Source organism: Sceloporus occidentalis, unplaced genomic scaffold (genome assembly GCF_023333645.1).
Source record: "Sceloporus occidentalis isolate IW3139 unplaced genomic scaffold, rSceOcc1.0.p SCAF_385, whole genome shotgun sequence".
In the NCBI taxonomy this organism is placed as follows: Eukaryota; Metazoa; Chordata; class Lepidosauria; order Squamata; family Phrynosomatidae; genus Sceloporus; species Sceloporus occidentalis.
The window spans coordinates 372,050-439,883 of NW_028317365.1; the positions used below are offsets into that span (position 1 = coordinate 372,050).

Sequence of the window (67,834 nt, forward strand, 5' to 3'; positions counted from 1 at the left end):
AAATTCGCTGTCAGTATGCATTTATTACACCCGTTCTCCGCAATTTGTTTTCCCTTTAAAGTGGCCTTTTAAATGTTACCGCATACTACAAATCCCAGAATGCAACGTGTTACTTATTTGATAGGTATCCTTCCGCATCGCCCTTTCCAACTCTCTTTACCCTGGCATTTCCCTTCTTTTAAAATATTTCCCTTTATGTTTTCCTTTTAAACCCCATTCTAGTGGATATTATCGGCTAGTGTTCCAAAATTCTAACGCCTGCGAGGAGTACTTTGTATAGCGGAAGGATATCTTTTAAGAACTAGGAAGTGACACGTTCAGTTTTTCGCGCCTTTTTGAGAACGCGAAGAGTTGTGGGAAGGAGGCGAGTAACGTAGGACGGGGAGACCGTGGGAACCGGGAGGAATAACGCTGACAATTCCAAAGTACGTGAGGCGGGGATAGCGAGCACTTGGAATGCAGAGGTATGAAGTGGATATCGAGTCCTCCAGCTCGTCAGACGGAGGTCCCGGGGAGGAAGTTCGGGAACAGCTGGAAAGTCTGTGCGGGGAGCTGAACCTGGAGCAAGAAACTGCAGAGAACACCCTGAGAAACTTCACCAAGACATGGAGCACTTACAGCCTGGAGGTGAGTGCTGGGGAACCGGGTGAGGGTTGGACAGGCGACGGGTAATAGCCTGCAGGTATAGAGTACATGAGGAGGGGCGGGGATTCGGTTTATGAGGGGTGTCAAGGAGGAGGCGCGCTAGGCAGAGGTTGGCACCCCTGGTGCGGCGAGGGAGGCGCCCTAGGCAGAGGTTGGCACCCATGGCGATGGAGGCGCCCTAGGCAGAGGTTGGCACCCACGGCGAGGGAGGTGCGCTAGGCAGAGGTTGGCGCCCTAGGCAGAGGTTTGGCGCGGCGAGGGAGACGTGCTAGGCAGAGGTTGGCGCCCCTGGCGCGGCGTGCAGAGGTTGGCGCCCCTGGCGCAGCGTGCAGAGGCACGGCAAGCAGAGGTTGGCGCGGCGAGGGAGGCGCGCTAGACAGAGGTTGGCGCCCCTGGCGCGGCGAGGGAGGCGCGCTAGACAGAGGTTGGTGCCCCTGGCGCGGCGAGGGAGGCGCGCTAGTCAGAGGTTGGCGCCCCTGGCACGGCGAGCAGAGGTTGGCGCCCCTGGCACGGCGAGCAGAGGTTGGCGCCCCTGGCACGGTGAGCAGAGGTTGGCGCCCCTGGCACGGCGAGCAGAGGTTGGCGCCCCTGGCACGGCGAGCAGAGGTTGGCGCCCCTGGCACGGCGAGCAGAGGTTGGCGCCCCTGGCACGGCGAGCAGAGGTTGGCGCCCCTGGCACGGCGAGCAGAGGTTGGCGCCCCTGGCACGGCGAGCAGAGGTTGGCGCCCCTGGCACGGCGAGCAGAGGTTGGCGCCCCTGGCACGGCGAGCAGAGGTTGGCGCCCCTGGCACGGCGAGCAGAGGTTGGCGCCCCTGGCACGGCGAGCAGAGGTTGGCGCCCCTGGCACGGCGAGCAGAGGTTGGCGCCCCTGGCAAGCGAGGCGCGCTAGGAAGAGGTTGGTGCCCCTGGCGCGGCGAGGGAGGCGCGCTAGGCAGAGGTTGGCGGCCGCGGCGAGGGAGGCGCGCTAGGCAGAGGTTGGCGCCCGGCAGCGAGGGAGGCGTGCTTGGCAGAGGTTGGCGCCTGGCGGCGAGGGAGGCGCGCTTGGCAGAGGTTGGCGCCCGGCGGCGAGGGAGGCGCGCTTGGCAGAGGTTGGCGCCCGGCGGCGAGGGAGGTGCAGCGAGCAGAGGTTGGTGCCACGGCTGTCGTTTTATTTAACCGCACTTTTAGGAGCTATAAATGTATCGTCTGCTGGGGGGAGGGGCATTAATATAATATATATAATAATTAGGTCTGCAAACGCATACATGAGGTTTACTGGCTAGTAGAACAGCGTTAGCGTGTTGCTGCTCTGTGAAGGATTATTTTAACAGGGCTGGTGTTTTGGTCCTTGTGAAACTGGCCGGATTTTATGGCTGTCTTTTCCCGAGAGCGGATACAGAAAACGTCTGCCCGTAGCAGGAAACGCTTGACTGTCCCGAAATGCCACGTTCCTGTTCCTGGCAGCGTCGGTAACCACGGGTTGGCTGTTCTGTATATCCTGGAATTTTTTCTTCTGCCGTTGTTTGGATTGCAGTCGCCCTCGTCTGAGATGCTCCAAGTGCGCTGTACGTGCGCGGACCCTGCATGCAAAAAAAGACACCCTGATGTCATTTGTTTATTTTATAGCTAACCTAATATCTGGAACTGCACGTTTTTATCTTGTACGGCTTTGTTATTCCCTATGGAATGTAAGAACTGTATATCGACTTACAATGCATATGGTGTGATATAATTTACACATTCTCCCACTTTAATGACGAACATTCTTTTTCTGTATGAATTAGGGAGAAATAAAACATTGGTTGGCGTGTGCCTTGTACGCTGAGTGCAGAAGATGTGTGATCCCGACCGTTGGAAGAGGCACCATGGAGGGGAATGGTGTGTCGCTAACCCGCATCCTGCGCTCCGCCAAGCTAAGGTCGGTTATTATTATGGAGCCGCCGCGTTGTGACCGCTGTTACCCGCTGCGTAAAACATTACAAGAAGCTGGATCTGTAACGCTGCTGCATATACCCCCAACACTCGCTTCTTCTGAAACATACAATTTGATTGTGGGTGAGAACCATGTGTCCCTTTCACATGTCTCTTCTCACATGTCCTTCACACGGATATTTTAGGACATCAGTCCATGCAGAGGGGAGCGCGCGCCCATCACCCTTGTCTGGAGAAAATAAATAAATGTGAATTAAAACACAAATGATCAGAATAATTTCGCTTCTCTGTTTTTGTTGGACTGAATCTACTGTGGAGTTTCTCATCTTGCGTCTTTTTTATCAAGTATATTAACTAACCGGTTCTGTATATAATATGGAAATAGGAAAAGTGTTGTCATCCTTTATAAGCCCTATTTACCTGCGCAGGTAAAACGGCCACGTTTTTGCCTCTTTAATAGCAATTAAAAAAATGTTTTATGGCATTTTTTGCTAATTAAAATATTTGCCTGCTATATCTATTAAAATTATCAGTGCGATAAGAATTGGACATTGTATTTACCGCAGTGCAGCAAGATAAACATTGTGCTTTTTTACCTGATATTTAAGTATCTTAAACGATGATCTTTGTTTTTCAGTCTGATTCAGTTTTTTAATAAAATGAAGAAGTGGATGGACATGTCAAACCTTCCTCAAGAGTTTCGAGATCGAGTGGAGAGGTTGGAGAGGAATTTTGAGGTTTCTACTGTAATTTTCAAGAAATTTGAGCCAATATTTACAGACATATTCCAGAATCCACGTGAAGATCCTCCACGGCTGCCTAGAAGCAGAAAGCAAAGGTAAAGTGTCTGCAGCGGCTCAGTCCACACGTCTGTCTCAAAGAATACGACAGACAGCTTCTTAACACCGAACAGCCGCCGGGGCAGCCCTCCTGTGCCGTCCCTCGTACAGCTAAGCTGTCGGATCGGTGCCAAGACGTGTTCAGGGCATAAGCCGTGTTGCACTCTCGATGTAGACACTCGGTCCTTGGTCGTGTCTTAGATTCAGGATAGCTTTATGCTTATCTTGCGCATGGTTAGATTATCTCACTCTATAGCCTCTACCATTTCTGATGGGAGGCTGTTCTGTGTTAACATCGCACATTTGTATATTATCTCAAAGCTACTTAACCAGCTATGCGGCTATAGACCCATCTTATAAAAGCAATCAATGGACACTTAACACCTATACCTTGCTTTGCAGAAGACTACAGTGTAGCGTTAAAGATCTCTTCAACTTTTGCTGGACCTTGTTTGTATATGCCAAGGGTAAGTAGTCTTTTTAATGTGTAAATATTCAGTATAGACGGTGGAAACACATTGGCAGACATTTGTGGCATAGAAACAATCAGTTACGCATTTATGTATACACAACAGCGAGTCTGCAGAAACCAACATATTTTGCCGTTTATTTTTCTATTTGTACATCTTACGTAGCATACACCAAAACATAAGCGACATCATAAAGTACGCGGCATCTTAGTGAATCAATCGAGTGTATCTAGACCGGGGCTGCCAACTTCCAGGGTGTTTAATGGCTTTTTAATTGAGATGCCTGTGCACGGTTGGGATACCTTTTTGAAAATATGACGTATATGTTTTGGAAAACCTGTCTTGTTCTCAGGTAATTTCAGCAGGATTGGAGATGATTTGGTTAATTCTTACCACCTGCTTTTGTGCTGTCTGGATCTTGTTTATAACCACGCTCTGCAGTGCCCCAATAAGGAAGATCTTCTGAATCCATTGTTTGCGGGTACGTCTTAGTAATATGTTGTCTTGTTGAAACCAAAAATTCATCGCATTAGTCTCTGCTTCATATTTTAAACAGTTGAAAATTAGCTCTTGTTTAAACCTCCATTCCCAATATCTCCTGAACAGAAAATATGCTGTCTGCGCATGCTGATGACTCTGCTGATCCTCCTTGCATAATTGACGTACTATGTGACCTGCACGATGGACTTAAAGTGGAAGCCAAGGGGATCAAGGAACATTACTTCAAGCCTTATATTGCAAAACTTTATGATCGAAGGGTATGTATTTAATCATTAATGGGTCTACATGGTCTTGTACCTGGTTTTAAACACCTTGGGGGCATAGCATGATCTTGAAACCAAATGTGTGACAAGTCAGCTGCGGTCAATTTGGAAAAATAGTCCCTTAGATGAGACCAAGTGGCCAAAACAGTGCAATATTTTGCTTAGAAACGTGTACTATTATCATACACAAAGCATTACTTTTGTTAGATGACCTAGACTATGTAAAGCTTGTATTGTTTTTAATATTCTGCATGGTTATGTACCAATTTTGTACTATTTCCCCCGTGGAATATGTGGGAAAAACTTCACAGCTAACTTTCTCAAGCCGACCTCCGCCTCGGTTTGCAGTACCAAATAATTGTTCTTGCCAGGGTGCTTTCCGACTACATGACAAAGTGTATGGAGACCCCTTCAGTTTGTGGGTTTGGCTATTTATGGAAACCCTTTTGCTTACAGAATATTTACTCAAGCATGCAGCCTCCATAAACAAAAGCTTAATGACTTTTAACATGACATCGTCATTGGATGCCGTCCCACCAAGTCGCTTTTGTCAAGTTTCTCATGATCTGCGAGTGCTGCTGTTGTAAAGTGGAAATGCAGAGACGCAACTAGTGGGCCATACCGAAGGTCACGTAACGGGTCCTCCTTGTGCTGATGTGTGTACCTTTTTAAAAAGTGCAAACCTGGTTCCAGGGTTACTGTGGAATCCAACATCAGTCCAAGATTGCGGTTTATCGGCTGCTCCATACAGTTGGGCTTCTTCACAACTGTAGTGGTGTAAAGCTTGCATCGCATCGATTTGTGAGAAAAGAGCTTTACTGAACTGCAGACAAGCTCATCACACCTTTTATAGCCGGATGGACACAAATCTCTGCAGTTTCAATATCCAGTGCCAGACTGGTTGGGGGCCAAACATGCCGCAATATACCCCAGTTTGCAACCAGGCATCTCGACAATGAAACACCTTGTTGTAAGGCAAAGATACACAGAATTTCTGGCCCTTTTGTAGCCCTCGGGGAGTAGCGCTACGTGCCCCCGGCTAGTATACAGGCTTCCTTATGGCAGCAGTGGATGCCAGTTCCATGTTATAGTTCATGCTCCGTGTGGGTGAGACAAGCTGGTGTCCATATACTTTTGGCCATGTAGAGTCAACGAAGTATACATTTATCCCTTACAAAAAATTACTGCAGTTTTTCTGAAGTAATACTGCAGTTTTTTGGACATGAAAAAACTGCAATACTGCACTTTTACTGCAGTATTACTGCACATTTACTGCACTTTTACTTCATTTGTACTTCACTGTACTGCAGTTTTACTGCACATTTACTGCACTTTTTTTTTTATATTGCAAACCTACAGTTGTACTTCAATATACCACAGCTTTATTGCATTTGTACTTCCTTACAAAAATAACTGCAGTACAGTGAAGTACAAATGCAGTAAAAGTGCAGTATTGCAGTTTTTTCATGTCCAAAAAACTGCAGTATTACTTCAGAAAAACTGCAGTAATTTTTTCGTAAGGGATATATCAGACAGCAACAATTCTTCAAAAAAAGAGTAATCAAAATGATTAACTGTAAGAGTCGCATAAGGGTTTTATGACTTCATTGCAGATTGTAATTGTTGATCTTTTATCAATAATTTAAGTAAATCTTCCTAGAAAGTTTGAAACTCATAATTGTACAGCACGGCGGAATATGATGGCGATTATATAAAACAATAATTAATAATGTGTGCAGATTCTAGTAAGTTCATTGCAGATACCAAACTCTAAAATGTAGAAAACTATAAGAGGATGTCCAGAAGTCTATATGTTCTGTAGTTGGTTCCTCATGTAAGGTAAAGTTCCTGTTTTATTTTAACATTTGACTTTAAGGAGACATTCTTTTTCTTATCCTAGATTCTAAAAGGAGACTGCCTGTTGGATACGTCCACTTTCACAGACAACAAGTGAGTATAGAGTTGTGGACCTTGGTGTTTTTCTGGGACCAAAATAAAATCAAATTTTATTTATTTTTAATTTTTTTAATTCCTGTTCCTTTTGTTCAGCAAAGCCTTGAATAAAGAATATGAGGAATATGTTCTGACGGTGGGAGATTTCGATGAGCGTGTTTTTCTGGGAGTTGATGCAGACGAGGAGATTGGAACCCCCAGGAAATTTATCTCTGAGGTTACCGTGGCAAACGGGACTCCGCGGAAACAGGTGGAGTCCAACCTGCAGCAATATTTTGAAAAGGTGACTGTTGTAAATGGTCTTCGCGTCAAACGCTATGAATGTCTGTAATGCCCTCGCCGCGTAGTTTGGTCGCTGCGATGCCTCATATAACATGCAGGGCGGTTGGTTAATTGAAAAATGTTAATTTGATTGTAAAGTAACACTGTGTATGCTGTTTAAATGCGTTGCTTGTCTGTTATGCAGTTTTATGGAACCTAGAATGTTTTGCTAACATCTTACAGAAGAGGTCATTTGCGCCGTCCACTCCCTTGACTGGTAGAAGATACCTGAAGGAGAAGGAAGCTGTGATCACTCCGGTTTCATCAGCAACACAATGTGTGAGCAGACTGCAAAGCATGGTGGCTGGGCTGAGAAATGGTCCAGGTGAACAGCTAATCAGTGTGTTCAGGTAAATCACCTTATATAATTACATTATATGATCGCTATGTCTGTTCTCTTTAGGTAAACAGGTTACTGGAGCGGGTTTTAACTAAGTCCTCTGGGAACCGTTAGGCAGAGCTGTACAGCGTATATAATTTTAAAAACAAAATAGCCTCTGTTTCAATTGACAGGCCAGTGGAAATGGCATCGCGATTGTCAGAAGCTATGGTATTGGCAGGCAAGTTAATGCTTTGGCTTATCATGTCGGTGATGTTATTTATTGCAGGTCATGTGCTCGCAATCCCACTGAAAATATACTAAATATTGTCCGAGAGATCGGACATTGCTTCTGCTATCACTACACGCAATCAACAGAAGAGCAGTCAGGGTCCCATATTGGTGAGTGCGACTGTGTGCATACACTTATAGCTCTGATGTGCCGCCTTAAATGTTACTAAGTTATATTTACATTTATGTAGTTGGGTAACCTGAGTGTGTGTGTATATATTCATTCCTATACTTATATTCCTATATATATACCATCTCCTCAATGTGTGCAATAGTCTGCAAAGTAATGCTGGGATGTTTTGCAGATTTTGCCATCAATAGATGGAAGCTGGCTGAGATTCTTTACTATAAAGTATTAGAGACCATAGTGGTCCAGGAATCACGAAGACTTCAAGGGAAGGATATGACGGTGAGCTTATTTATTCTGTACATCTTCATTGCTGAAGTAACATAGAATTTGGCAGATAAGAACCATTTGGCCCATCTAGTCTGCCTATTTTCCTGCTTTATACCTTAATCGCCCCTTGGTCATGTCTTAGATTCAGAATATCCCAATGCCTATTCCATGTTTAAATTTCCTCAACCGCTTCTGCTGGCAGGCTATTCAATTTATCGTTCTCACATTCTATCTAAGCCTTCATTTGCTACTCGTAATGAGCTGTTTGCAGGCTATCTTCTGCAGAAAATCATCACCTTTTTCACGATAACGGGCCATGTGTCAGAAACAAACATCTTAGCGCTTGCTGCTCAGGCACCCACCTGGAATCCACTTTACTGAACTTAAGGCTGCCATGAATCAGGGCAGATCCAACACTCACACTCAGCTTTCCTCTGCAACCTTTTTCAACTGAGCACACGTACGAAGATTAGTTTCTGCTCCCGGCGCACCTTCTGCCCACAAAAAGCGTATGACAGAACGCCGCTCTTCTTTGGTGCAATTTATAAGTTTCGCAGCTGTCTTTACCCCAGGGTAAAAACTAAACTGCAAGGGCAGGCTGCTTGCCAGAAAGAACTAGTCACATGACACGCCAAGACACGACCAATTACTTCTCCTCCCGCCTTCACCGTTTCCAACGAAAATATAAAAGTGTGGAAACTTTTTGCACGTCCCTCGTATAAATACTTGTGTGTTACATGTCTATATACATTTGTATATTTTTTAGGCTTTATTGGAGCAAGACATATTTCACCGATCCCTGATAACCTGCTGCCTGGAAATAGTACTTTTTGCATACAGCTCTCCTCGTATCTTCCCATGGACCATTGAGGTTCTAAAGCTGAGCCCTTTCTACTTCTATAAGGTACATAATGTCCATGGTTTCATAAAAAATCTACATTACTCTGTTTACAGGGGTTATTATTGAGAGCTTGTAGTTCGTGAGTACAGTAGCCTTCTATACCTGTTGCTAGAAAATTAGCCATTTCTTGTGGTATTTTTGATGGTGATCCTTGAGGCTTCCAGTGGTCCAAACAGGCATTCAGTTAACATTTGGGCAGGTTGCCTGTGTGTTTATCGGAACCCTTGAAAATCAGGACAAAGGCAATTTTACAATTTTTCTGCTACATCCTTGTTTTACCTTAACTTTTCTCTTCCTCGTTGCACCCACAAAAATCATATATTGTGGGGTTTTTCAAGACAAATAGAGCTTGCTTGCTTGGTCGTTTTTGACATATTTAACACATTTTCATTAAAAAAAATCTGTTGCCTAGGGTATGTCCCCTCATAGAAACAACTAGTTTGTGTCCTGAATATGGAGATGCCCCATGTGCATAGGTTTTGCCAAACTATCAATTGAAGGCTTGATCTCCTGTGCATCAGCTTAAAGTGTTAGTACGTAATAGTACACCCTCTGGCACCAACTGCAGGCACTTGGAGACATACTATGTCCTTCGTCAGGAAGGGGTTAAATTATATTTAAATATGTCTGCCTTTAGGGCATACCAGGTATTTAGTGTTTAATTTATTATGCTGCTCATTCTTTAGGGCCAATAACAAAGTATTAATTGGCTTAGAATGTATGTAATAATTGTGCCTAATACTACATCAATCTAGGTTGTTTTGATTTTATTTGGTACATGCTTGCTAGCGTGTCAGGGTGGATTCTTTTAACAAGGCTTTCATATTCTAAGCATTGCCAATCTCTGTAGGTGATAGAAGTATTTATTCGCTCTGAAGATGGCTTGTCTCGTGATATGGTCAAACACCTAAACAGCATTGAAGAGCAGATCTTGGAGAGTCGTGCCTGGACCAGTGACTCGGTTCTCTGGGAGTTGGTTGAAGCTGCAGAGAATGTGCCGACGTGTGAAGAAGTACGTATACCCTGTCATTTGTTTACAAAACGTGAAACCGTTCATGTACACAACTTACTCGCTGGGTATACAGGGAGGCCCGCTATTTAAAAACTTATCTGGTGTGTTTGCATGTGAGATGAGTCTATCGATTGTCTTGGTCAGCACCGGGCTGTAGTGAGTTATGTTGTTACGTGAGCTGCAGCCCCCCACCCCCCAAAAAAATTAACATATTCTATTCCCTAGCACCTTATTTTGTCTTGTCCTGCTGGGGGTATGATCTTCATTTCCACACTTTGCTTGTTTTATTTTGGTTAGTTTTAGACCTTTCTTTCCAGAAGAAAGACTTGTATTCCTCTCATCATCTCGCCCTTCTAGTATGGGAGTTCCTGACAGGTCAATTTGTTTTTTTTATTTTAAGGTTATAATTCCCAGTAACTTTGAATCTGGTAATGAACCCGGTTTAGGCCACTTGCCGATGATGCCAGCTTCACCAATCATTCACCCCCGTTTGAAAGAAGTGCGGACAGACCTGGGAGGCGCCAACAAGCGAGGTGAGGCAGCCTTACATTTAAACAGCATGGGCATGTGCCAGAGGTTAAGCTTGACCAAAACGCACGCACGCACACACACACACACACTTTAAATAATGTATATATGATGGTGATATGGAGAAGATGAGGCTGCACGTGGCAAGGGGCTGATTATTGGATTTCTGTACCAATAACACTGTTCAGATGGTTGTTAAATTCTTTACGTAAGGGCTATGCAGCTGCCATATCTCCTTTTAATGATATTACTGACGGCTTGGCTGGAAAGATTATAGTTCCCTTTTATTTATCTCAGATTTGCAGCCATTGTCTCCACTGTCTGTTCACGACCGATACAGTTCTCCCGCTGCTGGAAGTGCAAAGAGGAGGCTCTTTGGTGATGACTGTCTGAGAGAATCGCCAGTGACCACACCAGACATCACCAGGATACGAATCGCTCTGAACCCCACCTCGGCTGATCGGCTGTGCCTGTCTCCAGATAAACCCATTGTGCCCATAGGGCAGAGACTGGCTCTAAATGGTAAGGATTTCCCTGCATGATGAGCGAGTTGTGTGCAGATAGACGGTGCTGAGAGTTCATAGAACATGAGATTCCAAAGATTCCACTAATCTGTGTATTTATTTTTTAATGATTTTATGCCTGTTTTATACAAATTTGTAACACCGTCTCAAACAAGTTATTTAACGGGTTGTCCTTAAACCCATTGACAATGCATTGTGAGCCCATCAATGTGTGAGCTTTGTTGTCATGAAAACATTTTAATCACATTGATAAGCACCTGAAATGGGCAGTACACGGACCAAGCAAATCTTGCACTCGACACCACTGAAGATGACAAAAGACAAGACTGGTTGATAAAATTGGCAAAGCACAGAAGCAAAAGTCTGACACTTGTTAAGGGGGTCATCGCTTAGCAGTAGTTTGGCAACATCTGCTAAATATTTTCTTATTATTTAAAGATAATGCTACGTGCTGACCTAGTTCTGTGTTTAAAGTAGGCTCACAAATAACCCTGTCTACCCCGTGGGGCTTTTCCCCCCGATATACTGCTCCGCATGGCTAATGATGCTGCACATAACCATCTTTCCATGAGGAATGTTTTTTGTTTTGAATTCCTCGTATGGGCATTAGTGGGCCCTAAGCATGCATTTGTCTTTGACATGTTCCATACACACTTGCTCATAAGAAAGCGGCATAATTGATACGGTTTTGGTAGATGTACAGTCCCCGGGCGATGTGTAGCCGCAGGAACATCACCTGCTGCACGCTGCTATATGAACACAAACCAGCACAGCCCAGGTGAGGGCAGAAGAGAGACGTTAAGAGACACCGTCTGAGGTTTTTCACCTGATCTGAAGAAACAAATGTATATTTCTGACTGTTTTTAACACAGCTATTTTTCTGTGCAAGTTATGTTTTGTTTTTTCTTGACGGGAAATGTATTCTACTAAGCTGTGATCCTATCCTTGTGGAATATTGAGTCATTAGATCTTTTGGCCGTTTCTTCGCACGCTGCACAGGCTCGATTAAGGTTTTGATGGCCATATATACATTTTCCTTGGTATACTTTTTCTGGCGTACATGTGTTCATTTGAAGAAAATTTGCTTAAAAGAAGTTTTCTTGGTTCATTTAGAAGAGAGAATAGTAGCCTCAATACATAGAGAACTTTTGAATATTAGTGCTAGTAGATGAGTAAATACGTTGCATACGTCTATGTATTTTCTCCCCTGTGTGTGTTTACCTCTACTGCATTTTGTTTGTAAATAAACTTTTCATTTGTCATCAGTTAGGACCTCTCCACCGTTACAAAGTGAGAATGGTGTTCAGGTCCCCCTCACTGCGCAGGCTCTGATCAGCCCATCCTACAAGCATCAGCTGGGTCGAGCGCTGGAAGCGTGTCCCGCGTCAGCTGGAAAGCCCAAGAAAACCGGCTCTCTGGCGCTGTTCTTCAGGAAGGTAAGAGGTGCTACCTATGATTTCAGTTGTCTGATGAAGCCATCATCGGGTAGCAACTGGCAATATACAAATCTGTCTTTACACCCATTTTCAACAATAAGTTTCTGAAAACTACCCATTATAATTGAATATAGTTATTTGTACTCCTCTTAGTGTGTTCTTATCCAATAAAAACAGCCAAAGCCCAGTTTGTAGAGTTTCATCAATGGTATGGAGGCTGGGGTATGGTTATAGTACACCAGACATCATAGCTCTCTGGATTGTGGGATGATGAATAGACCCCCACACCCCGAAGACCCTGTAATACTGCCCACTTGTGGTTGTGACCCCCAAAGCCCCTGGGAGTGTTGTTCATACCCTTGAATTAGCAAGCAAAACAAAGCCCTTTAACCCCTTAAGGACCGGGCTCATTTTTCGTTTTGTACCCTGTGGGACCGAGGCTGTTTTGACACTTTTGTGGTGCTTGTGTTCAGCTGTAATTTTCTCCTCACCCATTTAGTGTACCCACATAAGTTATATATTGTTTTTTTCAGGACAAGATGGGCTTTCTTCAGATACCATTATTTTGATCGTATCATCATCTTATTTACTATAAAAAAAATTAAAAAAACATGGTGAAAAATTGAAAAAAAAACACATTTTATGACTTTTATTTGAAAAATCTTTTACTCACCTAAAAAAGCAAGTAAAAAAACTAGCTAAATAGATTCTACTACTTGTCCTGAGTTTAGAAATACCCAATGTTTTTATGTTTTTTTGCTGTTTTTTGTAAGTTATAGGGCAATAAGTACAAGCAGCGTTTTATGATTTCCAAATCTTTTTTAACAAATCTGGTCAGTCTGCCTCCATCTCCTCTTTGGAACATCTTTGAAGCCGGTTAACTCAATTTAACCCATTCAAACCATATATTTTTGAAAACTAGACACCCCAGGGTATTCCAAATGCTGTTATTTTAACCCTTTCCATGCACCAATTATAGAACTACACTTTGTCAAACTTTGTAATAGTAATTTTTTTTTTTTTTTTTTCCACACAAATTGTACTTTAGTTATAGATATACAGGTCCTGGTATATGCCACTGTCAAACAACACCCCAATATGTGTTCAGCAACATCTCCTGAGTACAGCGATACCCCACATGCATGGGTTTGTCGGGGTGTTTCAGATTTAAAATGCCACATTTGGGAAGTGCGCTTTTTTTCTCCATTTTGGTCAGTCTGTACCTATGCCCTATCTTTGAGCTAGGCCACTCCAATTTACCCCATCAGCCATTTTTTTATATATTAGACACCCCTTGGGTATTTGAAGTGCTTTTATTTTAACTCTTTGTTGAGATTTTTGAGAAATTTTAGCACTTGCTCAAAATAATAAACTTTATTTTTTAATTTAATTTTTTTAATACTTTTTTTATATTTTTTTTTACACATTTTGCTGGTACTGGATGGTTCATCTAGTGACATCACTGCATAATTATTTTTAAATGTTAGCACATTTTTTTTCCATTTTTTATTTATTTTAATTTTTTTTTAATATTTTACTAATCACATAGTGATTAGAAAGCTGGGCTCCATTGACTTGCATGGTTGAATGCAGTACCTGTATTCAACCAGCAAGTGGAGCCAGTTCTCTAGAGGGTCTGGAGACCCTCTAGCGAACTTTTTCGTCTTTATTGTTTTATTTCCTGGGCCGCCGCCATCTTGCTTGATGGCGAAGATCACCGGCAGCGGCGGCTGTGACCGCTCTCCGGAGCGGTCACAGCCCACCCAGAGGTAAGTGTTTGGTGTCGCTGGATGCCTCCTGATCGAGGCATTCCAGCGACACCATTTAAGTTTAGGAGGCGATCAACGATAAACGCTTTTAAAACGGGCGTCCGCCGCCATACAATGTATGGCGGCTGTTGACGCCCCGGGGAGGGACCAGACATGGCCCCCGATGCCGATCTCGGCCTTGCTGAATGCCTCGACATCGAGGCATTGCAGCAAGGCCGTTTAAGCGAAGAAAGTGATCCTTGATCACTTTCTAAGCTTATTTAATTTTTTGACGGTTCAGGACCGTCAAAGGTCATTTAGTGACCTTGTTATGACGGTCCTGAACCGGCAAAGGTCGCGAAGGGGTTAAAGGCAGTTGGCCTTTTGTCACCAGGTTTGAGGATCAGAGGATGGCAATGAATTGGTGTTGGAAATGTTGAGTCTCGTTCATGTAGCCATGTTAATTTGTACTCATCAGGTGTACCACTTAGCGAGCGTTCGTCTCCGAGACTTATGTCTGAAGCTGGATGTTTCTAATGATTTAAGACGGAAGACCTGGACACTCTTTGAATACTCGCTGGTCCATTGCACAGACTTGATGAAAGACCGACACATAGACCAGCTTCTTCTCTGTGCTGTGTATATCATGGGAAAGGTGAGTGTAACGGCAACACTGGACAAAACGTGGCACTGATGCCAAAACAATTACTTTCCTTTTCCTGCTTAATTTTCTAGCTTTGGTGTGATTTGGTGTCACGTCTGTCGTACTAGAATGGATTTTTTCTTTTGCTGGTGGGCAAAGTTGGTTCTGGAGTAGCTTATACAGCGTTACGGCAGTTGGTGTAGGTTGGTCTGACAAACACGTACCGCGTCCTCTCAATTCAGTAAAAAGAAGCGGCTGGTTGTTGCAAAGGATCAACTCCGGTTCCACCTTTGCTCTGTTAAAGCAGAATGTAAAGGGGTTAGTCAGACCTTTATACAATAGAGGCAGGAAAGATTGTTAAAATTGCTGTGTATTAGAATACTAATTAATGCAAGAGTAGGCAATACTGGGCAGGCATAATTATTAATTAGCGTGTGCAACTTTATAGCAGAAATCTAATGCCTTATAGCAGTGCTCCTTAACCCTCTCCCCGGGGCACACCTAGCAGTCCCGGGTTTGGGTATTGCTCAGTGGTGTCTAAGGTGTTGCAAAAAAACCAAAAGCCCTTTAAACACCTGAGTAAAATCTAAACCCTGGCCTGCTAGGCTTTGAGAGGGTTGAGGCTATAGAACCCCCACCGCCGACAGAAATATTAAAGTACAATCATATGCACTAAGGATCAGGGTGTTTTTGGTTAACTGACGTTCTTATTTTACGGAAGCGGTGATTTTATATTGGCTTTACTAGTTTGGCCATATTTACCCACTTCTGTTGTAGCCTCGTTGTTGTTTCTGTATATAGCTTCATTGTGAGGATGGTAGAACTGCAATAGGAGCCAGCCAAATAAACCCTAAAGACCCCATTAACCATAACGGCCCCTAAATTAATTGCATGTACTCCAGATACATTACCTAATAAATTGGTATAGTTAATGGGGTGTTTAGGGTTAATTTAAAAGCATTTATTGTTAATGGGGTATTTAGGGTTCATTTAATGCGGAGGACTGAGGGTTAATTTAATAAAGTTAACTTAAGGTGCAGTTAGAGGTAAAGGTGGGCAAACTAAGGGGCAGTGAAGATTATTAATGTATTGTGTCAGTAATATTCTCTGAATGATTCGAATTTCTAAGATTCTCTGCCTTCAGTGACATCACTAGAGTAGGCAGGATTGGTTCAGTGACTAATGAATGGGGCGGGGCCAATCAGTGTGACTGCAGCGAGGGACTGGGAAATAGTAACTCCTGTGAGTGACAATGAATTATCTGAAGATTCGGATCATTTCAATGAATGACTCGAATTAATCTGATTCACTTTATTGATCCGAACTTCCCATCACTGACTGACACTATAGTAGATCAACACTCATACAGTACTCCCCCTCTCACCTGCCTGCCTTCTGCCCTCGCGAATCCCGCACACTATGCTTTCCTACGGCTGTGCGCTGAAGCGAGTGACGTGAGCGTGGATACATAGCGTGCATTATGTGACCCTGCTGGGCGCCTCGTGTCTCCCTCTACACCGAATTCATGATGGCAGTCCTGCAAAACCCTGGGTGTTTAGTACTGCCCTGTACTAAACGTGTAAAAGTGTTTCCAGGTTACAACACACACTATATGCATATTAAAAACCACCATACACCATAGGGGTACTTTTCTGCATATTTATTCTTCTCCATCTCTCCTTGCGTTAAGTGGCTGGATTTTGAATAGTTAAGGCAAAATTTGTAAGGCAGTAAAAGGGGAACAAATCTGGTCACATGCTGCCGAATGACACTTTGCTTGACATTTCTATGCTGTACTTGCTTCCTAACTCCTCGTGGCATTCCTACTACATACATGGCTATGGCTTATACCCAACAAAATCACTCCTTCGTGTACTTCTTTCCAGAGTGATGGCAGTGTGACTGAGGAGGATGCCCTCAGAAGCTTTAAGTGCCAAGTTCAGCTCAGAAATTACATAGAAGACAATGAAATAGAATTGGTATGTACATCTGGCGCTAGGGCTTTAGAACAGGGCCGCCCAACCACCTAGAATACTTTAATTTCTTGCTGGTATGTTTGGGTTTCCTGGCTTCTGAAACCTTTATTAGCAGATGGAATGCCAGTACCTTCTAGACATCCCTTGACAATGGTTACAGGCAAATGACCTTTTCATAAAGGTATGGAGTTCTGCGGTAGCTGTAGAAAGAGAGCGGGAATCTGGCAACGATTACACTTTTATTGACCAACTAAATGATTATGGATTCTAAGTGTCACAGACTCTCTGTCTCTTCCTAGAGAGAGGATTGAAATCTTACAATCTATTGAATTCAAATTAGCCAATAAAGGCATCATCTTTACCAAATTTGCTCTTTAAATTATTCAACTTTGTCACAGCTGACACCACAGGAGGGGGCTCCTAAAATCCTAGAAATCCTTTCCTCGGGTGTCCCTGCACTGATCACACACCAGCGGGAAAGCAGGTCCCGGGTTATGTGAGTTCTAAGAAGGACAAGCATGAGTGGATTCTCTGCTCTTGCAGATGATTGAGGTGGTGGTGGGGGGGTTCAATTTTGAACCCATTTTACAAGAAAATTTAATTTGTAACCATCAAGTCACAGAAAGGACCCAAACGTGCTTTTTGTGCAGTATTGTCTGGGACTACCCAGCAGTCTGTTTGCAGCACCCTTGGCCATGTTTTATTCCTTCCGCAGGTTATTTTTATGTATTTACCTCTGCCTGAATAGAAGGTGTGTGTAGACTCCACACGCTATGATTTAATGGTAGTATTTTCTTTACTTTTGCTTTGGCCATCATCTGACTGACTCATAACCAACTCACCTGTGTTGTGTAGATTTTTGGAACTGGTATAAATAATGCAGTTACTGCCCAATGCATCAAGTGAATACGTAAAGCTCCCATAACAATAATAAGAAAAGTCTTTGTCTCACGCCTAGAGCTTCAAAAGTGTTTGTCTTCAATCACAATGCCATTGTAATGTCTTTAGTCACATGCCTATGTAAAGGTTATACGACTGCTCTGCGCCTCTTGCCATTTGTGGCCGGTTACTCACTCGCCTCCCAAAAACCTTCACTATTTCTAGACATTTGCAAATGAGGGACTTTCAGTTTGTTTTTGTCCCATTCCTTTTTCGGACCAAACTCTGTGGGCTTTTTAAATTAGGAAACAAAACTTGTCCACCCGCATTCGCTCGCACTCTCTCTCATTCACTCTCTCGTGCTCTTAATGTCTCCCTACCCTCTCTGCCGACTGTCTCACAGCTCCGTTACTTCTCAAGCATCCTCTTCATCTTGTTCTTCTTTCTTTGTCTGCATCTCTGCAGACATGACCTCCCGTGAACTTTGGCAAAAATGTTGACGCTTCTGGTGGCATCCTCCAATCAGGGAGAGAATGTCGCCAGATGCTCTGCCTTTTTTGCAGAAGTTCACTGGAAGTTATCTTTGGGGAGACCCTCTCCCTCAATCACCAATCTGCGAGACATGGAAGTGGTCAGTGGAGAAGATGGACCTTGTGCGAGAATGTGAATGAGGCAACAAAATTTGAATGAAAATTTTTGGTTAATTTTCATTTTTGTCTGGGTCGTTTACAGACAAATCCAAGTGTGCAAGTCTTGTTTCCCAGTTAAAGGGATGTTGAAATGTTTCTTATCTGAAGGAAGAGTTAATCTCCAAACGCTGCTTAACCGAGCAATCAGCATACAGTTTGTAATTGTCCAGGAACTGCTCATAAAAAAGCTAGCTCTGGCACCGTGGGCATGCTCGGTTCCCTGTATGTTTTAACATAACCTTATTTCAGGGTACGGGGTACTGTGCTTGAAGTGCCAATCATTAAGGGTCCTGGGCGGGTGACTTCACCCAATTTGGTAATCCACCAAAAACTCAACTTGGGCCCCAATAAAAACACTTGTGTTTTAGTGTAAAGTGTAGTAACTTTATGAAAATTTGACTTGATAAAAAGAACGCAAAATACCTAAATATCCTAGCAAAATGTTTTTTGTTGTTTTTGCTTTAAAGCCCTAATACTGAAAGGGTTAAAGGTGTGAAGGTGTGGCTACTTAGTACTTTGAGGAAAGTAGGAACCGGTTAATGGCTTTTACAGTCAGACACGTGACTGTTTATGACAGGCGCACCTGCGTAACCTTGGTGTATTTTTGTATAATTATTTCTCAGGTCACAAAAGAGGAGAGGCTGTTCCATGACATAATGAAATGTTACAGAAACCAGCCGCAGGCAAACAGTCACGTAAGTAAACAAACTTTCTCTGCTGCATCTACAAATAACACAAAAATTAGTTCATTCTAGGTTTCCCAATGTTTTTTTTCCTCTCCGCTCTGTATTCAGTATTGTCTTTTGTTTTGTGGATCTGCTATGTGTGAAGGCTGTTTGGCTCTGTAATCCCCTACGGGACGGCAAAATACCTGCTTGCTTTCAAAATCCTACTGTAGCAGCAATCGGTTGGTAAAAATTTAGAGGTGATCTCACAGCACCCTGCCCGATATTCGTTTAACAATTTTGTATGCGTGTAAAACATTCATAATGCTTTTAATCTTTAACCCCTCATGGACCGAGGTGTTTTTATTTGTACCCTTCATATCTGAGGCTGTTAACATTTTTGCGGTGCTCGTGTTTAGCCGTAGAGTTTTCTTCTCTCTTTTACTGAACCCACAAAAATTATATTTTTCAGGACAAGAATAGATAGCATTATTTTGATGATATCCTCTTTACTATAAAAAATGGAAAAAGCACTGACTTTTTCAAAAAAATATTTAATACCCAGTGTCTGTTTTTTGCAAGTTATACGGCAATGAGTACAAGTAGCAGATTGCTATGTCTTATTTGGGACATCTTTGAAGCCAGTCAGTTCAATTTTCCCTCGTCAAACCATATATATTTGAAAACTGGACACCCCAGGGTATTTTTAACTCCTTCTACCGTCGGCCTTTGTCAATTTGTGGTAGACATTTTATTTTGTTTCCCATACACATTGACAGTGACATACACCAGGAATTATAAATTCAAGTACAAATACGCCTCACTGAGTACAGCAAAACCCCCCATGGATAGCTTTATCGGGTTGTTTGGGGGACTTTTTATATAGATACAGTGCTAACTTTTTTCCCCTCTAACCTTTTATTGCAACTGGATGGCTCCCCTGACTGATGTCACTGGAGAATTATCGTCAGATGTTACCACATTATTTATTTTTACGGCTGGGCACAATTGACTTGCATAGTTGAATGCAGGACCTGTATTCAACCTGCAGGGGGGACCTCAGCGTTCTCTGGGGAAGACCCTCTTAGGAACTTGTTTTTCTTTTTTTGGAGCGCTGCCACCTTGCAAGAGGCAAAATCTTTTGCTATGACTCACAATACGGGCACAGTGAGTCTTTGGGCGAGTTTTCGGTGTCACTGAATGCTTCGCTAATCGAGGCATTTCAGCAACACCATTTGAGCTTAGGACGCAATTCTTGATGACCGCCTAAGCGCTATTAAATCAGGCTTCTGCCGCCATATTGTATATTGTGGCCGTTAATACCCTGGGGAGGGATCACACGAGGTCCCTGAAACAGATTTCGGTGTTGATGAATGCCTCGATATTAAGACATTACAGCAATAGTTTGGGCAAAGAAAGCAATCCTTAGTCTGGCACGTCGTTGGTCGTTAAGGGGATAAATCTGTTAACATGAGTACTCACCCAAGATCCTCTGGTGCCCGACAACCTCTGCTTGTGACCTTGGAAGCCTTCTGGAGCTTGGAACAGTGCAGAGATTAAGTCACAAGCAGAGTAGCATGCCACCTAATAGCATAACCATGCATACACACAAGACATGGCCTTATTTTTGGAAGTAGTTTGCTTCATGTGGGGTATCTGAGATCATCCAAGGAGAGTACCGCCCTGGGACACTGAAGAGAGACTAAACAGCATGCTGTGCACACCAAGGGAACTGAAAAGGTTTTCTGTCTCCATGCCTTAACACTTAGCTTCTAAACCAGTGGTGTCCAACCTACACAAATATACCGCCAAATGAAAATACAAAAAATGGAAGTGCCCCTAAAAGAAAAGATGCATTGTTTTATGGTTAATTGGTTGTACAATGATTGTGTGTGTGTTACCTGCCGCGTAGATCTGACTTATTTATGTTACAGGTTTACCGGAGTGTATTATTAAAGACAATACCACAATCTGCTGTGGTTGAAACCGATACAAACGAGGATGTGGAGATGGCAGACTGTGGTAAGAATAGGATTCCATCTTGTTTATGAATTTGTAGGGTTCATGCCTCATATGCCCCTTCCACATGCCTGCTTACAGCCCTCCGGGTGGTCATGATGTAAAGCACAATGTATAGGTGCAATGTATCTGGTTATGCGTATGCTGACACTTTAAAGAGGTCACCTCACAAAACTGATGTTACAACTGGGTGCTTCTAGTAATGTGTAAAGAATCCAAAAAAATGTTTTGACTTTAAACCAGTACCGGGGAGAAGCTTTCGGGTACACAAATATTTCAGCTTTGTTGGTGTTCTGTGACAGGTCATATAGTTCTGTGGTGTATTTAAAGGACGACCCCCATCACTCATCAGTATTGCAGTTGAGAGAACAAATGCTTACCTGTCTTTTTGTGTGTACTTTAAAATTATAAATATTTTTTATTGGGGATGGAGCTAATCTCGCAGTAGACCTGGCATTTTAACCCCCCCCCCCTGCAGTGTTACCATGGTAGCAAGCAGCCATATTGTACCGTCTGCCCCATGGGCCAGTTGCTGCAATTGGACTTAATCAGCCCCCCCTGCAGATAGCTGCAACCCCAGCTCTTTTCAGCTAGCTTGGTACCACATGTAGCTGGCCCTTTAAGAGTTAAGAAAAAACAAAAACAAAAAAGCTACAACTCCAATGTGTTTGTATATATCATGGATGTTTCGTCATGACCACGTAAAACATTTTGAAAGTAACATAGTATTGCTGTGAAGCTGTATAAACCTCTTCTGAACGCTCTTATGTTTTGTCTTAATTTCCAGAATCCAGAGACTCCCACCCCACCCCCACCAACTCCTTAGGGACAGACGACCACGTGGAAAGGGGAGACCTCATTACATTCTATAACAATGTCTTTGTAGAACGAGTGAAGTTATTTGCATTAAAATATGCAGTCAGTGCACAGGAGAATCTGGTATGTGGCATTTTACTTTTTTGTTGTGATCATATTTATGCTTTGTTTATACAAAGCAAATTTAGAGTATTATCGTGGCATAAAAATTACAGAAAGGAAAGCACATCTAAAAAGCACACAAATTCAGATTCCGGGGTGCCGCTGACATGACCAACATGTACACACAACAAAGCAAGAGATTTGCACATGCCCAGCAAATAACAGCCCCTGTCTGAGGCATAAATATTAGAGATCCCCTCACATACTCTATATACCCCAAATTTGGAGAGCCCTATCTAATTATTCATTACTAAGATGCTGAATCAGTGGGAACCCATTCAGACTCGCATGCAAATGAACCCCGCCAGTCCCCTAAGAATATACCTGTACGGCCTTAAATTGCGTAGCAAGAAGCCCCTTAGGACATACAGGTATAGCCCGACTTTGTTCTGGCCTTATCAACAGCCTGGTCATTGAAGGAACGCCGGTCACACGATTGCGCATTGATTGCCTTCCCATAGTTGTCGCGGCTGTCTGTGGGGTAGCTAGATGTCGTGTTTGATCTCATTTGTTGTATAGCAACACATTACTGCTCCTCAAAAATACAAATAACATATGTAGTAAATAAAAAATCAAATAGCGTACGTATACTCCGTACTGTTTAAAAAACAGCTGATTCCGTATACATACACTAATCTCATGGTTGCGGCTCCATGGTTGCCTGAATACGCAGTAAACGGGGCCTCTCTGGTTTGCGTTCTTTACACGAGTGCTTTTTCTTGTGTCCACACATGGATGAGACCAGCAGTTGTGTTACTGTGTGCCATATTTAGGGTGTATGTTAGTGTGAGAAAACCGTATTTGCTCGATTATAAGACGACCCCCCAAAATCTGAATATTAATTTAGGAAAAAAGAGTGACTATAAGACGACCCTATAGGAAAAAAGTTTTACTAGTAAATAATAATTCATGTCTTTTTTTTTTTGTTTTTTAATTTCCTTTTATTTACCAGCCTCCCGCCAGTTATGCACATCTGCCCTCAGGCATGCCACTCTGCCCCATGTTATGCCTTTTAACCCCCTATATGCCACTCTGGCATATAGGGGGTTAAAAGGCATATCATGGGACAGAGTGGCATATAGGGGGACACTTACATACCCAGACATTAATATACCCACCCAGACACTTCCCACCCACACACTTACCTACCCACTCTTGCACTTACCTAGCTACCCAGACACTAATATACTCAGGCACTTCACTCACCGCGATGCCTCAGCAGGCGCTTGCTGCAGCTCCCACGCGATTTCAGCATGACGCTGTGTGACCCCGCTAGGCCCCGCCTCCTCCCGATCATTGAAGGTCTACCGGATCTGCTTTGGGACGGCACAGTGCCGCCGAGTCCCGGTCCTGCAGCAATCTCCCCAACCGGCTCTGCTTCCCCGCAGTGGGCGGGCTATCCCGGGAGCAGGAAGGTACGCGCGTATGCAACCTCGGCTGCTGCCGGCACTTTCGCCGGCGCTCGGTGATAGACGCCGGCAGCAGCTGAGGTTACCATACAGGAGGATCCAGGTTCCCTGCAGCGATGCGGGGGATCTGGATCTTAGTCTAATAGTCAGACCTCATTTGAGGTCTGATTAGAAGACGACCCCGATTACAAGACGAGGGGTATTTTTCAGAGCATTTGCGCTGAAAAAAAACCTCGTCTTACAATCGAGCAAATACGGTATAATGGATCTAGTTTTGTAGTTTTTGGAAGGCAAGCGATTGTGTTTTAGCCAAGTTGGTTGTCATGTCACCATTTTTTATGTGTTCTCTCAATGTAGAGAGGGTAGAGCTCATCGCCAAACATATTGAAGTTTTAAATAGGTGTTGATGCAAATCAAACTGTCAACCTTTACTTAATTTTATTGCACTTTTTTGTTTTTACCTGTAGATGGAGGCTCCCCCTCTCTCCCCATTCCCCAGCATTAAACATCAAGCGGTCTCTCCTCGTCGGGTCTCCCAGCAGCACTCCATTTATGTCTCCCCACATAAGAACATGAACTGTCTCACCCCGCGCAGTGCTTTGCTGTATAAGTTTAATGGGAGCCCTTCAAAGGTAGGTAACACCTATACCGGATGAGCTTGTCTAAGTTTTACTTTATGTGCAACATGTTACCACGGGCTAGTAGATTTGGCTGTTGAACCTCAGGAGATATGACTACTAAAGTGCTGAATGCAGCCCTCTGTCACTGACTGCAGGTGTCCGTTTAGAGCGCTCCACTGCAGACTGTTTCTGTGATCTTTTATGCTTAACTTCGAGTGTTTTTTCTTTTTATTATTTTAAGTTTAATATATATTTTAATTGTCTGTGTCCTTTTCTACTTTTAACTCAGAGCTTGAAAGACATCAACATTATGATTAAACAAGAACAGAGGAGCCGGAAAAGAGCAATAACCATAGACAGTGACTCGGAATCCCCTGCAAAGCGTCCTTGCCAGGATAACGATGGCCCTCTGCTAAAACGCCTTCAGGATGTCGTGAGCGAGAGAGCAAACCATTAGCGCTGAAGCTGCTTATGTACAAGCCCCAGTGTATAGTGCTGTTTTCGTGTACCACCTACCTCGCGATCTCCGAGATAGGTCGGTGTGGCAGAAAACTAGGTACTTGGTACTGCTTGTAAATTGGGGGCAAGCGTGTTCTCAGACTATTGCACCTTACAGAACTTGACAAGTACATTTCTAGCTGAATATATCTTCTGCCAAGATTCTTGGCATACGTTAAAGCATATATATCTTCCAAGCAGTGATTTGGAAGATTTTAGGAGTCCTCCGACTGCACGTGGCTCTTGGCGGGCAGATCTATATTATTCTATAAACACACCTTGCTCGGGGGACTAGGAATCTTCTGCCGGAGCAGTTTTTTACTTTCTATGGATCAAGCCTCCTTTTCTTTACGCATGACTTGTAATTTTTATCATTCTTGGTTTTTCTACCAGACTATGAGATTAATGGAAGTCTAACAGGGAGTATGTTCATTTTATGTTTAGCAATGTTCTTAGTATTAACGTGAACTCTGTGTTTGACTTTACACAGCACAATGCATTGTGCCCCCCCCCCCCCCAATATAATTTTAGTTCTGATTCATAAACAAAACTTTCAAAGTTTTAAGTATTTAAAAAAAAAAAAAAAAAAATCTTGTCTATATCTGAAGCAATGGATTTTAATAGGATTTTTCAGAAAGCTAATAGCTTTTTCTAACCAGTTTTATTTCCATCGCAGAAAGCAATACATTCTTGTAGACCTGCAGGTATTGTTACTCGACACTGTTTTGTGTTCATTGGTTAGTTTTAGCAAACTTTATAAAAAAAATTTAAATTCCTGTATATGCATATGTGCTTAGCAGTGTTGTGTAGTATCTACACATTTGATGGGGTATTGTATGATTTTAACACCTAAGTGTTCTTGTACATAGTTGTGAGTTCATACAAGTTGTGTGTTCATGTAAGACTTGCTCAAATTAAAATCTTATAAACTTGCCTTGTGTAGTCAGACATTTGTCTCTGCTACAGAATAAATATAAAATCGGTATAAATGTATACGTAAGGTAAAGGATTGGCCCTGTCTTGTGAACGAAGCATGTAGTGCAGGGGCGTCCGTGCGGCCCACAGGGCAGACCATCATTAAAAGCAGCTGTTGTGCGGCTGTAAGACCACCTCCGCCTAACAAAGTTAAAGCGGCCGGCGTGTACACGGGGAGAGGATCATTACGTCAGAAGACAGCGGGGGGGGGGAAAAAAAAAAAAAGCAGACCCGTATTCAGGGGTGGGGATTCACTTGGGACAAAAATTAAATACAAGAGGGGGTGGCTGGGGGTAATACACAGGGCAGTGGGGCAACAATAGACAAGAGGGTGCTTGGGCATCACATTAGCCAATACAAAAGGCACAGGCATCAATACACAAGGGGGCAAAAATACAAAAGGGGCAGTGTGTGTCTTTGGGTGTCGGTGTGGCAGAGCCTGTCCTGGTGTGTGGTTGGGTGTCAGCATGACAGAGCATGTCCGTGTGTGTGTTTGGGCGTCTGTGTGGCAGAGCCAGTCCATGGCAGATTTTGGCTATCCAGTATGGGATTTTCATGAAGCTTTTGACAGGTGCAGGACATGGACATTTAAACCCACTGAAGCTTCGCAGGCAGGGAGAGCGTTCATCTCTGCTGAGCATTACCTGAACAGACCCAGGAGAGGTTTTCTTGAGCCTGGCTTAGCGCGGGAAAAACCAAAGTTAGTGTTAAGGGTGGTCGGCCCAGGCCAGCAAAAGTATAGAAAGAGCTCCAATGTGAGCTGGGCTTTTTCGCAAAAGGTAAATCATTTAAGTTTGAGACTAATCTGCGTTCCTGAGCCTTAGTACCCCAGACAACCTGTGCTTAAGATCTTTAGTGACATTAAGGTCTCAGACATATGTAATTCTACACACCAAAAGTACAAGGTCTTCTTTACTAACTTCCTCTCCTAATTCCCTACTTGACCCTACAGTCTGGTTTCAAACCCCTTCACTCTACAAAACTCTCCAATGACTTGGTCACTGCCCCTTCAAATACTCCTGGATCTCACTGCTGCTTTTGCTTTTCTTTACTCTTTCTTCTACAGACATTCCAGATACAGCTCTCTCCTGGATCGCCTCATATCTGTCTAATTGTTCTCTCTCTGACAAGACATCACCTCTTCCATTTTTGGTTGGTGTCTCCCAAGGATTAGTTCTTGGCCCTCTGCCGTTCCCTCTTTATATTTCATCTCTTGGCAAACTAATCCAACTCATTTGGCCTCCAATATCTTCTACAAGCTGATGATCTACCTGTCTCGTCCTAATCTCTCTCCTCCTTTCAAGTCCCGTATTACCAACTGCTTGTCTATTTCTTCATGGATGTCACAACACTACCTGAACCTTAATCCTTCCAAAAACCTGACCTTACCTCCTTCCATATGCTTCCCAGTGCCTGAATTCTCTATTACCGTTAACACAATTATCTATCTCACTAACAGGCCCGATGCCTTGGGGTCATGCTCAACTTCTCCTTCCTCTCTCTCATTCAGTTCCTCACCTGATCCTGCCGCTTGCACCTAAAAATCATCTCTAGTCGTGCAGCCCCCGTGCCTCTGGATCCTACAGCCTTCCTCCCAACATTACTCTGTGAATCTACCGGTGTCTATAAAGATGTGATAAGATTACACTTACAACGCACCTGTACGGCCTGCGTTTTTCTCCTCTGCTGCTGGGAAGATCAAGCTTCTGGATTAAGGTCACAGGAGGAAAGTAGAGCCTCAGCCTGGCATCTATTGCTCCCCCTGCTGTCTGATTGCACACATTGCAAATAGCAATGCAAGCGAGATAAGGTAAGAGAGAAACTGTTTAATGCCAGTAGGGTGCTATAAGGGTATATGTGGCTCTCTAGAACGTAAAAAATGTAGGGTATGTCTATAATCAGGGAATGTCACTGAACATAAACCGGCTAATTGTTCATCGTAGCACCAGCTGTAATAGAAATTGCAAACAAGCATATACATTGTTTGTATTACCAAACATTTTTTTAAAAAAATGCCTTTTCATAATAAGGATTTTATTTACTATAGGTAATTGTTTGCATGTTTCCATAGTTTGAAATGAAATCCCTATTTTTTTTTATTTGTGTAGGTGCATGAAACAGAAATGCGGAGTTAAGCCCACACCTGGCTAAAAACACTTCCATTCCTGGCTAAGGAAGGTGTTAATCCTTATGAAAAGGCATTTTTTTTAAATTTTGGTAATACAATGTATGTGCTTGTTTGATTATAGATGCATTGCAAGTACTATAAAAATAAATATACAGAAGCGTAAACGGGATGTTGCTATGCGGCCCCCACAATGGTGGCAGAGAATAATCTAACAGGCGGACTGGTAAAACAAACGAACACCATGATATCATATTGATAAAGTATTTGAGGTTATTTCCTTATTCTTTGTGACACATAGAACAAACTTTTTACATGACTGACATGTCTGAGCAGCAAGCTTTAACCATGTCTTAAATGTTAATCTAAAACGATGATGAGCAGAAGACAAGCAAGTAAGGTGATCACACTGATTCCCTACTGATTTCTTTGGTGAGTAACTCTCCTTACAATAATTTTATGCTACTGTTGGGTATTTAATGTCTTTACATGCATTATATTGTGTAAAATCCATAGGATGCACTCCTAATTTCCAATAACAGTTACCGCCAAGAGGTCACTACGACTATGTTGGTGAGCCAATATCTGCCTACTCGGTGCTGGCTGAGAATAAAAATTCCTCTGATGTGAGATTACCTGCTGCCGACCCTCTAGTCATCTCTACACAAGGAACTTTAATAAAGGTTAACCTCACAAAATACACACACATACATATTATATATATATACACACACATACACACAAGCTTCTAGTCACTGGCTGTATTTTAATATGTGATGTATATTCATTGGTGTGGCTTTATGGATTGTTACTGCCCCTTTGATTTGAATCACTGTGCAGACCGATGATAAAACATCTAACAAGGTCATTGCTAAAATACAATAAGTAAATATTTATTAAAGCTGCTTTTTGTTAACTATTAGTGTTAAAACCCAAAGCTATGTTTTTTTTAAATATATATTATAAACTTGCAGTAAGTGGTTTTGGAAAGTAACATTCGCTTTAATTCAAATACAGCACATCTGAGAGGTGGTATTACAATACTTTGTGTCTGTTCTAGGCGGTATGATCCTTGGTATCTGTCCTGATACCCCGAGATTGGATTAACCCATTGAGCATTTCTTAACGTTCGATGCCATCGTGGCGTCGTGGAACGTTACTCGTTCAGTAGCTTGGCATGGTTCGGTGTGCAGTTAGCCAATGGCTCCTGCCGACAGACATTGTGCCATAACCGTTCCCCTTCAAATAAAAGATTAACACATTTTAGAAATGTAATCTTTAAACAAAAAAAATGGGCTTTTGTGGACAACAGATCCCATCACCCTGTCAGACTGATGGGAGTGGTAAAAGTTGTAGTCCACAAAAGCAGGCGCACCAGAGATGGTAACATACTTGTTAAAATCTGTATATTCCCCTAAATTGTGTTTTCCTAGATTTCTGGCATTTAGCCATATCTTGTGTGCCTATCTTGTTGTATGTTGTGTGAAGTCATCTGAGAAGTCTGTTAACCCCTTTGTGACTGGAGATTTCTTTGCCATTTTTAGCATATCTTTGTTAACCCATGATTTTCCATTTCCATGTTTATTAAACCAACACAAACTTTTTGCCCCAAGGACGCGCACACAAACTTTTTTTAGTATGTTTTAAATGAAAAACAGCAAAAACGTTAGGTCCTGCTGATTAAGAAATAAATAAATCTGGATTTATGTTAAACATCCCCTGAGTAAAGTGGGTTTTTTGTTATAATGGAGCAAAACTCTCCCTTACATGCTACACTCTTGTTATTTTTGAACTATGGATTGGGATATAAAAAGTGTTTTATGGACAGTAACCCTTACGATGTCATGTGACATCACTATTTTAAAATTTTATGTTGTGAACCATTTTTTCCCACTTTGATCCCCACTGCGGCTAATCAGTGATCAGCAAGCAGGGTTCCCTCGGAGGTTTCTCCATTCTGACAGCCACTGGAGAGTATCTGAACTTCTGTTTTCTGCTATTCTGGTAAGAGGCACAAACGTCACGAAAACCATAGGACTTATTATTACATCCTCTGTCAGCAAGTTTTAAAGAATGCAATAGCACATCCAGGTTTTAGGCTCCAAGATAACCGTAAGGACCATGGATAGGGTGATGTGCATAAGCCTCTTCTAAAGGCAAGTGTTTTTCCCTCAGGTTAAATCAATCACAATTGGAGTACATTAATATGCGTTCTTTGTTGCATCCAGAACCTACTTTCCCTACAATGTCAGCACTCAACAGGAGAGAGATTCTAAAATGACCACCCTGCAGCTGATCATACATACAGTGCTTCTTGATCACAGTGCAAAGGGGGTGTAATTATATATAAAGGATTAAAAGTGCATCCTTGATGTCAGTGCCACCAGGCCTTACACTCTGGCTGCAAGAACGGCCCCAGGAGTCTACAAATCCCCCAAGAGCTCTCTACTCATGTTACGCTGTGTAACGTACAGCCAGCATCTCTGTCCCTTTAAAGGGAGAGGCCTCCGTACAGAACGTAAGGGCTGCTGTGAGCTGGGACAGAAAAGGAAGGAGTTTTAGATGTAGTGTTAACACAATAAGAGGTTACTGTTAAAGCTCATCCCTGAGGGCTTGCATTTCATGAAGACATCACTGTTGGCAACGAGGAGAAGAATATGGTGACGAGAAGAATAAGAGCCCGAAAAACGGTGTTCCGAGCCATTGAAGACGTTATCCTTTGAAAGAACGAAGAGCACCGTCTAGGCTAATTGAGGAGGCGCAGCCATGGTGATCGGGACTCTGATTTGAGATTATCTAACTGTAAAGTATTAATGTGCATTTCCAATCAATTTACCCCCAAGAAAAACAACGGGGTAGACGTAGCAGATTTAAAGGGAGAGGCCTCTGTACAGAATGTAAGGGGTTGGGCTGCTGTGAGCTGGGACAGAAAAGGGAAGGAGATTTAGATGTAGTGTTAACACAATGCGAGTGTTACTGCTCTCTGGAAAGACACATTGCCCCTTCCAATAGTCAAAAAAAAAAATAACATATTTTGCAAGGAAGCATTTTGGCCCCTTAATGTCCTCTTAACGCATAAAATACCCACGCGTGTGGGGTCTTTACATACTCTGGGAATGTTTGAATGTAAATTAGTTTTGTCACTACCCTGTGAAAGAAATCCCAAAAACCCACGGGTATGCAAAAAGACCAAAAACCACCAGAGTTCAAATTTGCCACATATTTTAGAAATGTTTTGTTGGTGGAATGGGCGTGTTATGTTTAGTGAAATACTTTGTTGCCATTTTTGGAATACATTGGGGGCTCTTGTATTGTATTGTTTTGGAACTCCACTATTCATTATGAAGGGCTAGCCCTGTATAATGCATTATTTAATGTGTGGGGGGAGCTAAAGAAATCTCATTCACTATGGATTATACAGGGTCAACCAGGCTCTTCCTGCAGCTTACTCGGGTTAGCCCTTCATAATGTATAGTCAAGTCAAGGAGCTGAAACACAACCTTCCTGTTAACTCTCCCTTTAGTGAATAAACCCCTTAGTAGCACTTGGGTAGGTAAACTAAATAACAGAATCGGGATATGACATCATACCCTAGCATCCTGCCTGTTAAAGATGGAACGGGAGTGCCTGCTAGGCGTTGTCCTCGATACAAATGTGTTAAACAGCATTAATCCTTATGGGTTCGTGCTCATGGAGTCCCTTTTTACATGGACTTGGGTGCATAAATAGCAGAAGAAAACTTAACATGCAGTTTAATGATGTTAGCAAAGAAGACGTCTTGTCTTATACTAGCCTTCCTTTCCTAACTCAGGCTGCATACTGAAGGAGCAACTGTCCCCGTTACAGCTTTCACAGCTTAATGGGTGGAAATAATCATACAGATCCTGAGAAAATAAAGTTAAGATACCTTTTTCCATGTTATACATATAAGCAGGTTTTTACATCATGTATTGCTTATAGGGCTGCAACAACTAATCGATAATGAAAATCGTAGCCAACGAATTTCATTATCGATTTTTATCGATTATAAAATGAGGGTTTTTTCAGAGCAAACGCTCTGAAAAATACCCCTCATTATATAATCCGTTTCAGTGACGCACAGCAGCAGCTCCTACTTACCAGTCCCTCCATGTAATCACTGTGACAACTGGCCCCGCCCCTTCCTTCTCCCAGAACGCCAGAACCACATGGCTGACACTCATCTAACTAAGTATAAAATAATATTTGGGCTGCTGAAAGTTAGGGGAGGTGGGGGTTAATTTAGGAGCAGCTATGGTTAATGGGGTGTTTAGGGTTAATATAGGAGCAGCTGTGGTTAATGGGGTGTTTGGGTTAATTTGAGGCAGTTGTGGTTAATGGGGTGTTTAGGGTTAATTTAGGGGATGTTATGGCTGATGGAGTCTTTAGGGTTAATTTAGGGGTTGCTGTGGTTAATGGGGTGTTTAGGGTTAATTTAGGGTAGTTGTGTTTGATGGGGTATTTAGAGTTGATTTAGGGGTAGTTATGGTTAATGCGGTGTTTAGGGTTAATTTAATGAGGACTGAGGGTTAATTTAATTAATTTAACCCCTTCAGGACCGGGATTTTGATACTAACGTGTCGCTAAAGGACCGGAGCCGTTTTTGTGTTTTTGCCATGTCTTTCTTCAACTGTAATTTCTCTCTTATCAATTGGTGCACCCACACAAATCATATATTTTTTTTTCAGCACAAGTAGGGCTTTCATTTGAAACCATAGTAAGCTGGGTAGTACATTGTTTTGTTTGAACATTTTTTTACAGTTTTGTATACATACAAATTGTACACACATTAAACCAATGGGAAAAAATTATCCCAAATATATTCATTAACTTGTCCTGATTTGGAAACCACCCAATATGGCCAGGATTTTTATCTATTTTGACCAGTATAGGGCAAATATTGCAAGGCATGCATCACGTTTTTGAAATGTAATTTTTTTCAAATTTGGCATGGTAGTCTAATAACTGCAATAGTTGTCACAGATACTGATTACCCCCCCAAAATTATATGTTTATGAACAGTAGATAAGTCAAGGTGTACAACTAGGGTCATTTTGACACTTTTCAAACAGGGATTTTATCGCCAACTGCTGCCAAATTTTGAGGTATTTTTATATTTTTGGGGTTTTTTTTTGCATATGTTGCAATGTTGCTTTAGATTTTATATTATATTTTGTATAGAATATGTGCAACTGCAGAACAAAACACCAAATTGTTTTCACCAACATCCCCCGGTTCCAACAAGGCCTCACATGCATGGTTCATGCATTTTTTGAGGAAGCTATGAGGGCAAAACTAGAACATGCGCATTTTCGTTTTCACATTTGGAATTTTCAGAAATTGGTTTCCTGGGCCCATATCCCATTTGGGACATTTTGGAAGCCCCCCCACTGTAAATTACCCCATAAAAGTATATATTTATGAACAGTAGACGAGTCAAGGTGTTCAACTAGGGTAGTTTTGACAGTTTTCAGCCAGCCATTTCTTCACTGATGTCTGCCAAACTTCACAGGGAAATTATTTTATTGCGTTTTTAACGCATACATTTCAATGTTGCAATTTATTTCTTCCACAGCATATGTGTAACACTGGAAAAAAAACACCACATTTTGTTCACCAACACCCCCCGGTTCCAACAAGGCCTCACATGCATGGTTCATGTATTTTTTGAGGAAGCTATGAGGGCAAAACTGGAACATGTGCATTTACATTTTTTTAAATATTTTTTTTCATCAGATTACTTGTAAGTGACAGGTTTAGGCCGCTGACATCAATCAGGGAGACCGATCAATAATCAGCGACTTAAAATGTCACCGACAAGTGATCAGGTAATAATTATGATTTTTTCATTTATTAATAATTTGTGTTTTTTCATAATTACCCTAGATGACCCCTCTCTCTTTGTAGAGCAGGGTCATCCGTGGGCTGCCATAATGATCCGATCACTCCTATTGGCCAGGAGCGATCTGATCAGCCCAGCATTTGACCTGGAAGCACCCTGGACTTTCAGGTCAGTGCTGTTATTTTTTTTTTAATTATTATTATTATTTTATTAATTTTTTTTAATTTATTTATTTTTTAATTATTATTTTTTTTTAACTCTTTCAATGCTGATGCGCCATTGAAGCACAGCATTGATTGATATTTAGTCCCCACAAGCTTGTGGGGACTAATATTAACCCCTGCAATGCTGCGATGGGGGTCATACACAATCGCAGCATTGAAGGGGTTAATTGAGGAAGAGGGGGGTAGGGGTTAACTGAGGAAGGGTGGGGGTGGGGGGGGTCTGGTCTCCACACTCATGTGGAGACCAAAGAACCCTGTCTCCCTGTCCCTGAAGCTGCCTCTGGCAGCTGGGACACAATCTCCAATAGACTGGAGATTGTAGGGGAGGAGTCTCTCTGATCAGTCCTACAGGACTGATCAGAGGACTTCTGGGGGCTCGTTTTTGCTGTTGCTGGTCTGCCTGGGCTTCCAGGCAGACCACCAGCAGCAGAACCCCCTAAAAAACGGGAATTAACCCCTTCAATGCCGCGATTGCGGCATTGAAGGGGTTAACGCTGCACTGACGCTCTCATGGAGCGATCAGGCAGCAGGGGGGTGTTGGATCAGGTCCCCACACTTGTGTGGGGACCCATTCAATACCCCCCCCCTTCCCTGAAGCTGCCTGTGGCAGCTGAAACCGCGATTGCAGATTTTTCTGCAATCGCTGTTTCTGCCTACAAAATCACTCCGTGGGAGTGATCGTGGGCTTGGGGGCGGGCTTAGACAGGCTGTGCTGTCTGCCCAGGACTCCTGGGCAGACAGCAGCAGCAGCGCCCCCACGATCACCGCGATTGTGGTGATGTGGGGGCGTTTTTTGGAGGAGACGTACCTGGTACGTCCCGGTCTACCGGTGACTGTTAACCAGGAAGTACCAGGTACGTCCCGGTACTGAAGGGGTTAATGAAGTTAACTTAAGGCGCAATTAGAGGTAAAGGGGGGGCAAACTAAGGGGAATCTAAATCCTGGGGCAGTGAAGATTAACCCAGTACTTATTTATAAAAGTATGGTGTCAGTGTGCTGTTAACAGGTCTGTGACTATGAGGGGACTATGAGATATCTGGGGGGCATAAGGCATATCTGGGGAGGACGGAGTGACATATCTGGGGGTATAAGGCATATACGGTATATAAGGCATATGTGGGGAGGGCAGTGTGGCATGTCTGGGGAGGATGGAGTGGTGTGTCGGGGTATAAGGCGTATCAGGCACAGTGTCATATGTGGGGGCAGAGTGGAGTGGCATATGTGGGAGGCAGCGTGGAGTGGCATATGTGGGAGGCAGCGTGGAGTGGCATATGTGGGAGGCAGCGTGGCATATGTGGGAGGCAGCGTGGCAAGCCTGGGCTCAAATGTGCATAAATTAGGGGGGCTGGTTGGGAAAATGACAAGAAATGCATTTTATCAAAGTTTTTTTTATTTTGCGTTTGTATTTAACATAATTTGTTTATTAAATTATTTTAAATAAATGAAAAATGTACATTCAATTTTTTTATCCGATTAATCGAAAAAATAATCGGCCAACTAATCGATTATGAAAATAATCGTTAGTTGCAGCCCTAACTGCTTATTTTAACCTCGTTACATATGTTTAGTGTATAGAACTGTAACAACTTATTTGTCTTCTATACATCAATGCAAATATTAGGAATATTGTAGAATGTCCAGATTTGCAACACGCTTGAAAAAAAAAAAAAAGATTTATATATTTATTCTATACAGTTTAGAATTACGGAATGGAATCTGCACATGAATGCAACGTTTCTAACGCAAAGGTAATTAATGCGGAAACCTCAACCAGATTTACACTGAGGGGAATGCCCACTGTCGGCCCCACATTAAACTGTTTGTCAGTCGACGAATGACAAGGACCTGCTAAATATATGTGGGAGGGGTGGGGCTATGTCAAGCCCCTCCCTCACTCTCCCACAGTACTTTTAAGCATGGTGCCTTAATTACAAGGGGGTAGTAGAAGTATTATTAAACACTCATCTACAGACACCAGACAAGCCAGAAGGCTTGTTCTTTCCCCTCAGAAATCTCATAGGCGCATGCAAATAGGGTCAGCAATGATCACCTTTTGCCTCTATATCCACTTTATACATTAATTACAAGGAATATAGACCCTATCAGAGGATGGCCTTTGCACACATATTTTTATGTTTTATATAGTATCACCTTGTTTGTCAACTTAATTTTATAAGATTTATAGTCCTAACAAAACAAACCCCCATGCCCCTCTGCTAGCTGCTTCAATAACTATGGATGATTGCAACTAACAAAAAGTTCCCCCAAAATAATAAAACCCCAGGAAAACCACAAACTAGGATGAACACTGCAAAAAAGATACACACAGCAGTGGAATGTTTAACCCCTTAGACCAGTGACGTGCCAGGCATGTCATGCAAAAATAGTCTGTTAATGACCAATTACGTGCCTGGCACGTCATGGCATTAAAGAAGCTTAGATCTAAGATCTCTTTCTTTCCATAAACAGTTTTGCTGTAATGCCTCAATGTCAAGGCATTCAACAACAGAGAGATCGGCATCAGGGGCCCCATGTGGCCCCTCCCCCAGACATCCACATAAGCCACACACTGTATGGCGGCGGACTCCTGATTCAAATGAGCTTAAACCAGTCACTGAAATGCCTCAATATTGAGACATTCAGCGACACCGAAAATCCACCCCAGGACTCACTACGCCTCTCACAAGCTCTCAAGGGTAGCCCTGCAGGTTGAATACAGGTACTGCATTAAAAAAAGTCCTAGCATGGAAAGAGTTACTAGCATTTCAAATACCCATGGGGGTGTCTACTTAAAAATTGTTTGATGGGGTTAATTGGACTGGCGGGTTCAAAGATGTCCCAAATACGGCATAGGCGCAGACTGATCAGATGTCAAAATGAGAAAAAAAGTGCACCTCCCAAATGTGGCCTTTTAGCCCCCAAACAACCCAACAAACCCATGCATGGGTGGTATCCCTGTACTCAAGAGAACACATATTGGGGTGTTACATATACCAAGGGCTGTACATTTATATGTTTATATTGTTTTCAAACAAATATGGTTATAATGGGGTAAATTGAATTAGCTGGCTTCAAAAGATATCCCAAATAGGATTGGGGGGGGGTTTCAGAAGGACCAGATGTCAAAGCTCAATGTTAAAAAATGTGCATGGTTGGTGTCACTGTACTCGGGAGATGTTGCTGAACACTTATTGAGTTAGTTTGACAGTGACATATACCAGGAGCTGTAAATTCACACCTAAAGTACAATTTGTGTGAAACAAAGAAGTGTTTCTGCACCTCTTTCTCTGTGAACCTGTCATTCCGGCCACAGGGACAGCCTCTCCTCATTCCAAGGCTGCGTCCAGAAGCTTTCTGATGACAGTCCACTAACGAAAAGAAAAAAAAAAACAACAAAAAAAAAACAAACTTGCCCTGCAATACCTAGCATTTCCCTCCCACCTGTTTACTCACATGTTTTGCTTGTCTTATCAGATATTCAATGACCCAATCCATGGTCATATTTCACTGCCTGCTCTGCTTATCAGAATTATTGACACCCCGGAGTTCCAGCGTCTGAGATATATTAAACAGCTGGGAGGAGGATACTATGTGTTCCCAGGAGCCTCTCACAACAGATTTGAGCATTCCATTGGGTAAGAGAATATAAAACATTAAATTCACCTAAATATAAAGATACCTGCAGCTTGGGACACTATATTGAAAGGTATTGCCTTGCTTTTTGTAATGCCACATGCAGAGGTTGAAAGGGTGCTTTAAAAGTCTATTTCAAAAGCATTTCCCAGCAAACTACTGTAAGGTTCTGTTCCCCAGGATGACTGAATGCTCAGCAAAATTCACAATGCACCTCAAACGCTCCTTAAATTGTCCTGGGGAAATTCTACTTTGAACTTGTCGAGGTCCTAGGTCTCTCCTCCCATTTTTCGGCCTCATTTTATTGATTTTCCCTTTACCCCAGCACATAACACTATTCAGCAGCCCTCATCCTCCAACACTTACAGGCACCCCTTCCTCCCACAACACAATAAGCCCCTCCCCTTCCACACAACACAATTTGGCAGTCCCCACCGATACAAAACACTAACGCTCAGCCTTTCTCCCTGCACACATCATGAACAGCCCTTGCACTCCCTATACCCCATACATCAACCTTTTCCCTTGACATAACATGGTACAGCAACCCCTCTCCTGGTATGAATTCTTGCACACGCCGGTCATACACATTTTCATTCTGGGTCTCCTCATCCCTGAGAAGACAGATACAGACAAATATTTCCATAACAATGAAGACATCAATTTTCAATAAAATAAAGTTTTTACATTTGGTTACGCCAGATGTCACAAGATGTTCTTTTGTTTTCCCAGTGTTGCACACTTGGCAGGATGTTTTGCGGAAACACTGAAAAATAACCAACCAGAACTGGGAATAGACGGCCGCGACGTTTTGTGTGTTAAAATTGCAGGCCTATGTCATGATCTGGGTAAATAGGATTAACCTCTAGGAGTATAAATTGTGTCTATGGTGCCAGAGTTGGAAAAAAGCTCCCCTTCAGTCTGATTTAAAGCCCTTTCTGCTTAAGTAGAACATCATTTCAAAAGCAACATTTTACTTGCTATCACACGCCATGTTTTAATGAAAAATAACATTTGTCAGTCATACCCCTTGAATATATGTATTTCTTAAGTGCTGCGTAAATTGTTGGTGCTATATGAATAAAAGATAATAATAATAGTCAGCATCCGTGTGTCACAAATACCACTAGCATACGCGAGTAATGGACTCCAAGAAGATAGACCACAATTTACAGGTGGTTTCCAACCGAGTATCTATAAATCCTGCCACAAGTAATTAATCATCCCCAGTAAATAAATAAATGTCAGCGCTCCTCCTTCTACCACTCCCTTTTTCCTGGTTTCTACCAAGAAAATAAATAACAAAAATTGCACACTGGCGTCTCACAGTACTCCATGGTACAATCTACTCCACAAGAACACCCGTTTCTTAGAATGTGCAAGGTGTGTGTACAGGGCAAGGTAAGGCAAGTAAGAGGCATTACCCAGGCTATCCCTATTTAAAGATTTCATATCTGCTTTTTTTTGTGTGTTTTATGTACCATTCCATACATAGGTACCAGGGTAGCTAAAACAAGGGATTAAGTCAGCATTTACATAAGTGGATCCTTTCCGTGCTCTGTTTACTTATGTAAATGTGTTTTGGGCAGCATCGGATAATACACATTAATTTCTGCCAACTTGGCAAGCTATGCTCCCTGTACATGAATGTCAACTTCAGGATAATACAACATGGGATAAGTATAACAACATTATCGAAAATATAAGACAAAACCAATAACGTTTGAGTTTTTTACAGCAGGAACAAAATGGCAAATTAAGTGGTATTCCACTTCTGCTATTGAAATATTTATAACTTGCATAAAAAAAGCATTGACTTATGAACTGAAAAGCTGAGCGGAAACCCTGTATGAGACATAAAAAGCTAAATTCCCATCTATTGGGGTAATAATTCTTGAGAAGTTCAACCCAGTCCACCTTAGCCCTTTTTCCTGAGTACTTTGTGCTGTAACAAGGGTCATGGCACTGTGACTTAATTGCATGTGATCATTGTGATTGGTGATCACTGCTATCACGTGACACGGTTCTACCACTGTTTGCCCATAACAGTCCATGCTGTCGAAGTATCTTTAAAAGCCGCGGTTTCCGTGACAGCATGGAGGTCATGAAAGTGAGAAGAGGCTAGAATATGTGCATCTTTACATTTGTTTTCATGAATATGTCCGCAAAGCTTTCAATAGTATTTATTTTGATTGTAGGTCACGGAGCCTTTTCTCATTTATTCGATATGAAGTTTATGAAAAAAGTTTGTCCAGAAAGAACGTTTGTGGCAAGTAGTTTAAAAAGTTTTGTGTTTAAATAATAAAGCAAACTGTGGGTGAACTACAGCAACGCTGTTATGATCGTATTTTAGAGATTTTCTTACGATACTCTTCGTCCTTGAAGTTGCTGGACAAGCAGTACTTGTTCTATTTGATTTGCTTTTACAAATCGTTACATTTTAGACCCGGTTTTAAACGAACAATGAGATTAGGAGATCTCAACAACCCTAATACACTGGAAATAGAGTTCTATCCCACAATGTAATGGGATGATTTCTTTACAAAGTTATCTAGGTTGATGGAAACAATTGTATGTAGGTCGTATATATTTCAAACCCCTTAACAGAAGGCTTGTAAAGAAGACTTTTTAAAATGCCCACTTTTTTTTTGTTTTTGTTTCTAAAAAATGTAGGTTTTTCCCACAGTGAATTTATTTGAGAAGGTAACAATACGGCTTGATTATTTTATTTCTTTTTCAGCACGAGGAGGCTTCTATTAAGCTATTTGATTATCTCATTGAAAAAAACAATTTAGCTCAAGATTTTGAGAAAAGTGGACTTCAGCTGCCGGATGATACGGATTTTATTAAGCAGCTAATAATCGGATACTCTGTAAGTTTTGTTTGACGATCGAGCTGCTCTGCTGAATTCTAACACTTTTATAAATGTTTCTAATGTTGCACATTAGTAAAAAATTAGTACATGTTAGTTAAAAGAGTTTCACTCAAAGAAAACATTGTGTTCTCTTGTGTGATTCCCACTACCAATTAACTGTTGATTCCTTAAATGCACCCCCCCTCGTTTTAATAAATCATGGGGACATTATTAATAGTCTCGGCAAAACATTGTAAGTTGTGCTATACTTTGATCTGTCCAAAATATTAGTTCCGATGAAGCTTCAGACAAACCAAAGCTGGATTACATCAAAAGCGATCCATAAAAGTTCAAAGAATAGTAGGGGCATGGGTAGGGAGGGCCGGCAACATTCAGCCTGGAGAGTAAACCCAGGCACCTGGCTAACTCTGACAGCAGCAAAAAAACAGACAGCATGTCCGGTACTAACCAGCAGGCCCAACCCAGGCTTACCAAAAAGGACTGCATGAAAACATGATAGGCTTTTGACGGCGGACCAAGATTCCTAAATCAGGGTGGCCCATCAAGGAATCGCACCCCAGACCCATAAGCATTTGGCGAGCAAATTAAAATACTGGAACTACCAAGCTATCTATATTTTTTGGGGTTTTTTTGCATATTCTCTCCAAAAGTTTCTCTTTTCCACCTCATTCCCAGCATATATTACTTTTACTATATTTTCTTGCACCCATTCGTTATTCACGTATCTGTACAGACTTAACTATTTACTCTGTTGAAATAGGACTCAGAAACAGCATACAAAGGACGTGCAGAGAAAACATTCCTCTATGAAATTGTTGCAAACAAAACCACCGGAATTGATGTTGACAAATGGGATTATTTTGCCAGGTATTGTCAGATTACCGTATAGGTTGAAATGTACCAGGTACAGGAACGGTCTGGTGCAGACAATCTTGGGCACATGTATGATGTATGTTGGAGTCTATTTTGCATGGACTCCAATGCACTTTACTGTAATCTGGAGCACATATCCCCAAGTTATTAGGAAATGAGACCTCTGTCTATTTTAATTCCTCTGGTGGCTGAAATCAGGAAGCATTAGTGTGTAAACTTCCAGCACACGCTCTGTCGCCTCTTCCACCGACATAACTAAACTAAACTAAACATAACTAAAACAGCAGCCAACCACATATATTGCCTGCTCAGAAACTCCATGGGTTTACTAAAGGGAAATTGTCAAAACTATTCATTTCTTTGACTGAGTAACCAAAATGATTTACCTAGACTTCAGTAAGGCATTCAACACTGTCAGTCATAGAAAACCATGTAGATTGCAGTCTTTGGGTTTGTAAGATATAGTTGAATAGATAAGGCAAGGGTTCAGTGACAGGAGGCTGTATGTTAATGGTGTATATTCAGAGGACTTACTAGTGGGGTACCTCAGGGATCAGTATTGGGACCCATACAATATACAATATATCTTAATGGTAAGGTATACATTTTTGCAGATGATACAAAGGTCTGCAGCAGACCTTGGAACAAACCAAATGACAAATCATTTAAGTAAACTTTGAGAATGGTGGAGAGTGTGGCAGCTGCAGTTTTAGGTTGATAAATATAGAATAATGCACTTGGGATGCAAAAAAAAATCCCAAAGCAGAATATAGCACTGGTGGCACCGTCCTGTCAGCGACAACAGAACAGAGGGACATAGAAGTAATTACCGTATTTGCTCGATTATAAGATGACCCTGATTATAAGACGACCCCCCAAAATCTGAATATTAATTTAGGAAAAAAAAGAAAAAGTCTGATTATAAGACGACCCTATAGGACAAAAGTTTTACTAGTAAATAATAATTCATGTCTATTTTTTTTGTTTTTAATTTCCTTTTATTTACCAACCTGCCCCCAGTTATGCTCATCTGCCCCCAGGCATGCCTTATACCCTCCTATATGCCACTCTGCCCCATGTTATGCCTTTTAACCCCCTATATGCCACTCTGGCATATAGGGGGTTAAAAGGCATATCATGGGGACAGAGTGGCATATAGGGGGACACTTACATACCCAGACATTAATATACCCACCCAGACACTTCCCACCCACACACTTACCTACCCACTCTTGCACTTACCTAGCTACCCAGACACTAATATACTCAGGCACTTCACTAACCGCGATGCCTCAGCAGGCGCTTGCTGCAGCTCCCACGGGATTTCAGCATGACGCTGTGTGACCCCGCTAGGCCCCGCCTCCTCCCGAAAATTGAAGAGGTCTACCGGATCTGCTTTGGGTCGGCACAGTGCCGCCGAGTCCCGGTCCTGCAGCAATCTCCCCAACCGGCTCTGCTTCCCCGCAGTGGGCGGGCTATCCCGGGAGCAGGAAGGTACGCGCGTATGCAACCTCGGCTGCTGCCGGCACTCGGTGATAGACGCCGGCAGCAGCTGAGGTTACCATACAGGAGGATCCAGGTCCCCTGCAGCGATGCGGGGGATCTGGATCTTAGTCTAATAGTCAGACCTCATTTGAGGTCTGATTAGAAGACGACCCCGATTACAAGACGAGGGGTATTTTTCAGAGCATTTGCGCTGAAAAAAACCTCGTCTTATAATCGAGCAAATACGGTATTTCTGATGACTTCAAAAGGTAAGCAGAGAACGCAATAGCGCTTCCCAAAAAGCAAGCAGGACGCTCAAAGACTGACACTAATTTTAGATTTTGCAAAATCCATCCTAAAGCATTATTCTGTCAAGCGCCCCGTTTGGAGAATGTGTGCCCATCTAAGCATCGGTGAAAAGCAGGAATTATTTTCTTATTACCTTAGAATTTAAAAGACTGAAAAGCTACAGAAACGTTAGTAAGGGTAACCATGCTGGGTTTTTGGACTGGGATTTCAAAGTGGAAGTTTTATTTATTCAGGGACTGTCATCACCTCAGCATCAACAGCAGCTTTGATACTAAACGATTTCTCACATTTGCATGGGTTTGCGAGGTGGACGACCGGAAACAGATTTGTATAAGAGATAAGGTAAAATGTACTAGTACTATAATTTAAATATATTATACCATTTCTTATATTTGGCATAGTTTACTGTCTGGTGAGCCCAAAATGTCTGAAATGCATGCACAAATCAGAAACACTTATTTAAAAAGAACAAAGATTCAAGAGTTGTCAAATCACAGCACCCAACATAATGTCCTAAAAGTGCAAATAGATGGACTTATGTATAAGACTATCCTAACGCTAACTTAGAAAAGGTGTATTGTTTTATAGCATGAGTGTCAGGGATATTAAACTGTCCTTTTTATCAAGAAGCTATTGATCAAACCTCTACCAGCTAAAATGACAAAGTAGGCTGCTAAAATCTACAAAGATAACAGTTTATAATAAAAGCAGCATATGGTAAGAAGTGGATCATTTATCAGTCCTGAGAATTGGATGAATCAGATGATCCCGTGGTCTGACAACAGAGACGCCGAGTAAAATAAAGACTTTATGGAGATCCATCATGGGTTTTCCTTTTTTGCTAAAGGAATCAAAAGGCCGTTTCTTTTACACTGCTTAAACATGAAAGTGTTAAATATTTTAATATGTATTATCCACTTTAACAACGTACAGAAGAGACACAAAGGCAGTGCAATTCCAAGGATAATCAGGACAATACTTGTATATAAAACATTTACTGGTTAATAGAATGTTAAAAAAAAAATCCTCTAAAACGTTGTAGAAGATTATGGATCTTATTATATAGTCCTGTGAATATTTTGTTTAGGAAGTAGATGATCTATACGAGATGTTCCATACACGTTACAACCTTCACAGAAGAGCTTATCAGCACAAGGTCGTAAAGGTCATTGAAGAAATGTAAGTACCGAATGTGAGAAGGAGGGAGATCTGTAGATTATGCAAGCATTAAGAAGAATATTCCAGCGAACCTTTGACTTTCAACATGTCTTTCTATGTTATATTTAATTTTTATACATTTCTTTATGATGGCTTATATTTAAAGGAAAAGTCCTATTATGCATTATTACAAACTATGCCTACACCACAAGTTTCTGTAAACAGCGCCAGTCTTTAAATTACCGATTTCTTGATTAGGATTACAGATGCATTGATCATTGCCAATAATCACATGGAAGGATACTTTGGGAAAAAAATTGCCATCTCAGAAACTGTGGATGACATGGAAGCATTTGTGAAGGTTACAGGTAGGATACAATTATAATTTAATTTGCTCTTGATTGAGCTATTTTAGCGTATTTATGTAGTGTTATACGCTACAAGGTTTTTTCTATTTATGAAGTCATAGAAGCGTTCTCATACTTCAATGCTCTTAGTTTACAGACCAAAATAAAAGGCAGATCTGTACTCAGTTGTGCATCTCCAACTTTATAGTAAGATAATTCTCCTTAATATATTTTGTCCCTCAGGTGCAGAGAAATTAGTTCTGTATTTGGTGTGTAATTTCAGATTACATTTTGAACTTTATTCTTAACTCAACGGATGAGAATCTATCTCCCGCCAGAGAGATTTTAGAAAGACTACAGCGCCGTCAGCTGTTCCCATATGTTGGTCAGAAAAGGCTCAAACATGACATTACTGACATTGATGAGGTAAGCCATTAAGTTTTGATAATAAAAACCAATATATTCCAAAAACCAGGCGAAGATGTGTGTGAGCTGGAGATGGCGATATAATTAAAATCGACGTGTAGGTACAAATGCCTATGTGACAAAATCCAGTAGTTTGAACAGACTCACCTCTGCTCTCGATAAACCAGGCTGAGCATGCTGTCGGGTTCCAGGCAGCTCTGGCTTGGCTACCTATAAAATAAAGAATAGCCTTAAGGAACAGTCTTCTTACCTAAATTTCTAAAACCTGAATATACATATAACTTTTCTTTTGCGGTCTACCATGTCAATCTAAAAATATTTGCAGGATTCCATCCGTCGTAAGATTGCAGCAAAATGTAAAGGCGATCCGAGACTGGAAGACATTGCAGTGAATGTACGTAACACTATTTTATGGAACAGTTAGTCTATCTATGTAAAAAGACTATGAAAGGGCCGAAGTGCATTGGTCAAAGAAAAAGCAACAACCATGACAACAAGCACCAAACACACACAAATAGGAACTGTGATAACTAAATAATAGTACAGCAAATACTGCTGTAACTGTTTTAGCAATGCAGATGCTGTACAGATAATTCCACAAAGATTATTATTTAGACCCCTTGGTACAGTTAGTAGTGGTTCCAGGGGTCCACAGCAAAGTAATGTTTCTAGAGGTTTAAAGAGACAACCAGGCACAGAGCAGTCCCCCATGTGCTTCGGTTCAGCAATAAACCTTGTGGCATCCCATCTATGCTCTTGCACTGTAGTTTAGCAGTCTGGGGTGTTGACAAGTGCTGTGGTAGGGTCTATGTAAAGCACTGTGCCTTCTTACAGGGAACTGTAGGATAATTCAAAATCTTACAACAACAAAAAAACCTGACAAAATTGCACTGTTTTACTTATAGGTCCCATTATATTCATAATAAACCCAGACCCCATTATTGGCTTGGTTGGATGGCCTGGCACATAGGCTCTACTACCTCTGAATTAACATCTGCTTTACTATGTAGCGTATGATAGCTCTTATCAGTGGAGCGCGCTGTATTTTATTTCACAAAGGTTATTACCATTGACTATGGAATGAAAGATAAGGATCCGATTGACAACATGCGCTTTTATAAGAAGGGCAGCACAGAAGCTACAAAGCTCTCAAAATCCAAGGTATGTACAGTAGAATCAGTAGAAACTGAACCCTTTGCCTATACACGGAAGTCTCTACAAGGCCAGGGCCCATAGTCAATAAGGAGGAGGCTAGCTCCCAGGCCTCTCCCGGGGCCCCGGTGAATGGAGGGTTCCATCACAAACATCATTTTTTGTTTGTGTGAGTGATACCACAGCTCATTCTTTTCTTCACTGGCACGTATGAATAGCGCTGCAGAATATGATGGCACTACATAAATCAATAATACTATGACAATATTTGTGTCTTCTAGATTATTCAGCTTCTGCCAAAACATTTTAGACAGAGGTTTATTTATGTTTTCATCAAGAAAAGAAATTCTGAGAGCGTGGCCGCCGTAACTAAAGCATTAAACGAGCTTTACCCTGAAGAAGATCCGGATATGCTTGAGGTATCTGCCACTAGTTTCCCATATGATAAAATAGCAGTTCAACTGTATTAATTATACTGTACCCCAGGGCCGCACATCTCCTTCCCTCAAGGGCAGCCAACAGGCCACAATGTTTGGATATTTTAGCTTTAACATAGTTCAAATAAAAATTCATCAAACTACCCGTTTTCACACGATGATACACAGAATTCCTGGCCTGCCTCCAGCCCCCGACACTCATGCATGTTTTGTAGGCATCACGGATAGAAAAACAGTTCAGTAAAAACCTTCAACCAAACACACATTATTTTATTTAGAAACGTTTGAGTTGCTTTCCGCGCTTTCCTTGCCTCTCTATTATGCATGCAACCACATGCGATGATGCACACGCGCTACCAAGGCATTCTACCCTAGCGGTGGGGGGGATACAGTTTTCTGCCAAGACAGTGAGGGGCATGGTAGAGATATATATATATATATATATATATATATATATATATATATATATATATAATGCATTTAAAAAAAAAAAAGTACTTGAGGGCTGATGTAACACAAACACCAGTCTATATTGGCCAACCATCCCGTGACTCCAAAGCCCAGATCACACTCAGTGTAAACTCGCTTCAGCAAGTCCCTCCTTACCATTTACTTCCTTAGTTCAAATTGTTATGCGATGCACAACTTATCTGGCGTTTGCCAACTGATCAGTAATACGGGATATAATGTATAGAGTGCAATATTACTCTATATAAACAATAATGGTAACGTATGCATAATCACTCCGTATCAAGCACTGGACACATCTCAGGCGTAAGTAAATAGCTTCCAAAATGCTACAGCTGCTTAATTTGTCCTCTAGGTATACTTCACCTCCTATACTCTATATAGGTCAGTGTGAATGGGGTTCATCATTAGAACATGGTTCTGTGGTAGAGTAGCAACGACTTGTAATGCAATAGTTATTTAATATATAGATAACATAGCCTGCAACAGAATGCACACGTAGAAGTCACATTACTTTTGTATGTGTAAGTGTCTGAACGCCATTTGTTTCTTCTAGGAAAACTGAGGCATCAACAGCCTGGCAGGAATGCTGTCTTAACCCAGACTCTCTGACATACTACAAATCTATATAAATCATTAAAAGCTGATTCATTCGCTAGCATAATATATTCATACTGTGGTGGCGGTCATGTACTTAAACAAAAAAACAAAATTGATTAAATATATACATATATAGGCATTATTTCATCATATCTATGGGGGAGTACAAGTAAACAGGAGTAAAGCCATTGGGTGTCCAGAGCAACTGCATTAAATGTGAGATCTCAAGAAAAAAAAATATATATAAAATTTAAAAAGGGAAGTTGATCTGAGGAAAGAACATTTTTCTCATTGCGCATAAAATAGTGCTGTATACACTTATGTCAGCCGGCGTTGACAAAGATCTGGTTTATCTTATTTTCTCTCAACCTCCTTACCTGCAGACCTGGAAGCTGTTGTTGTCGGTCATGTGATGTTTACTTTCTATCAAGAACATTCATTATGATTATGGGATTTAACCCCTTCTTATGTATGCTTACCAGGTGTTATCTTGTGTACTGTGACCTGCACGGGCTCCGCGTGAAATCTACCTGTATGCAGCCACATATATTGCGTATGTTTACCAAGGAGAGCGTAAGATTTTAAGACACTTATTTAGTTAATTTTACCATTTGGTTTGCATTTATTTATTTATTAACACCCTATGTCATATTGTAAGGCACAAATGTGTCTTAACTTAGGTATCTGCCCTGGAATACTAGGTTTCACTAAAGTTTAGGCAGCTTCAAAAAGTTGCCACCTACATCTAACTACAGCAAAAAAAAAATGGACTGTCTAGGCCTGCCGTGGGGGGAAAAAGTGTCGTAGCACTCAAGGGGTTAAACAAAATTATCACCGCTCCTCACACTTTACTCCAGACAGGGCGAGAAACGCTAAGTTTACTCATGCAGTCCTATTCTCCCCACGTCGTATATCATAAAATCCTTCCTAAACACCGCAAAAGTGTCTACCTTCCCACACGTTTCTCTATGTCCAACAATATTGTTTTCTCTTTAGCGGCTTCATTGCTATACTCATTGATATGCAAGATCACTACTTGTATCTCATTCAACCTCCTCTCACCTATAACATGCCTGACGTACGGATCACCACCTACCGCTAGGCTTTCCTTGTAACAAGCTTTAGAAGACATAATGGTTGAAATATCTGTCATAGATACAAATTACACTGATCCAAATAAATAAAGCCTTTTAAATTGTGTTTTCCGTTGATACAATTGTTTATAGGGGGTCAGAAATAACAACTAATGCTGGTGCCTCATCATGTCCCTATAAGTTACCGTATATTTGAAGCAGGTTCCTGGGTTCTCCCCTTCTCAACCCTGCCCTAGGCATTTTAGGCTTGTTTTGTGTTGGGATGCCCCACACATGCTCCAACTCCTTTACACTTGCTTAGGTCTTCCATGCCGACCCCACAGGGTACCAACAGGTGTCTTGTCAGGTCAGGCTACAAGTCTTTGTATTTTCTACAAACAGCAGGTGCCTTTACACTCGTACCATACCCAGTGAAGCCCTCCTCTTATCCTCAAGGCTACGGTCAATTTACATGCCTTTCATTTTAAAACATTCAGCGGGATTGTTTCCCACTCGTTTACCAAAATGTAGGTTCTTCAGAGGGTGCATTTGCGTGAAATATTAGAACTACCCAAAGTACCAGTTCATTTGTTCACTCTGTCCTTGATTTGTTTGTGTCACGGTCCCAAATCCTACAAAACACCTTGTTTACAGAGATTGATATATATAATTTTTGTGTGTTAGAAACCCAATGTATGTGTTTACCAGGACAGCTGCCATTTTAACTTGCTGTTCTCAGGATAAGGGGATCAGTTCAGAAACACAACTAATGTGGTAAATTCTAGGCCAGTAATAATCCTCACAGAAGTAACCACAAGGCCTACAACTTCAATGCATTTTTCACTGAGGTCAAGTCATTTGCTTTTAATAAAATAAAGAAGGATCTCCACAGCGAATTATTGCTTTAATTGTGTAATTAGAATTACAAGATATCGCCTGTTCTAGTAAGTTAAACACTTGAAATGGTTTCATCCTGTCTGCGCCCTTTTCTCTCACAAAAACTATAGTCTGAAGTATAATAGATTATCAGGGCCTCCGAATGAGGAACATGGATAGTCTGCGAAGCCCGCAGTCTATTATACTGCAGTTAGCCGTTAAAGATGTAGGTGACACCGGGAAGACTGGAATATTCCCCGGCAGAGCTGAGGGAATGGGCGCGCATGTCTGAAGAGACGAAGAGGTGCCAAATATGTCATTTTTACCTCAGGTACCCACCTGTTAGCGACATTCTGCGCCCAACGAGGTGACGCCGCTTCACGGCAATGACACGAAACTGCTACTGCTCCACATATGACTACATAGCGCGCCGTCTTCCCTCCAATATTTGAGCAGGTTGACGCATGCGCAATGGGCGACCCTTATGCCCGTCGCCACAGAAACTGTAGGCGGGGTTGTCTGTGACGCCAAAGGGCTTTTGCCGGTTGTCGATGCGACTGGCGCCGATTTACTTTCTCGGTCTGCGTGCCGTGCGATTCTTTCTGTGTCGTTGATCTCATGGAGGTAAATACTTATAATAACACAAACGGCATGAAGCGGGTGAGGCACGACAGCTCGCCGCAAAGGGTCGAGGTATACCAGACCCCCGAAAAGCGAATGAGATCGTGGTCGGGATCGGCAGCCGGTGATTACAAGGAGTGGGACGTGGAGGATGTCTGCTTATTCCTGGCCAGCCGGGGTTTCGGAAAGTGGCAAGGAGTCTTCAGAGGTAAGACGCGGCACTGAGTGTGCGATAAACCGGTCAGCGTGCGCTGTACGTGCGGCAGCCGGTGTGAGTGATAGCGATGTATGTGACAGATCATACGACATGTAACGCGATAGTGGGGGTTCTGTGACACCGATCCACACGAGACGAAGAAGGCGGGCAGGGGAGTCCAGAGCCCGGCTGCTTGCAGCGTGACGTTAGTGGACAGTGTGACCTGCATACAGGGTGACAACATGTAATGCGGGGCTGATAACCGTACAGCGTGCAGCCCCACTGTGTGGCACGAACACGCGTGACAGTGTGCAGCCCCACTATGTGGCACGAACACGCATGACGGTGTACAGCCCCACTATGTGGCACGAACACGCATGACGGTGTGCAGCCCCACGATGTGGCTTTGCTGGCCAAACCAGTTGGCCCTCTATAATGAATATTGAATGCAAGAGTTAAACCCACAACTCTCCCTTTAGTGAATAGACCCCTATTTGTCTGTACGCCTAAAAACAATGGCACAATAACACATGTAACGTGAGTATACTGTCATTGTGCTGCTGGCAACTGTCTTTGGGTCTGTGTGTCACCTCTGATTGTAAGCTCTATGGGCCAAACGCTAACGCAGCATGGGACTGCGCCCGTCATCTCAATGTGCAGCTTACCGCGTGACCGTTGGCTGTAAACACCGTAGCTTTGCCTGTAACGCGGGACTGTAGTGTTTATCATGTGACCGGTGTCTAGAAACAACCAACCAAACGTACAACCTGACTCGTGAACATGTCACGGGGGGGGCTGTAATTCCTGTCCCCGGACCCTAAACATGATGCCGGGGGGGTCGGCACCAACATCGCTCGTGGTGGACAACTTCATTTGCACCTTCACCAACCATGCCACGGGCACCGGTGTCCTCGTGCTGACGCTGTATGTCTGACTGTACCGTGCGTGTGATTATAGAGCAACGGGGGAAATCTGGGTACAAGGAATGTGATGATTGGCTGTACTATAAACGGTGACACAGGACGGTGCATATGGTCAGACTGTACGCATCACGACGTGACCTGCGGTGGTAAACATAATGCATATGGTGCTATGGGACTGTAGGTTGCAGTAAAGTTTGTCGGATGACATCACGTCATGCATTACGACATCATATTAGCTAGACATTAGTCATACCCTTGGCGCAAAATATAAATGACTGTAACATCTGAAATCACCCCTACACCTGGAATGCACAGAGCAAAACGGTGCAGGAGCCGGCCAAGCGGCGTGATGGGCTGTCGCCCCAAAAGGTTTGGGCTCCCTGCAGAGAATGGGGGTGCCGAGTAAAGCTGGGGTACGAACCGCCGAGTGATCCTTGCCCCAGACTGGGCCTTATTTATAAAGTGTTGTATTGTGTGTTCGTATTTATCCCAGGAACGCACGTGAAACACAATGAAATCTCTAAAAACACAACCTTCTCCCTATTTTATAGGCAGATTTATTGTTTCCTCCGCCGTTACTTTTTGCTCCGCAAACAAGCGCACAGAAATACACCTCCTTCCGCATTCATTCCAGATCTCCTCTTTATGGTACCTCTTAAAGGAACAAAAGCTGTTTTTTTCCCCTATAATGCATTTCTTTATGAACAAAAGAACTTTCATCACTTTCATATAAACCGGTCGCCCTTCTTATCTAGACGAAGTCATGCAGATCGTTACACCCCAGCGCCGTGCGTTTATCAGGTCTATCCCGTTAGGTTCTTTTTTGGGTTGTTATCTATAGCTTTGATTATCTCAGCTGCAGGTTTAAATTACATTTTTTTTTCTGCTCGTGTTAAAAGTCATTGTTGTCAAATAAACACCGTTTTGCTTTGTTCCAGAAAGCAAGATAAAAGGAAAAATACTGGAAGATCTCACGGAATCTCAGCTGAAAGAACTAGAAATTGGGTAATCTTTCTGGAGTTTTAGCTAATTGTTTACATCGATTTTATGTTTTAGAAGAGACAGTCGGGCTCATCCTACCCCAAAAGCCAGCAAATCGGCGCCTATAACTGCTTATGACATTTTTCTATACTTTCTATTATTTTTTTATTTTCAGAAGATATTCTAGGTTTAAAATTGATTTCTTGCCTAGATCAAGGATGAACGACTGCTGGCATTGCCGAGGACTACAATTCCTATGGTGCTCTGCTTAGTTGCAAGGAAAAGCATCGCAGATGATATAGTTTTATAGCTGGTGAAAAAGTACAAGTAAAGTGTTGCCATGGTGAAAATTGTATGTTTTCTTTCTTTTTCACGCAGGCCTTTGGGTGAGAGATTAGAAATTCTGCAGTGCATACGGACGCTGTGCCAGAGCTCTCCTGATGAAATAAAGGTGGGTTGTCGGTGCTTTCGTGGTGTTATCCCCTGATTTCTGCACTGTATGTCTCTTCATCTTCATGGGTATGATATACTTACTGGGTAATGGACCATACTTCTGAACCGGATGTATTTTAACCCTCCGAACGCCACGCGAATTTCATGTGAGCGGTAGTCCGGGATGACAACCTTGTCACATGTCTTAAAAGTGATGAAACTGTCTTTTCAACAGATATTGGAGAATCACAAAAACACTTTTTAAAAAAAAATAAAAATCTTGTTTTGTCTCCGCCTGGTGTTGGGATTCTCAGACTGATTCCTGATTTATAGTGGGAATCGGGTAGTTTGTCCTCCATGGTGATGGCGCACTTGGTGCCTTGCTGTCTCAACTTCTTATTGTCCTCCGACATCCCCTTTCAACCCTAAAGTAACAGCCGAAAACACTCTGGGTAGGTAGTGCCAACAGCCGCTCATCATGTGGGTAACTGAGAGCAGCTCCGGCTGTCCCATCCGGTTAGGTGGGGGTAGTTGTGATGCTCTAGAAGCCTGTTCTACCTGCTGACTGTAGGGTAACGCGCATGCTGAGTAGCTGGACAGTCAGGCTGTGAGAGTACACCAAACCTCAGCTGACCAGGCCATAATGTTTTAATATTAACCCCCGCACCCCTACCTCTCCACGCCCCGTGTGAGTAATCCATATGGTGACAGTGATACTGAATTTGGTGGAATCTGGTCTAAGACAAGAAAAAATAATTATTGGTCCTCACTATGATTAATGCAAAAGCCACGCATGATAAAAAATAATGTTTTTGTACCGTGTTCACCGTCAAAAAACAGGAGAAAAGTATAGTTAGAAGGACAGTACTGATGGGATCATTATCTCTGACGGAACTGTATCTGTCTATTAGATCTCTGCTAGTCCGGCTAATTTACTGCCGAGCAAATCCCCCCCAATACCTCTGTGTTTATTTAAAGTTTTTGTTAACCTGTGAATTGTGCTTTTGTATTTGGAAAATTCTGTGTTAGCTTCATTAATGCCCGAGGAAGAGACCTAACAACTTGGTCCTGAAAGCTCGCAATTAAACTTTGTTAGCCAATAAATGGTATCATTTTAACAATACTTTTCTCCTAAAAAAAAATGTAAGTCTTGAAAGGGAACGCTGTAAGGTTAGGGAGAAGGGGTTGGTACCTGATGACCCCAATAAAATCTACCATGGGCTGCACATAAATCAGAGCCGGTATCCGCAGCCCCTCGTTTTCATTGTGGGTTCATTCATTCTCTGACGTGCGGTAGGACAATACTTGTTCCTCATCTGCGGTTAATGGTAACAGGATGGGTATCCGGAGGTTCTTATCTCAAGGTCGCTAACAATGGCTTTTCCAAGGTCACGCTGCCAGACCATGTGGGATTATGGAGGGGGTTGCAGATAAGCAATTAAACATTCAAAATTAACCTGTTGTGGTTTAGGTGTCTAGTGGGTACTTTTTTTTGGGGGGAGGGTGCTTTAACCATTTAAACACTGTGCTATCTTGTCAACCCCCAATGGTGCATAACTAATAGGCCAGGGATGCAATAGAGACATTTAAATACCGTATTTGCTCGATTATAAGACGACCCTGATTATAAGACGACCCCCCAAAATCTGAATATTAACTTAGGAAAAAAGAAAAAGCCTGAATATAAGACGACCCTAAAGGAAAAAAGTTTTACCAGTAAATGTTAATTCATGTAAACTATTTTTTTTAATAAAAGCTATGATTGAGAAAAATATTTTTTTTGTTTTTATTTCTTGTATTTTCCAGCCTGTCCCCCAGTTACGCACATCTGCCCCCAGGCTTGCCACACCAATATGGCACTGTGGCCCATGATATGCCTTTTAACCCTCTATATGCCACTGTGCCCCATGGTATGCCTTTTGACCCCCTATATGCCACTCTGCCTCCAGAAATGCCTTATACCCCTATATCCCATTCTGGCATTTAGGGGGTTAAAATGCATATTATGGGGCAGAGTGGCATATAGGGAGGTATAAGGCATTTCAGGAGGCAGAGTGGCATTAAGGGAGTTAAAAGGCATTGTATAGAGCACTCTGCCTCCAGAAATGCCTTATACCCCTATATGCCACTCTGGCATTTAGGGGGTTAAAAGGCATATTATGGGGCAGAGTGGCATATAGGGAGGTATAAGGCATTTCAGGAGGCAGAGTGCTCTATTAAATGCCCCCTTAACGCCACTCCAGAAATGCCCTATGCCCCCATTTAACTAACACACACACACACACTCTCCCCCCCCCTCCCCTCTCCTCTCTCCTCTCTCCCCTCTCAGCCCTCTCTTACCGGTGCTTCCAGCCGGGGCAGCGGGTTGACGTCGCCTTCTGCTGCAGCCGGAAGGAGGTGGAGTTGGCAGCGGGGGTTTGTATGCGTCCGTCGCGTATACTTTCCCCGGCTGTCAGAGATCAGAGATCTCTGACAGTCGGGGAAGGTCTACGCGACGGACGCAGACAACCCCCGCTGCTAGCCACACCTCCTTCCGGCTGCAGCGGACGTTGTCTACGCGGATCGCGTAGACGTCAACCCGCTGCCCCGGCAATACAGCAGGAAGCACCGGTAAGTGTGTATGATGGGGGGGGGGGTGAGACAGGAGGATCCAGGTCCCCTGCAGCGGTGCGGGGGATCTGGATCTTAGTCTCCTAATCAGACTCTATTTGAGGTCTGATTAGAAGACGACCCCGATTAGAAGACGAGGGGTATTTTTCAGAGCATTTGCTCTGAAAAAAACCTCGTCTTATAATCGAGCAAATACGGTACTTAAAGGGATTTAACAAAGTACAGGAGGCAAACTTATTTGAAAGGAGGAACCATCATGTATGTTGGAATAAAGAGAAGAAGAACCATTCTTCATGAATAACCCTCGATGTATCCAGCAGCTTACGCTTTATTGCGGAATTGATCGGGGCGTAAGCTACCACCCTGCTGGCGCCTGTCTTATACCCCTGAATAATATGGATGCTCACTGTGTGGGGTGGTTCTTGTTCTTAGTGAAATGTAAAATCTCCTAGAAACAGTCAAAATATCCCTTTTTTGTCAGCTGGAAATGCTGGACGTCGGTGTTACGTTGGGTAATGTTTTTATGTAGATCAGCTCCAAGGAAGAGTTTTAAATGGGGAGCAATCAATGCGGTCATTCAATAAGTTTATGGAGCAAGTCCCTTTTCTAGAGATTTGCCACCAAGTTCCCATAAACAAATCGGTTGCACGCGTGCCTACGGCTGTGTACAATGCCTACGGCTGTGTACAATGCCTACGGCTGTGTACAATGCCTACGGCTGTGTACAATGCCTACGGCTGTGTACAATGCCTACGGCTGTGTACAATGCCTACGGCTGTGTATAATGTCAGCACTGCATACATGTGTAAATGCAGCCTGATGTCTGAGACCTGTAATTCTATCTGGATCAATTCTGTGGACTCTCTCTTCTTGGACTAAATCTTGGGGACAGTGATTGATTTGGTTTCTTGGTGAATACAGCGTGCTCTATTGTTGCAATCATTCCATCCATCTATACAGGTTTATTATTTATCGTTTCCACCCCTCGTCCTCACAGGTATTCAATGATCCGATACACGGTCACATTGAGCTGCATCCTCTCTTGGTCCATATTATCGACACCCCCCAGTTCCAGCGGCTGAGATACATCAAACAGCTCGGCGGCAGCTACTACGTGTTTCCAGGAGCCTCTCACAACAGATTCGAACACTCCATTGGGTAAGTAAACTCGATATTTAAAGGCGGCTGTCGCCTAACCAGCTTTTGGCTGTGTTGTCTCCTTGATATTAGTAAAAGTTGCCTTACGGGTGGGGGTTGCGCAGGTTAGGTGCTGTCTCATCCTCCGATGTAGACCATAAAGCTAAAGCCAATGTATATGTAACGCACCTCCCGAAAACCAAGTCGATAGATGAAGATGGCATTTAGTTGTAATTGACACCCGTTGTACAGCGCTGTGGAATATAATCGCGCTATAAAAAACAATGCGTAAGAATAATAAAGTCTGGCGGCAGGAATTGTAAATGAATTCAAAGGAGACTCTGTCTTCAGGCATGGAGTTAAAGGTGCTGTTCCGCCAACTCTGCTTCTGGAACGATATGGATTATTGGAAACCTCATTGCTAGGACTGTTTAAAGCCCAATGTCTGTACATGCTTAAAGCTTATAGGTTTCTATTTAATTCCCATGACCATGGCTGTCATTGTAGCCTCAGGTGCAAACACGTCCGACATTGGTTTCTACCGTCCTGACTCTGAAAGGTCGTTCTCTATTGTTTGTGCAGTTCCCAGCCAATTTTGCATTATTCGTTTTCCATGGCCAGGGTTCTCTGTGTTAACCATGTGGATAGCACCACGTGCAGGCTAAATTGTGGTATAAAAGATCGTGATCACACAAGTTGAATTAAAGAGGAGCCATGCCATGAAGGTGGTCGCCATCCTAGTTGTAGAATGCCCGGCAATCACGTAGGGTTACCGCGCATTTTAATGGCGCCTGCTGTAGGAACCTCTTAGGAACGCTCTCTCGGCTCTCTTGCAGCGTGGGTTACCTGGCTGGGTGCCTGGTGCGAGCGTTACACGACAGACAGCCAGAACTTCACATAAACAAGCGAGACGTCCTCTGCGTCCAGATCGCTGGCCTCTGCCACGACTTGGGTAAATATCCGTGTATTAACGTCTTTTCTTCATGTACAATTTCATAAAAACTCTATACTGCTTGTGATCGCTGATCCTACAGAAAAAAATACAATGGATAAATAAATGAAAGGAGCGCACAGTGCAAATCTAATAATCAGAAGAAAATGAGACGACGCACAAGTCACTTTTTTCCATATGTTTTCATTTTAATATTCTGTATGTTTTACACAAATGCCTGTTTATTGTCTGCCATCTTTATGTTAGCACCTATTTTCATTTTTCATAGGTCATGGGCCATTTTCTCATATGTTTGATGGGAGGTTCATGCCCCTGGCTTGTCCAAAAAGAAACTTCAAGGTCTGTCTTTTTCTTTTTCTTTTTTATTAATATGTTCCATGGAATTTAAATTTTTATTACCTAATATAATTTGGTTGATGAGCAGAGACTCTGGTGCCCTTTGACCTTTGAAGCTGCTATTTACATTTTTTTATAAATTATATATTTATTAATGAGGTCTGGTTCGTTTCCGGCTAAGCATCTGCCACTTATAGGATGAGACCATGCCAGATCTAGAATGTAAAAACAACATACATATATAAGATATAAGAGCTTTTTTTGGATATACGGGATACATTCTTCATCTTTTTTTGCAGTTGGTAACAGGCTAAGTTTAACCCCTTAAGGACCACGGGTTGTCCTTAAACCCATTTTGCATTGCGAGCCCGTACATGTACGGGGCTTTGTCATCAAGGGGTTAATTACGTTATCAGACTCAAACATGTGGTGTTAAATAAGGAAATGGCTATCATACTCCGACATCTGGTGTTGTGTTAAGGGGGTTGTGTAAGAACACAATAGTTTATGGCTTTTGAGAAATGGATAACAAAAGCAGAACACATATAAGCTATTTCTTTATGTTCACAATACCCCCCCCCCCCTTCGAGGTGCAGGATATCCAATTTTAACCCTTTGACCACAGAAACTCGTCTGTTATGTGTGTCACCATCCAACTTCTTTATTATGCTACACAAGATCCTGTATAAAAATTCTTCAAATTCTGTGATCTGGACCCATTCCGGAGACAACTGCGTAGCGTCGTGGTTGAGAATGATCCCTAACAAGGCGCCTTGTGTAAGATAACCAAGAAACAGGAGAGACTGCTGAATGATTTCGGGAGCACCGGGCTTTTTAGTGGAATATGTATGTTAAGCCTGCATTCATCAGAGCCAGTATTACGTTTTCTTTTTTGTACGTCCAGCATGAATCTGCATCCGTGCAAATGTTTGATCATCTCGTCGAATCCAACGGCTTAGAGGACGTCGTGAAGAAATATGGTCTGTGTTTGCCGGAGGACCTGATATTTATAAAAGAGCAAATAGCGGGGCCTTTATCATCAGACGCGAAAAATAACGCATCGGTAAGTCCGTTACACATGGATTCACTTGGCATCTGTTCTACCGAGAAGTGAAAATAAAAATATTTAGTCCTCGTTTCAAACCTCGGCTGTGAATCTGGTGACATCATGGCGTCCGTATTCTCCCATTTCTTTAAGTAACTTTTAGAGGCTTGTTTTGAGTCACCCTTATATTGTTTCACGGTTTGTCTTCATTGTTTTCAATGGTTTTAAGTGGCTAGTAATATGGACTGCATTATAGGACTAATGCATGTGGCACTATCTATATCCAAGACATTAAATGCAGTAAGATGTCCAAAGAAAATTCTGTATAGTCCTATAATGCAGTCCATATGTGCTCTCTATAGGGTACAGAGGACAAGGCAAACAGGCCAAGTACTTACTAGCCGGTGCTTTTTTAACCCCTTACTGACAAAGCCCGTACATGTACGGACTCAAAATGCATTGTTTTCAATGGGTTTAAGGGCCGCCCATTAGCCTTAAGGGGTTAACGCAAGGATCTTTCAAAAATGTGCCATCGTGGGGGGGGGTACTCCTTATAAAACCTGCGTTAACTCATATATTTCTTTAAATAATAACAAAAGTAAGTAAAGCTAGGTGTAGGATGAGATCATAGGGAATTATATTTTTTTTGTTATGATGCATTTAATTGGTCTATTTATACGGAATAAATGGACCATTTGGTTATAAGCCGTGAAACCTAATAGATGTTAATGGATCTTCGTTCCAATGGATCTGTTTTTTTTGCGTTATGTTTAGCAGTGGCCGTACAAAGGTCGACCCGAAGAGAAAAGCTTCCTTTATGAGATCGTCGCAAACAAAAGAAACGGCATCGATGTGGATAAATGGGACTACTTTGCGAGGTATAAATAACTTAACATTCATGCGCGTTTCCACAAGCGACCTGTTATCAGCGGGTCTTGCGTTATTAAATATATCCTTTTTTTTTTTTTTTTTTTTTTTTTTTTTTTGGAATCAGGGATTGTCATCATCTGGGTATTCAAAATAACTTTGATTACACGCGGTTTCTGAAGTTTGCCCGGGTTTGTGAGGTCGGAAGCAAGAAACACATCTGCACCCGGGATAAGGTAAAAAAGCGCTTTCTAATATCTTTTTGAATAGCCCATACTCCCTTGGCTATAGTTACTCCATGTCAAGGATACCCATGTTGTAGATTAAGTATTTAACCCTTTATGTTAATGTAAAATGGCGCCATACTCTGTAACCCCCGCTCTAAAGGTGATTGTATTGAATTTGTATTGTTTTCAGGAAGTTGGAAATCTATATGACATGTTTCACACACGCAACTGTCTTCATCGGAGGGCATACCAGCACAAAGTTGGCAACATCATTGAAACAATGTAAGGAAGAGGAACTATTATCTAGTAATTTGGTAGTCACAAAGCTTTAGACTAGTTAAAATTGAAGATATATTACATACAAAATTTGTTTTTGTTTAGTTTTTTTGTCCATATTGATATATTTGTATTTTTCACATTCATCTCTTTAGACTAAATTCTAATTGAGACACAGTGGGGATTATTCTGGTGCAAAGTGGGGCAATCAAAATCTATTTGCTGCATTGAATCAGATGGCTTTGAATGGCCATGAAATGGCTCGAATTTGCCATTTGGTCGTCTTGGCCGAGATTGACTGTTATCATGTAAAGTGAGTTGAAATAATATAAAAGTAAAAGAGAGTTTAAATTATATATATAATATATATATATATAATGTAACTCCCCTTGCATGTGTATATGAATAGACCGTATACCTCACTCGTATGCACTAGTGAGCAGGGCACTTCACATTTCCTGTCTATGTTTAACCCCTTAAGTACCAAGGCTATTTTAGAACTACAGGCTCAGTGTTTTTGCTATGTCTTTCTCATTTAGTGAACACACACATTATATATATATATATATATATATATATATATATATATATATATATCACCAAGTGTGAAGTGGGGTGTTACATTCATTCAATGAAAATGAATGAATGAACGGATGAATCTGGACAGGTATTCAACCACCTCAAGGTCACCACTTTACACAAATAGGTCACTACATGACCCGCAATTTAAAAAACACAAAAGACATTTGACACCAAAATTTTACTTTTTCATGGCTGCAAGAATAGAGGATTTAATGTGGATATAATCTCCCCTTGATTCATGGCTGTCTAGTTCACATGCTCACCCTCAAGGTCTCGCCCTTCCCACTCTCTCCCTATCTTTTGCAGTCTACAGGACTGAAGGGGGAGTATTTATGACCCTCGTAAGTTTTCTGTCTCTGTGTATTATCTGCCCTCCATCAGGACATGTTCTTGTGAGATGTAACCTGTGTGTTTTACTTTGCTGGTCAGAAATGCTTTTGACCTGATAAAGGGGAGACTCTCGAAAGCTTTTCGTTACAAAATACTGTTAATCCAATAAAAAAAAAAGGTATTACACGATTCTGCAACATTCCGTTACTTAGCATATACAGTATATATAAATATTTTGGGACAAGTAGAGCTTTTGTTAAAACTATATTGATATGTTAAAATCTAACATGTATTCACAGTTTTGCAGGTATATACCGTGTAATCCCGACTATGGGCCGCACCCCCACTTTAAAGACTTAAATTGGGGGGGTGCGGCCTATAATCGGGCCAATACAGTAAATTTATACACAGCTAGTGTAAGTGGGGAAAATACCCTAAATATATTTAACCTCTCCTTATTTTGAAACAAGCCTATATTCCTATGCAATTTTCATTTATTTTACATTTTTTGATTTTGTATTTAAAAAAAATAATACATTTTATCGTCACAATCCCAGCAACGTGGCACATCCGTTGGTCACAAACGGCTTAAATATGGCTGTTTTATGTACAACCTTATTGTGCAGGACAACATAATCTGTTGGTTCTCTATAAATAAGAACTGCAGACGTTCTGAGATAATGCGCTGCCGCTAGTTGGCTGATCCACAAGGTCTGTCTAGGGCAATAAATCCCTTATCTGAACGTATTCCTACGGTGTGGGAATCTGGCAAAGTGCCTGTGTAAACAGCTAAAACCAGTTTGTGTCTACAATTTAACACAGTTTTAAATCACTTTTAGTTTCCTTAAACCAAAACTATTATTGGTTTGTTTTTTTTCTATTCTGCCCTTTTTTATTTTTACATTTTGTTGTTTGGGTTTTTTTTGATAAACAGGATTACTGATGCTTTTCTAAAAGCTGACCCGTACATCAAAGTAGAAGGCTCTGATGGGAATTATTACACCCTCTCTGGTTGTGTGGATGACATGGTGGCATATACTAAGCTAACAGGTACATTGTTCTGTATGCCAGGAAGACAAACCATCGTTTGCTTCATAGAGGCGGCAGCCATACCGGAGCCTAGACATCTCCCTGCATTGCTTGCCTGTTAAAAGGGATGATTATTCATACCTCCCGGACATGGTTACCTGTACCCCAGGCTGGTCAGCCATGGTACTCTTTTCCTAGCACCATGTGGTAACCAATTGCTATTATTTAAAAAGGGTTGATGGAGGATGATGGTGGTTGTATTCCACATGGAACTTCATGGGTGATGAAGCATGCTGCCGATGAGAGTGTTTAATCCATGTGTATACAATTCCTGTAATCTTTCTTTCTTTAAAAGTATGGGCCATTAATGTAATCACTGTAACCTATTTTGTTTGTTTAATTTTTTTTCCATATATATTTAGTGCAGTTTGAGTATTGAATATAAATAATGATGCAATCATTATTTTAAAAAAAATATCTAATTAATATTTTTAATCTGATGTTAGTAATAAAAAATGGTGGAGTTCCCCATTGAACGATCCCCTTTTGGAAGCTGAGATCATTGGCTATTATCTAATACATTTGCTGTCCTTACATTATTTCTTAAGTCCTGATCCCACCTATTAATGACGATCAACAAGATAACAAGGCAGGGATAACTAAATGGAGAGAGTTAACCACGTAGACCCTGAGGAAGTTAAGATACCTTTCTGAATGATAAACATTGATATATTGCCGGTGTTCATATGTAAAAACACCCATTCATCGACATTGTTTATAGATCTATAAATATAATTAATAACTCCTCTTTCCCTCCGCGCTGTTCTTTTTCAGATAACATTTTCCAACAGATCCTCTACTCCAGTGATCCCAAACTGTCTGAAGCCAGAGAAATTTTACGCAAAGTTGAACGTCGTCAGTTGTATAAATACGTCGGGCAGACGCACCCCAACTCCAGCATCAGGATAAAACCGGTAAAACAATAATAGTGATTTGCCCAACACCTTTCCGTTCATGACACTGAATGCTGTTTATTCTAGTTCATTCAGCTAAGCAATAGGTGAAGCATCCCTTTCAGGCTGTATTAAGTTGTCCTAGATCTATGCCAGAATTCTAGGCGTCTCTTGTTTTTTATTTTTTTATTAAATCTCTTTTTTTTTATTATTATTTTTTAAAACCTAGGACTAAACATTTTATATTTTTATATATATATATATATATATATATATATATATATAAAAAAAAAAACAGGGTATCTTATTGTACCTGTCCTTGTGCACCTCCTCACTATCATTTGAATAATATAGCTCACCAAAGTTTTTTATTTTGGAACAGGAGGAGTACGATACGTTGCCAAGTGAATTGGCAAATTCTATACCGCAAATGTCCACGAGCGATGTCCAACTTAACCCAGAGGATTTTATCGTAGATGTAAGTATACTGCGTGGAAGATGTGTTTCAGGCGCATGATACCAGCTGATAGCATAGACTACTGGATAGAAAGTTATTGGGATGAAAACTTCATTTTTAAAACCATTGAGATTATTTAACCATTTGAGTGACAGATTGGTAGTGGGCATTTTGGCTCGGTATAAATTTCTCGATATACATTTCTGAGTTTTTGCAGGTTTTATTATAAATAAAAAAAAGTACATTTAACGTAACAGGGCCTCTTATATCAGGATGATATCAAATGGATGAGTTTTATGCACCACTGAATCATGTCAATACTTGATTTGTACTCATTTAGGTAATTCACATGGATTATGGAATGAAGGAGCAGAACCCAATGAACAACGTGCGCTTTTACTGCAAAGCTGACCCACAGAAAGCAATAAAGATTAGAAAGGATCAGGTGAGCGCCTTCAGAACCATCTGGGCTGCATATAATCCATACCTGCTTTTCCCGTCTCCTTTAATCAAATGTAAGTAATAAATTCTATATGTTTATGCTTTTCCCAAGGTTTCCCAGCTTCTGCCAGAAAAATTTGCAGAGCAGGTTATCCGTGTTTATTTCAAGAGGACAGATGAAAGGAGCCTTGAAGCTGCAAAAAGATATTTCGTTCAGTGGTGTATGAATAGAGACTTCTCCAAACCTCAGGTACAGCCGTAAGAATGTGGTAGACTATGTGTGTAATATATAAATATATATATATATATATATATATATATATACCGTATTTGCTCGATTATAAGACGGGGTTTTTTCCAGAGCAAATGCTCTGAAAAATACCCCTCGTCTTATAATCGGGGCCGTCTTATAATCAGACCTTAAATAGGTCTGACTATGAGACTAAGATCCAGATCCCCTGCAGCGATGCAGGGGACCTGGATCCTCCCATGTTATGCCCCCCCCCCCAACTTACCGGTGCTTCTGAGTCCCCGGTGCTTAGTCCGGGCAGTGTGTAGAGCTCTACACGATTCGGGTAGAGCGGAAGTTGTCTACGCGAATAGCATATAGCTCTACACGCTGCCCGGACTAAGCACCGGGGGACTCAGAAGCTCCGGTAAGTTTGGAGGAGGGAGGGGGAGGGAGTGTTAAATGGGGGGCATAAGGCATTTCTGGAGGCAGAGTGCTCTGTGAAATGCCTTTTAACCCCCTTAATGCCACTCTGCCGCCAGAAATGCCTTTTAACCCTCTATATGCCACTCTGCCTTCTGAAATGCCCTATACCCCCCTATATGCCACTCTACCCCATAATATGCCTTTAACCCCCTAAATGCCGCTCTTCCCCTATAAGGCATTTCTGCAGGCAGAGTGGCACATAGGGGGTCAAAAGGCATATCATGGGGCACAGTGGCATATATGGGGTATAAGGCATTTCTGGGGCAGAGTGGCAAGCCTGGGGGCAGATGTGCATAACTGGGGGGGCAGGTTGAAAAAAAGGAAAAACAAAAATATTTTTCTCAATCGTAGCTTTTATTAACAAACAATTGTTCACATAGTTTACATGAGTTAACATTTACTGGTAAAACTTTTCCTATAGGGTAGTCTTATATTCAGGCTTTTTTTCATAAATTAATATTCAGATTTTGGGCGGTCGTCTTATAATCATGGTTGTCTTATAATCGAGCAAATACGGTATATATATATATTTATAGTATACACAATAATTTGCAGAGCTCGTTAGCGGACACCTAGAAGAATATGATCACTGTTACAAAATACAGAGATGCCATTTATAATCCTTTCTATCCGCGCAGGATGGAGATGTAATAGCTCCTGACATGACTCCACTAAAAGCAAGCTGGGTGGATCGAGATGAAGAGGATGACGCCAGTGGATTGCCAACAAAGGCAGACTTGCTTAAAACCAGAACCAAACTGTTTGACAAGTAAAAATCTTCTACAAATGTACTTTTTCTAGAGATACGAAATGTTTATTTTGTTAGTATAAGCATGTAATTTGTACATGTTAGCCATATGGTAATAGTGTTGTATTGGGCCATTTTTAATTTGGCCCTGTGTTCCGAGGTCTCCCCCTCTGATTTACTTTGTATGGCATGCCTACCATGTTTATTTACATTGTACAGAAGAGGACTTTGCATACGGAGTATACAGAGACTGGATGGATCATGTGAAGTCTTTTGTTTTATTATTTGTTTTAAGAATCCAAACACAAAATACCTTTATCCTTTCTATGTTCTATTTTTAACTTCTTTCATTACTTAAAAGGGACACTCGAGCCGTCGTATGCACTTTAATGCATATGATAGTTGCATGGTCCCTTTTGCAAGTGCATGAAAGGGGGGTTCTGCAGAATCTCCCCAAATGCATTTGACCCTGTTCCCCACCCCCAGCTAAAGGCCGGGCAGCAGATGTGTTCGGCTGGACATATCTCCCTGCACATGATACTCTCCTCTCATTGGGAGCACTTTCCTGCCCTCATCAGCTGCTTAAAGCTCCATAAGGGGGAAGAACACTGCTGCAGCAGGGCTGCAGCTTCTGTGTTACTTAAGCTTTTTTTATGTTTTGGAAGAATGCATGTTAAAGTAATCGGAGTACTTTAATAAGCATTCTTGTAGAGTGGGGATGTCAGGCCCTTTAAACCATATTTTTTGGAATAGTTTTTTTACAGTTCATGGTTACAAAGATTCTGTCTATGGAGTCATTGACAAGCAGAAGCAGTTTCCTCGGAGACTGTCAAATCAGCACAGGTCTCATTCTGTCACTTTATTGTTGCAAGAACATGTTGAAGAATTATGTCTCTGCATACAAACTTAAAGCCGTTAAAATATTTTCATGGTTTTCCAGTATTATACCCCCAGCCCTGCTTATTTAAAGAATCTTCTCTCGGTTTCAGAGCTGCCCTTAGCAAATTAGGCTGTAATAATTCTTTACTGTATTTCTGCCAAGCTTCTTATCCTTGATGTCCAAATATGACCTCTCTATTAGCAAGGTGTCTTTAACAGACATTTCCCGACCGGACTTTTAATCACCGTTTAGCCAATTATATTTTAATAAGGATTTTTGTCAGTACTTCCCAATAATGCTCCATAAAAAATTGCTCTGAAGATCAAGTTAACCCGCAGAGTTAAACTTCGTTAGCTTGATATTAGAATGTGCCTTATGCTGCTTTTATATATTTCTTTTTTAGATGACAAATGTGAATGTGTCCTATAGCTTATGTCTGTATCAGGCAAGCTGCATAATTCCTCCTTAAACTAACCTTTCTTAAGCTGCTTTATTGAAACAATGTTACGGGAGGGTCAAATCATGTTTGAAAGATTGTTTGAAAGTTGTTTTTTATTGTATTTGATTGCACCATTTCTTTTAACTCTATATTCGTAAACGAAAAGCTGTAAAATATATATATTTGTTGAGGGGGGTCTTTTACACTGTTTAGAATTTGTATAATAAATGGTTGAATGTGAAATAAACATCATAAAGGTTTACAATACATGTTTTGGTTTTTTTCACTTTTGCGAATAAGGTATAAATGCCCTTCATAAATATTGGCGTCCTTGGTAAATATGAGCAAAGAAAGCTGTGAAAAATTGTCTTTACCCATGAGAGCATATATGTTTTTTTTATGTGTAAAATAAAATGTGATCTGATCTAAGTCACAAGTATAGACAAACACAACATGCTTAAAGCTAATAACACACAAACAATGACTTTATTGAACTCGCTCATTAAACATTCACAGCGCTGGTGGAAAAAGTTAGTGAACCCTTTTCAATTCTTTATTAATACTATCCCCGCTGTGAAGCATGGTGGTGGCTCATTTATGGTTTTTTTGTTGTTGTTGGTGGGGGGTGAGCTCTAAAGGCACAGGGAATCTTGATGGCAAGATGAATGCAGCATGTTATCAGATAATACTGGCACACAATTTGCATTCTTTCACATGGGACACTTTCAGCACGACAATGACCCTACGTGCAAGGCCAAGTTGGCCCTCCAGTCGTTATAGCAGAAAAAAAGTGAAGATTCTGGAGTGGCCATCAGTCTCCTGACCTTAATATCATCGAGCCACGCTGGGGAGATCTCAAATGGGCAGTTATTTAAGATGACGAATGGGCAGCTGTACCACCTGCAAGAATTTTGGGCCTCATAGACAACTGTTACAAAAGACTGAACACTGCCATTGATGATAAAGGGGGTTAACACACAATATTAAGAACAAAGGGTATGCAGACTTTTGAACAGGGGTCATTCTGTTTCATTCCTTTAGTTCCCATGTTTTGTTATATAAGTATGTATGTATGTATGTATGTATATATGTATGTATGTATGTATGTATATATGTATGTATATATGTGTGTATATGTATATATATATGTGTGTATATGTATATATATATATGTGTATATTATATATATATATGTGTATATTATATATATATATATGTGTATATTATATATATATATATATATGTGTATATGTATTGTGACCGTGTGAACCCCAGGGAGATGATTAGCATGGCATCTGAGTACAGCTGCTATGCAGATTATACATA

General features: G+C 41.8%; 3 protein-coding genes across 3 annotated transcripts; all 3 read left to right on the forward strand.

Moving 5' to 3' along the window:
* The first annotated feature begins 456 nt into the window (after positions 1-456).
* Positions 457-24,394, forward strand: LOC149273327 (retinoblastoma-like protein 1). Its single transcript, XM_089506448.1, is given in 22 exon segments — positions 457-627; positions 2,409-2,542; positions 3,194-3,394; positions 3,798-3,862; positions 4,218-4,346; positions 4,472-4,623; positions 6,530-6,579; positions 6,679-6,865; positions 7,087-7,253; positions 7,512-7,624; positions 7,819-7,922; positions 8,677-8,814; positions 9,662-9,823; positions 10,224-10,356; positions 10,649-10,918; positions 12,142-12,311; positions 14,538-14,714; positions 18,870-18,941; positions 20,846-20,933; positions 21,718-21,869; positions 23,785-23,949; positions 24,227-24,394. Coding segments are annotated over 22 exon segments (3,168 nt in total).
* A 10,934-nt stretch (positions 24,395-35,328) lies between these two features.
* LOC149273328 (deoxynucleoside triphosphate triphosphohydrolase SAMHD1-like) lies at positions 35,329-48,484 on the forward strand. The gene is made up of 12 exons (XM_089506449.1): positions 35,329-35,367; positions 37,094-37,254; positions 37,985-38,100; positions 39,451-39,521; positions 39,993-40,124; positions 40,888-40,994; positions 43,028-43,136; positions 43,882-43,973; positions 44,211-44,320; positions 44,583-44,725; positions 46,159-46,340; positions 48,379-48,484. Exons 1-12 carry the CDS (start codon positions 35,329-35,331, stop codon positions 48,482-48,484), a joined length of 1,368 nt encoding a protein of 455 aa, XP_089362575.1.
* A 1,498-nt stretch (positions 48,485-49,982) lies between these two features.
* On the forward strand, positions 49,983-65,210 carry LOC149273329 (deoxynucleoside triphosphate triphosphohydrolase SAMHD1-like; the record flags this gene model as incomplete). Its single annotated transcript, XM_089506450.1, has 16 exons — positions 49,983-50,160; positions 52,010-52,076; positions 52,431-52,503; positions 56,092-56,252; positions 57,068-57,183; positions 57,452-57,522; positions 58,424-58,582; positions 59,339-59,442; positions 59,559-59,667; positions 59,849-59,940; positions 61,781-61,896; positions 62,710-62,849; positions 63,211-63,306; positions 63,626-63,730; positions 63,839-63,976; positions 65,080-65,210. Coding segments are annotated over exons 1-16 (1,856 nt in total), but the record flags the coding sequence as incomplete, so codon positions are not given.
* Between the last annotated feature and the right edge of the window lie 2,624 nt (positions 65,211-67,834).

Excerpts from the sequence above, each read along its gene's own strand:
- LOC149273328 (XM_089506449.1), top strand. The coding sequence starts at position 35,329 with ATGGAATCTGCACATGAATGCAACGTTTCTAACGCAAAG. Across the intron at positions 35,368-37,093 it reads GCAACGTTTCTAACGCAAAG|ATATTCAATGACCCAATCCA; the intron begins GTAATTAATGCG and ends TTGTCTTATCAG. Across the intron at positions 46,341-48,378 it reads GATAAAATAGCAGTTCAACT|CGGCTTCATTGCTATACTCA; the intron begins GTATTAATTATA and ends TTTTCTCTTTAG.